The 68355-nt window shown below is 51.0% G+C and overlaps 4 protein-coding genes and 1 non-coding gene across 7 annotated transcripts; 3 read left to right on the top strand and 2 right to left on the bottom strand.

Annotated features, from left to right (window-relative positions):
* Nucleotides 1-9666: 9666 nt before the first annotated feature.
* On the bottom strand, nt 9667-9788 carry LOC123630879. The gene has a single exon (XR_006732819.1). It is a non-coding gene; the product is annotated as a small Cajal body-specific RNA 16 (non-coding RNA).
* An 11234-nt stretch (nt 9789-21022) lies between these two features.
* On the top strand, nt 21023-34338 carry LOC123620157 (dehydrogenase/reductase SDR family member 4). The gene is made up of 8 exons (XM_045525177.1): nt 21023-21283; nt 22434-22611; nt 26082-26183; nt 30843-30913; nt 31007-31058; nt 31352-31486; nt 31972-32027; nt 33828-34338. Exons 1-8 carry the CDS (start codon nt 21153-21155, stop codon nt 33940-33942), a joined length of 840 nt encoding a protein of 279 aa, XP_045381133.1. The 5' UTR covers nt 21023-21152; the 3' UTR covers nt 33943-34338.
* Nucleotides 34339-35191: 853 nt separating this feature from the next.
* On the top strand, nt 35192-51941 carry CARMIL3 (capping protein regulator and myosin 1 linker 3). Its single transcript, XM_045539686.1, has 41 exons — nt 35192-35231; nt 35341-35472; nt 36735-36829; nt 37091-37141; nt 37241-37300; nt 37395-37510; nt 37722-37819; nt 38066-38136; nt 38237-38310; nt 38537-38612; nt 38690-38778; nt 39286-39380; nt 39607-39693; nt 39893-40002; nt 40138-40215; nt 40780-40856; nt 40940-41044; nt 41132-41201; nt 41633-41714; nt 41842-41938; nt 42072-42126; nt 42208-42380; nt 42622-42690; nt 42926-43019; nt 43114-43212; nt 43567-43695; nt 43871-43984; nt 44431-44606; nt 45406-45493; nt 45628-45765; nt 46033-46096; nt 46231-46439; nt 46834-46934; nt 47559-47874; nt 48222-48350; nt 49002-49068; nt 49179-49268; nt 50847-50962; nt 51046-51226; nt 51397-51513; nt 51636-51941. Exons 1-41 carry the CDS (start codon nt 35192-35194, stop codon nt 51659-51661), a joined length of 4254 nt encoding a protein of 1417 aa, XP_045395642.1. The 3' UTR covers nt 51662-51941.
* Nucleotides 51942-53265: 1324 nt separating this feature from the next.
* Nucleotides 53266-60396, top strand: CPNE6 (copine 6). Of its 2 annotated transcripts, none has more exons than XM_045525161.1 (18): nt 53266-53356; nt 53853-53967; nt 55271-55442; nt 55877-56056; nt 56407-56481; nt 56647-56721; nt 56887-56970; nt 57063-57152; nt 57523-57627; nt 57836-57922; nt 58175-58234; nt 58511-58644; nt 58719-58773; nt 58865-58916; nt 59216-59349; nt 59484-59720; nt 59908-60081; nt 60200-60396. In XM_045525161.1, exons 3-17 carry the CDS (start codon nt 55275-55277, stop codon nt 60043-60045), a joined length of 1674 nt encoding a protein of 557 aa, XP_045381117.1. In that variant the 5' UTR covers nt 53266-53356; nt 53853-53967; nt 55271-55274; the 3' UTR covers nt 60046-60081; nt 60200-60396. The 2 variants fall into 2 exon arrangements, with proteins under 2 accessions (XP_045381117.1, XP_045381127.1); XM_045525171.1 differs by having other exon boundaries at nt 53763-53967.
* A 3455-nt stretch (nt 60397-63851) lies between these two features.
* NRL (neural retina leucine zipper) lies at nt 63852-65648 on the bottom strand. Of its 2 annotated transcripts, none has more exons than XM_045525139.1 (2): nt 65268-65648; nt 63852-64395 (listed from the first exon to the last, which is right to left on the bottom strand). In XM_045525139.1, exons 1-2 carry the CDS (start codon nt 65646-65648, stop codon nt 64063-64065), a joined length of 714 nt encoding a protein of 237 aa, XP_045381095.1. In that variant the 3' UTR covers nt 63852-64062. The 2 variants fall into 2 exon arrangements, with proteins under 2 accessions (XP_045381095.1, XP_045381104.1); XM_045525148.1 differs by having other exon boundaries at nt 65583-65648.
* Nucleotides 65649-68355: the final 2707 nt, after the last annotated feature.

The following is a 68355-nucleotide window of genomic DNA, read 5'->3' as shown; positions in this document are numbered from 1 at the left end:
CTTCATTTGGGCTCCTGGGCAGGCTCATTCCCACCTATTGTTCTCCTCCTAGCCTTGGTGTTATCTCCACTCTCTGCCCTTCCATTTATGCAGCAGTTACCAAATGTTCTAGATTTTCCAACATTGTACTGATTTTAACCATTCTGTCCCATCATCGGGCCACTTGGGCCAATTTTCAGGTCAAAAATATAGTCAGTGTATAATTATTGCACCTAGACAGCATGTTTTAAATGGTGCCACATCCACAGGATACAAAATTCAAAAGGCATCAAGTAGTATAGCGTGTAGAGCGAAATTAAGTCACTTCTTAGCCCTTTTCCCCAGGCCCGCAAGTCCCCGTTTCCCCTACTCAGAGGCAGCGACTATAAACAGTTTCTTACCCTTCAAGATGTAGTCCATGAACCTCTGGCCTGGATGGGATTGCCTATGTGTCAGCAGCAGCACTGGCAATTTCTCAACCATTTATATATATTTTATTTATTTATTTTTTTTTTAAGGCTGGTCAAGTGGAGCAGTGGGAGTGGAGAAGGAACAAAGGAATCTGTAACTGGTTGTGATCAATTAGTTGTAAACACCACTGCACTCGGACCAACCGAACCAACCATTTATAAATTTAAAAGTATTTCAAGAATTTTAAAATTCCACATCAATCCTACCACCCTAAATGAACTCATGTCATTTCTCTAAATTGCATTCCAATTTTTATCTGCAGGCACACATTTTTCATTGTTTAATCATAGTATTGTTAAAAGTTTAGTTTTACTTCCATTGCTAATTTCATGCACACATTTCATTTTCATTATTTTTAATAGCTACATAAAATTCATTTGGGTTAAAACCTAATTCTTGAGCTTTAATTCCAAGTTTTCATGATTATAAAGAATATCAGGAGGCCGGGCGCGGTGGCTCACGCCTGTAATCCTAGCACTCTGGGAGGCTGAAGCAGGAGGATCGTCTGAGCTCAGGAGTTCAAGACCAGCCTGAACAAGAGCGAGACCCCGTCTCTACTAAAAAAATAGAAAGAAATTATATGGACAGCTAAAAATATATATAGAAAAATTAGCCAGGCATGGTGGCACATGCCTGTAGTCCCAGCTACTCAGGAGGCTGAGGCAGAAGGATTGCTTGAGCCCAGGAATTTGAGGTTGCTGTGAGCTAGGGTGATGCCGTAGCACTCTAGCCCGGGCAACAGAGTGAGACTCTGTCTCAAAAAAAAAAAAAAAAAAGAATATCAGTATAACCATCTATAATTTTTTCTTCTTTGAATTATTGCTTTAGGGTAAGTTCCCAAAGTGCTAGTAGTGAGCCTAAGGAATGGTTCGTGTCACATTTAGCCAAATAACTCTCTTAGAAAGGTCAGAGCAGTTTGCAATGCCCCATACAGGTATCAAAACATATATTACTTTTGTTTCATTGAATGTGATAATTATGCTTACTGAGAAAAAATGCTCCTTCAGAGTGTTCTCACCTATGTATTCCTGTAAGAGATAACTCAGGTCAATGTCTTCTATCTAGGTTTCTGTGTTTAATGCGGACTTCTGTTAGAAGCAGTCCTCAGAGCCAGTTGGAATAAGGTTAATGAGCAACTGGTTAGATTTTCAGGACCTTGAAGAGCTTACAGATCTTTGTTGCATCCTGTAAGGCAGTTTGGCAAGGTCAAAAATGAGGTGGGCACATTCTCTTCCTTTCTCTCTCTCTCTCTCTCTCTCTCCCCCTCTCAGGTCCTTAGTAACATTGTTCCATATCCACTAAGCTCTTTTTATGTTACTAGAAAAGGCAATAATATTTCCAATTTATATTTTTTTAAGAATTATCTTCTCTTCTGCACTGTACCCCATAAAATAAAAACAAAAATAATAATAATTATAAAAAGAATGATCTTCTCTTTTTGAGTGTTATTGTAGGTGTATCTTGTAATAAATAATAAATATTTAAAATACATATAAGACCCCCTACTTTGGAGAGCAAGACCTGGACTTGAACGTGGGCTCTTCACTTACTAGTTATATCCCTTGGGCAAATCACTTAGCCTCTTGGAGGTTAATTTCTATCAGTAAGATGGGAGTATAATAATCTCTGTCTACCTCACAGTGTTGTAAAAATCAAATGATAAGATGTGTGAGTGTCAGAACTGTTTTATAAATGGTAAGTTGCTCCTCAAATGTTCATCATTATTCTATTAGGCCATGTGATTATTCTCTGTTTCAAGTCTAATCACTTATTGGTTCTGAAAAAACGTATTATTGGGACTTTAACTATTGATTTAGTGCCTTTTGTTTAGTTCATTCAGGAAATCTAACTGTTCAGAAATTGCAATGCTGAGCTCTATTCTCCAGATCTGCCTTCCTGAAATGTTTCATTTCTTAATTTAGTTTCTTAAAATTCTGGATATATTGCTCAAGTTTCTTCTACTGATGTAAGGGCCATCCCTGCTTTGTGCAGCTTAAACAGCATTTTCCGTGTGTCTTTTGCAAAGGTAACTTTCATCCTTTGTTATTCTGCCTTTCACTTGAAAGGATGTAGTGTCCACTTCTTTGAAGAGAGGCTCCAACCGTTTTCTGAATTCTGTGTATGGTTCCCTGTGCTTGTTAATTAAAACAAAGTTTTCTGTAGATTCATTGTTCTTTTTTGAAACGTGTTTAGGAAGCTCACATTGATTTTTTACCAGTTCAAAGCATTCTCCCTTAAGTTACCTCAGTGACTAGTCTCTGCTGTACTGCTGAAAATTCTTTAGTAACGTTTTTTAATTAATTTTAATAGAGTTTATAATTAGGAGTTTGGTGAAGTTTCTACTCACTCCACCATTTTCCTGGAAAATTTTCCTACCGTGTCAGTCCTTTCTGTCCTCTGCTTCAATAGCGTCAGGGAAGAATCCAAAGACCAAAGATGGAATTAGAACAACAGAGCCAAACATTTTCAATAGAAAACTGAAAAATGCCTTTTTGTGCTTTGTTGTTGCAGTTAAGGCTCAGGCTACACCTAAAGAAAGGGAAGCAAGGTTAGAATACTGAAATACAATCCTACCAAAAACCCGTTACTAACTCTACTTATTTGCTGCATTCTTGCAGTCTCGGAAGCTTCCAGGCATCTTGCAAGCAGCAAGGGCTGCATTAGTTTCCTTAGCTATAAATGAAGGGGATGCTAAATTATTTCCAAAGTCACTTTTCCAGCTCTAAACTTCTACAACATGAATTAAAATATTTAAGCTTCAGGTTCAGACGTTACTTAATGTGACCAGAATCATCCCAACTTCTTCCTACTCTACTTGCAAAAATGCACACATATGTATTTCTGTGTGTGCACACATGCACAACCATGCACACACAACCCTACTTTGGTTTCCCCATTTTTTAATTTTTCAAATTAACTGCTATTAAACATAAAATAATCAGTGAGAGGCCGGGTGCGGTGGCTCACGCCTGTAATCCTAGCACTCTGCGAGGCTGAGGCGGGAGGATCACTCGAGGTCAGGAGTTCGAGACCAGCCTGAACAAGAGCGAGACCAGGTCTCTACTAAAAATAGAAAGAAATTATCTGGACAACTAAAATTATGCACAAAAAATTATCCGGGCATGGTGGCGCATGCCTGTAGTCCCAGCTACTCGGGAGGCTGAGGCAGGAGGATCGCTTGAGCCCAAGAGTTTGAGGTTGCTGTGAGCTTGACACCACGGCACTCTAGCCTGGGCAACAAAGTGAGACTTTGTCTCAAAAAATAATAATAATAATAATAATCAGTAAAAGAGAAATGAGGGAACTGAAAACAAAATTCCTCCCTTCTGGAATCAGGACAGCCTCTGCTCCCAGATCTGCTCCAACACATGAAGTACCTCAAGAGCAGACCCTGAAAGGCAGCACTTTGCCAAGGTAAAGGTGAGCCACCTAATCTCAGCCGCCTGGACTGTGAGGGGCGGCCCTGTGGCCCTCTAGCGGAAAATCGGTGGCATTGCAGCCTTCTCAGCATTAAAAAAGGCACGACATTCTTACGGGATAGAAGCCTCCAGTGGCTCTTCCCAACCACAGTGAGCTGAAACCCTAACCACGGGCCAACCAGCCAGGGACAGGCTTGGTCTTTGCCTCACAAATGGCGCTTTCATCATTTTGAGGAACGTTACCCCTGCAGATTTTAGAACTGAGGTTCAGAAAGCTAGGTTGGATTTCAAACATGGTAATGTTAAATGGCCTACATTTTTACTAGTATTTTGGGCACTCCTAGAAGAATAAAATGGTTTAAATTCCATAATTCACAATGAATTTAATCAGAATGAAGTTGTTGCCCACCCCTTTCCTGTGTCCTTCCAGTGGTAGCAGCTTCCTGCTGTCACTAAAATATGGTGGTTTCACCAGTCGGTTTGGCTTCTCTGCCTATTACCTGCGTAACCAATTTCCTGGTTTAAAGTCCCTACTGGAAACGCCTAGGATGATTCTGTTGTACTTGGCAATAAGGATATAGCAGTGAGCAAGAGAGACACAGTCCAGATCTCGTGGAGTTCCTGGTGTATCCGAGCAAGACAAATATTAAATAAGCAATCATACCTTTGATAAGTATTTCAAAAGAGAAGTACATGAGGACGTATAGCAGAGGGACTTAACTTAGAATGAGAATAAATTTTGTAGTTCCCTGGGTGACACTAGAAGCTAGTGTAAGACAGCCCTACAAGAAATGGTTGAAGCGCAGCAAGTTTTAATGTTATTGTTATTTTTCCTCCTCCCTGGATCTGGGAGGGAAGAAAGGAAGGGTCCCTAGCCAAAGGGGGAAATTGAAGGCTTCAAGCAGGATTCAGAGCAGAGTGACAGAGCAGCAAGGATGGAGTTATTCTGACAGCCTGGGCCTGCCCAGCGCAGCCAGGGGAGAAACCAGAATCTTGGAGGAATGTGTCATCCCCCTGTGGCGACCTCCAAACCATGGGCATCGGGCAATGTCCAGGCCAAGCCTGACTCAGAGACAATGCTCTCCCAAAGATTTAAGCTCCAATATTACAATATTTCCCAAGTCTCCTCCCAACCCAGCATCATGTTATGGGGAATGAAGGTGGGAGAGCAGCCTGCTGCTGTGCTCCTTTGTCCCAGTGGGTTTCTAGTCTTGTTTTAATGAGCTCAAAACATCCTTATCTTCTCTATCCACCTGTCAGTGCTAACGAATACCAGATTTACTCAGCACCCTGACTCCCCATGCCAAATCATAAAACCTCTAAATTTATACATCAGGTGGGTTAGGCATTCATTCTTTCTTCACCTTTGATGCTTAGATCACTGTTGACAAGGTCTAAAGTGTGTTTTTTGACCAGGAGATTTCCAATTCCATACCACAGAGGAAAACTATTACTCAAATGTACAGCCATTCCAAGCCACCATGCCTTGCAGAGTTCCCTGATAGGGCATAGGGGAGACAGCAAAGTTTGAGGTCTTCTCCCCTCTCCAAGTTCACTGCCTATTCTAGGTTAACATTAGACTTTAGTACATCTAATAGCATTATAACTCAACATACCACCCCCTGCAGCCCTCTGGTCTATCCTTTGAACTCATTACTCTTACTCTGCACGGTTAAACTCATGACTCAAGAAGTCAATATGGGGCCAGGCACAGCCTGTAATCCTAGCACTCTGGGAGGCCGAAGCAGGAGGATTGTTTGAGCTCAGGAGTTCGAGACCAGCCTGAGCAAAAGCGAGACCCCGTCTCTATTAAAAAAAATCGAAAGAAATTCTCTGGACAACTAAAAATATATAGAAAAAATTAGCTGGGCATGTTGACGCATGCCTGTAGTCCCAGCTACTCGGGAGGCTGAGGCAGGAGGATTGCTTGAGCCCAGGAGTTTGAGGTTGCTGTGAGCTATGCTGATGCCACGGCACTCTAGCCTGGACAACAAAGTGAGACTCTGTCTGAAAAAAAAAAAAAAAAAATAAGTTATTATGGATCAGTTGTGGCAACTGAAGCAGGCCAAGAAAACGAGGGAGTTCAGGTGTTGCTCGAGACCCTTGGACTGGGGTCTGGAGCAGCACTTCTCAATCTGGGTTCCAGGAGAAAACTAAGTCCTGATGCCCAAAATCATCAATTTTATGTAACTTATAATTCTTCTGCTTCTAGAATGGTATTAGCTACATAACATCATTGGGAGAGTTGAGAAAATAGTCACTCAAATAATATTCTTTCCTGGACACCCTGTTGAGAAAGGCTGGACCAACAGCACAAGTTGGTTCCTGTCATACTTTTGTCACTCTCTTGAACCTTCTAGGATCATACACAAATGATTACACTCACACAAGCGTTAGCACAAGTAGGGGGGAAACATTTATTATAAGGATAGGGTGTAAAGACATAGTGAGAGCACATAGAAAATCTACTAGACAACCAGAGGAGCCCCAAGAAGTCCACGCCCAAGTCTCTTGTTGGCCTTTTCTCTTCCTTCCATGTGTGAGACTCAGCAGATGCTTGTCAGTTTAACAGGGTACATCTGACCCATTTAACTAATCACACTCACTCAATTTTAAAAAAAAGCCAGCTGAAGAAATATCTAAGCATGATCACATTTGCAATATCCATGCTCTGGACACATTTCTACATGAGACCACCCCTCCCCACCACCCTTGCACTCCCCCCACACCAGCCCACTGAGCCCTGAGGGAAGGGAGTGGATGAAGGGGTACAGAGAAACTGTTTGTCAACCGTGACTGTGTTTCCTGGGACAAGGAATGGGGGCACTAGAGGGAAGATCTGTGCTGTCTGCCTAGTGTGCCCAGAGCTCTACCAAGTGAGGCAGGGTAAAGCCTCCCTGTGGGGGAGATGCAGTGGAAGGGTGGGAAAGATGCAAATACATTACACTTAGTTTAGCACTTTTTTTGGCAGTTGTTTTCTAGGTATTTCATTGACATGTCCTATTTCCTCAGCTAGACCGTAAATTCCTTAAGTGCAAGGATGAAATTTATGCTATAAATCTTTAATCCCCTACAGTGCTGAGCATTGCTTCTCCTCCAGATGCTTAATCAGCATATTGCTGATTAATTAGAATCTGCTTTGGGGGAAAATGGTGTAGCCTTGCAACAATTACAGTACAAGGTTTATGTGAAAGAACTGTGGGGAAAGGTTTGCTCGAAATATTTAATACTTGTGCACTGGCTGGGCACAGTGGCTCAGCACTCTGGGAGGCTGAGGCGGACAGATCGTTTGAACTCAGGAGTTCGAGACCAGCCTGAGCAAGAGCGAGATCCCAGCTCTACTAAAAAAAATAGAAAAAAATTAGCTGGACAACTAAAAATATATATATAAATTAGACGGGCATGGTGGTGTATGCCTGTAGTCCCAGCTACTCAGGAGGCTGAGGCAGGAGGATTGCTTGAGCCCAGGAGTTTGAGGTTGCTGTGAGCTGACGCCACGGCACTCTAGCCCAGGCAACAGAGTGAGACTCTGTCTCAAAAAAAAAAAAAAAATTTGTGCACAGTGAGCCAAAGATCTCCCCCACATCCCAACCCACTATGCTTCATGGGAGTCTCCCACCTTGCAAGTAGCGCAGAGATAGAATCCTGTGCTGGAGAGCCCCTCATCCCTGCTGCAGTTGAGTAGAGCTTCTCCTGGAGACAGAACCCAAAGGCTCTTTCTCACCTAAATCTCCGGGAACAGTAGGCAAGCCAGAAACTGTGGGTAAAACTGACCCCCCGCATCTCCCTTCCACCAATTCTGCTCCACAAAGTCAAAGGCTTCTCTCATCCCACCACCCAAGTGAAAGCATTACCTTCACAGCTGAACGCTGGAGTCCCTCCAACATTCAACATGTGCTACTCCCAGTCAGCAATCAGCTTGTTCTGCCCATCCCTAGGGTTTTCAGCTCAGCCTCAGGGTTATCTCTGGCAGGGTCCTAGGGCTCCTGTGTGGTCTTGGAACATGCGAGATCTGATGGCCAGTTTCAGGATGGGCCTCACAGAAGTCCTGACCTTGGCATGACTCTCAGGCCAATCGACCAGAAGCTTGGACAGTCAACACCTCGGTGGGAGTTTGGTTCTGAAAACCAGTTCCCACAACCCAAACTCACATGAAATTGACTTAGTCTCAAAACCCAATGGGTTAAGTTTCAGTGGAGAACATGCCCTTCCAGTGATAAGAAAAGGTGTTGTCCATGATCCATACCTCCAACCTGGAGTAATAATCAGAAAGTAGCAGAGTAAATGTGGAACCAGGAGAGAGAGAGTTGGCTAAAGCTAACATATCCTTCAACCAGGCAGAAGGATAAGTCCCCAAATAGCCTTGGCCAACCCTCCCTTGTTTGCAGTTCTTAGACAGAATGTACCAAGAATATAACATTGTAAGGTAAGGAGGAAAGGCCCTGAACAGCCCAGGCTTTGTCTCTGTCCTTCCTAGAACAGGATGTCCTGCAATGCTTGGCTCAGCAACCCACGCACCCTCCAAGTATAAAACCAGAGTGGAGTGCTTTTGGGGTCTCTTAGCTGTGGTACAAAGGCAGGCACACACAGATAAGACTCTATCCACCCGGGCAGCTTCCCTGAATCATGGGTGAGCCTAGCTCACCATGGATCCTAGACTTCTGTTGATTCTTGCTGCCTATCTAGGAGTAATAGTTGCTTTGCTTGACTTGTAGTACAGGTGCTCTGTCTCTCAAACTCATACACTGGCAGCTGGATTCGTGCAAAACCTCCTGTCAGATCTAGAAACCTGCCAGATATAGGAACCTTAGCAGAAGTGAGCGAGGTATTTAGAGATTTCTCCTGGGATTGGTAACAGGTCCACAGAGTTCCCCTCCAGGGATTGATACCCATACTTGGTATTCTGCTTAACAGAGCCCTTGGTGGTGCAGGTAAGCACCCACTCTCCATGCAGCAGCACACTTCAAGGTGTCCAGCTGCCCATGCCTACCAGGAAGTATGGCTCTCCTTTAGGACAATGTTAGAAATCTTATAAATTCTTAATTCACAGCCATCTTCATCCTGAATTTGATGAGCTTAAATCTCCTTCCTTTTGTCTTAATCATTCCATCAGATTTTCAGCATATTTTTGTTCTTTTTAAAATATCGAGCCAGTGTTACATCATGTACTCACAAATAGGAATCATCAACCCATGACAACAGAGACCCCAAGGCTGCCCTGGGGAGATGGTGCCCTGCCCTTTCCTTTGCATTGCCTTCCAGATTTTGTCTCCACTGTACTTGTGGAGTGGATGCTCTTGGCCCTCCACTTGTGGCCCCCCATGGATCCTGGCAGCCAGTTCTGCCCGGGGCTCTCCACAGATCTGACTGATAGGGATTCGTCTGACCCCTTTGCTAAGTTTCTTCGGTTGTTAGTGAGCATGTGGTGTGTTATCGTCCGTTCTTTTAACTTCACTGCCTTTGGGGGTAAATGCAGAGCAATTCTGATCTCTCCACCTCTCTCCCAGCCAATAGCCAGAGCTCTGGGATGACCATCTTGACCCATGGTCAGTCACATCCTCTGGTTCTGCTGCAAAACAAACTTGGTGTTTCTATTTCTGCTAGTCTGCAATTAACAGCCAACCATCACAACCTTTATACCACATTTATCAACCTTGGCAAAGGGAAACCTGGACTTTGAAAGCTATTTGGCAGGGTTGACTGCCCAAAGAAGTCAAAGACCAGCCTAGCCAATTGTACCAAAGTTGATGACATTCTTTAGAGCCACAACTAATATATTTTTATGCAATTTTTTGGGTCTTGTTTGCAGTATCATACATAATCATCAAACTGCTGCTAGAATACTTACACCTGTTCTGCAAATTCAAAACCCAAGAAAGACTTCTCCTGGGAATTTATTTTAGGTCAGTGTCAGACTGTCTGGTAAGAGGCTGCATTTATTCAATATATTTTAAATCACTGTACTCAAGTAATAAGATTTGGAATCTGATTTGCAGTTCTTATAGTGGGGCATCCAGGAAACTTTCCAGCTCAGTGAACTATACACAAATAGACAGCTTAATGTGGTATAGGACAGCGGCTCTCAAACTTTTTGGTTCCACAGTAAGAAATACATACTAAATGACAACTCAGTACACACACACACACACACACACACACACACACACACACACACACACCTACATCACTGAAACAAACATTTCTTTAAACAATACTGCCTTAGAGGAAAATGCATGTAAAAGTGATTTATTAGGAATTGTTTCCAAGGAAAAGAGTTAGAGAAGCAGGAAGTCAGAGCAGAAAGGGGCAAAGTAAAGGTGCAACATCAAGCCAAGTCCCATAGAGGGCAATTTTGACTCATTTCCACAGAGGGATTGGGGGGACACTGTAGGTCACACCTGAAAGTCATTCCAAAGAGAGGGCAAAAGAGCTGGAGTGTGCATATCCCACCCCATCAGTCATTGGTTAAGGGACATATATTCCCAGGTACTTCTGGCTCTCCTGGACCTTCCAACAATATGCTGCCTTTGGGGAAAGAACACATACTGGAATTGATCTGGTGTGCAGAGAGATGGCAAAGGACCCCAGGTGATATAACCAGAGCAGGGAAGCTCCTGCACAAACACCCTAACTGCAGTGTGGACTGTGTAGAGGATAAAGCAACTCCAACTTGGGTGCTAACCTGCCATGTTGACTTCTGATCAACCCGTGTTCTGGGAATGCCTCTAGATTTTTACTTTATCTACTGTTACCATAAATCCCTAACAAAATATATGAAAGAGCTCTAATTAACTGGCTTTAATAATTTTATCAAATATTTTATCAGAAACTAACTCAAATACATTTTAGTTCAAGTGACTTTAGTAGTCTTTGGTTAATAGGCTAGGCATGGTGGCTCAGCCTATAATCCTAGCACTTTGGGAGGCCAAGGCAGGAGTATTGCTTGAGGCCAGAAGTTTGAGAACAGCCCAGGCAACATAGTGAGACCTTCTCTACAAAATTTTTTTTAAAAACTAGCCAGATGTGGTGGAGCATACCTGTAGTCCTAGCTACTCAGAGGCTGAGGCAGGAGGATGGCTTGAGCCCAGGAGTTTGAGGTTTGCAGTGAGCTATGATGATGCCACTACACTCTAGCCTGAGCAACAAAGTAAGACCCTGTTTACAAAAAAAAAAAAAAAATCTTTGGTTAACAAAACTAGTTTTAAAGTTGTTAAAGCAAAATAGAAATGTCTTTAGAATTGTCAGTATTAAATATAACCCATTTTTGCCTGTGTCTGCTAGTCAGACAGGTTTAGGCTATCTTTGCTAGATAGTTTAAGATCATTAAACTGTTGCTTCTGTGATGTTTTTGATAATTGTTTGACTTGTCTGTGAGCTTATGTCTTAAAGCCATTAGATTCCAGGCTCTAAACAAATGGCCATGGTAAGGCCTGGGGAGATATGTGGAATTCTCCTCCAACCAGCTTTGCCTCCTGGCTATGCTGGGAAAGGTCAGACATTATCTTCACAGCTTTGTCCTCTGTCCTGAGCTCTACACTTGGTATGTAAATTGAGGACCTAGACATCCTTGGGTGCCACATGTGTATTTCGGACCCAGGACAACTGGGAAAGATATGGGGAGGGGGTAACTGTGTCATAGTTTCAAAATTCTTTTTAGTAATTTAATATCTTAAAGTCATTTTATGCTAAATTAGGTAATCTGAGGTTTTTCACTAAAAATATGAGTTACTAATAGTTAACACTGTAATTAATATATATAATTAAAACTACTAGATATAGCCAGGTGTGGTGGCTCACACCTGTAATCCTAACACTTGGGAGGCCAAGGCGGGCGGATTGTTTGAGCTCAGGAGCTCGAGACCAGGCTGAGCAAGAGCAAGACCCCGTCTCTACTAAAGAAATAGAAAGAAATTAGCTGGACAACTAAAAATATATAGAAAAAAATTAGCCGGGCATGGTGGCGCATGCCTGTAGTCCCAGCTACTCGGGAGGCTGAGGCAGGAGGATGGCTTGAGCCCAGGAGGTTGAGGTTGCTGTGAGTTAGGCTGATACCACAGCACTCTAGCCTGGGCAACAGAGTGAGACTCTATCTCAAAAAAAAAAAAAAAAACTACTAGATATAAGAGAAACAATTCTATGTACAGAGTTTACAAAGAAAGTAAGATATGTTTCTGGTGAAGAAGATTATAAAAAAACATGATGATATGGTTTTTCTTAAAGGAAAAGTGATTTTGCCTAGTTTAAAGCCTATTTGAATATTGTTTCAAAATGAAGGAAAAATTAGGTAGATGAAACCAAATGGATAAAAGGAGAAAGCATAAGAGGGTAAAGGGGAGAGTTAAAGGACTCATCCCAAGAAGGTAGAAATTTTTAAATGGTTGTTAAGAAATGAGATGAATAAAGAAAACATTGATGGGGTGAGACTAAGAGGAATAACAAAAGGGGGAGAGTCATGGGATTCATCCTAGCAGGGTGTAAATATTTAAATGGTTATTAAGAAACAGAAAGAATGCAATGGAAATTGGTGGGGTTAAAATAAAGGTCTTAATACAACACTATTGAAGGTTGAGTGGACCAAGGGGAGCACCTGCTGGTCCCCCAACATTAAAGGGCCCCAAACCAGTTTTTTCTATTTACCCCAGAATGGAGAACTAGTTTCTTCCATGCATGTAAACAAACGTACATGGTGTAAGCAATTCATTGGCATAGCATGTTTACACTGGCAGCCAGTCTCATACACAGAGAAGCATCTGATAGAAACACAGAACATAAAGAATCAGAAAACCCAGAGTTAAGAAAGTTTATGACAGAAGAATTAGCTAAAGCCTTTCCTCTCATTGAAGCAGAATTTGCTAAGTTTGAGGGGCAAGATCCTAACATTGAGCGGTTTACAAAGGTTTACTGTGCAGTCAGTAAGAACATCAGCTGCTACGAGGACATTCATGAAGAAAAAAAGAAAAAGGCTGTGCAAACAACCCTAGATACCTTTTGCAAGAAACCGACTTCAGCGGTAAGCTCCCCTCCTCCAGCACCCACAGAATCAAATCCTGATTCTCCAGCAGCTCTCCATCTTCGCCAGCACTATCTCCATCATCATCCTCCAATTAATGCTAGCCTGCCTTCTTGCCTCAAAAATGCCCCTTCCAGTAAGCAAGACACTGATGCAACATTAGGTGAATATTAACCTTTAATATTCTTTTTTGAAATTTCTCCTATCTCCTATCTAAACTTTCTATATGGGTTTGTCTTTGTGTTATGTTTGTTTGAATTAAAAGAAACAGCACAATTGTTTCTGTAACTTATTATTACAGCACATGGGGTATTATTTTTATTACTGCAGTACTGTGCTATGTTATTATTATCACATATGAGCCATTATAGTATTGTTATTATTATTATTACCGTGATATGTGCTATTCATCAGGGATCTAAGTTACATGCAAATCCAAACTAAAGACGTTCAACTTGTACCTATTACAATTAATAAATGTGTCCTCAAAATGCCTCAAAAGAGTAATACAAAACTTTCTGTACCCTCTTAACTGTGTTCAAGAAGACATGCATGCACAAAAACACAAAGTGGTAGAGAACGGGTTCCTTACATACACACGTACAAGATACAGTGGGCATGTACACAAATATTCACTGCCTCTTGCCTCCATGACTTTGCTTCTTATTCCCTTTGTCTAATGTTGCTCATCTTAAACATCCCTCATTCGTGAAGCTTTTCCAGACCCCAGCTAAACATACTCTCTCCCACCTCTGAATTGCCCTGCTCTTCTATTTGAAATTATTTTATGGCAATTTTAACACTTTCCTTTTTCCCCATTGCCATACCTATTAAAATTCTGACTTAGGAACAGACAGACAAATCAATGGAATGAAATAGAGTCCAGAAATAGGCTCATATACACATGGGAATGACAAAGAAATCAAGGCATGGGGGAATTACTTAAATAGTGCTGAGACATGGGTAACCATTTGGGGGAAAAAACTAACCCAGATCTCTATCCCAACTTCCCACAGGAGCACAAATATCAGATAGACCAAAGATTTAAACACATACACACACACACATGCACACACATTGAATAACTACAAGAAAACATGAGTGAATTTCTTATATTCTTGGCATAGGCCTTTCTAAGCATGACACAAAACTTAGAAGCCATAAACAAAAAGATAAATAAATTCAATTCAACAAAAATTTTAAACTTCTACATTGCATTTAAAAGACATAAATTCAAAAGTCAAACTGAGAAAAATATTTGCAACACATGACAGTCAAATAATTAGCTTCCTTTTATAAAGGATTTATGAGAATAAGAAAGAATATAAACAAATAAAAGTGGACAAAGGACATGAACAAGCAGTTTATGAAAAAATAAATACAAATATCTATAAACATTTGAAAAGATACTCAATCATCTTAATAAAGAAATGTAAATAAAAAAATTTTTTTCACCCAGATGGGCAAAAACATAAATGTTTGGATGAAACTGAGTGTTATAAGGGTATAATGAAATGGACACCATCACAAAAAATTGACCCTTAAGGAAGGTTTCCTGGGACTGGGAAAGGGCAAAACTTTCCTGGAAGGCAATTGACAATTTCTATCCAAATACCAAAGACACACACACTTTGCCCTTGCACTTCAACTATTCATCTGGGCCTAGCACAAGTTCTCCTAGCTATGTACACAAGGATGCTATTGTGACATCATATGTATTAGAGGAAAACTCTAAAAAACTGAAAGTGGACTCCAGCAGTGGACTGATAAATGATAGTTCATCCAGATAATGAACAAAGGAATAAGAATGAAAGAGATTTGTATGGCCTGCTAGTCAAAGATCTCCAAGATATACCAAGTTAAGATTGACACACACAAATGAGTGCATGTAAAAAATGATAAAAACTGAATCAGGTCTGTAGTCTAGTTAACAGTATGGTGCCAATGTCGATTTCCCAGTCTTGACACTGTATTGCAGATGTCACCAGGGTAAGTTGTCACCACCAGGGGAAGGAGGGGAAGAGTACATGGGGACTCTGTGCACTACTTTTGCAACTTCCTGTTCATCTATAGTTACTTCAAAATAAAAAGGTTTTTTTAAAAAAGTCAAGGTGCAGAAAGTATGTATAGTTTCTTATGAAGTATTGAAAGATAATAATAATCCCTGTGTCATTAAATTCAAAATGAGTGGGCAGAGTATATGTAACCAGAAGGACAAATCCACCCATCTCCTTTACTCCCAAGGGATTGCTCCAGGAAGAAGGATAACATATTCTTAAACTACCTCCACTTCCATTGCAGAGATTAAAAAGAGTACAGTTCTGCCCACGAATTTGATCTGGCCCAAAAAAGAGAGAGCCCTCATTTGTAGACTGCTCTGTCCTCCGGCAAGGCTTGTGATAGGTCTTATTTATTGGTACAATGGGTCTCTTACACTATTCTAAAAACCAGAGAAGGGAACTGAAACTACTTTGCATAATATTATCAAATGTTATCTCCAGTGAGGGCAGACTGGCCACCTCTAGGGAAATAGTTCTCTTTCTGAACGTGAATTTAGACTGCACTGTCCCTAGGAATTACTGTTGGTTCCTGGAAGGGCGGTGTGTGTGTGCACACGCATTGTATGTGTGTCCCGTTGATCCAGAAATTCCTTCCAGGAAAACAGAATGCCTCACCAAGAGCTAGGGGACACCTCCTCATCTCCTACTGGTAGAAAGATCTCGATGAAAACATATGTGGAGCTCCAAAACTTACTTGACTGGTACCACTGGGCCAGCTTCAGACTGCCAAAGCCGACCCTGCAATTTTCTACTAATACCCACCCCATCCCATCCACCCCCCACTCCATCAAATAACCACCCGGCAGGACTGTAGTGATAGGGGATTCTTGCTTCAGAGTGCCCCGATACTCTGCTTCAGGGACAGGATGGATCCTCTGGGACAACATCCCCTGTGTGTTAGGAGTGGGGTCTTGCATCGAGAAGGTTCTGAAGAAAGGAGACTGTCTGTGAGTCCTCTGCAAAGCAGACACCTAGTTGGAGTTAGGGGTCCAAAGTGTTTATTTGTAGTAATGACTTGAACGGAAAAGGGAGAAAGCAGGATCAAGAAGGAGAAAGTGTTAGACTGCAAGATGCAAGTCTGACCAACCAACGCCAGCCCAACTGCGGGCTCCAAACCACCAGAGGGCCTTTAGAGAAGCCCCATGTTAGGCAGAAATGCTGAGGTCGTCATACCACCATACTACTCAGTAACTGGCTGGGGCCACCCTGAGAAGAATGTGACCTCCGTTTAAAAGCTAAAGCTGACCTGAAGGAGTTAACAGCTGGACGCTCACAGCTAAGCAGTATCCCAGCAGATGGACCTTGAGTCCTGTCTAGAAAGAAAACCTGGGCTGTACCTGCATCTCCACGTTGGCCACAGAGACGATCTCTGAGGGAGGACAGGGGAAACTTCAACTTTGAAAACAGGGCTAGGAATTTGGTTGTGCCCATCCAATGGGATCCAATGGGAGGTTATATTAGGCATCCTATGGGGCTTGGGGCTGGGGGGATTTGTCCCTCTATGTTCTAATTCATTCTACCCCCAAATCTTCAGTGGATTTCTTGGTGCAATGGTATTGTGAGGAATAAAGGATAAGGCAGCTGGGAAATGTGGCTTTCCCCATCTCATCCCTACCCCATCTCTGCATCCACAAGGAAACCATGCAAGAGCCATAATCCTGGAGTTCCCAGAAGTGGCCGGCAGCAGAGAGAACTGAGGCCCAAGATGGAGCCTTCTGCTACTTGAAAACAGCCTGGGGACTGCATGAGACAACGCTCTCCCCCTGCGCCCACCGCCCTTTCCCAAACATGTCAGAAGAAAGCAGTCCTGGGCATGGGGGAAAGAGAAGCCCATGCCTATTTTATAAGCACCTTCTGCCTGCTGCTGTATGGAGTTACTAAAAAGCACCCATACAGAGGCTGAATAATTTCTAAACAGCATCATTCACAAACTACTGCTTGAGTACAAGGTAATTGGGGGAAAAACTGAAAAACCAGAAGCTGAATAAGCTATACAACAGAGCTGTGAAATTCTAGATAGAGCAAGATCTAACGAAATTAATAATCCATTACATTTAAATAGGCTGAGATTGTGCCAGTCTCTGGCACCTACAAATCCATTCACTGTTTGTTTTTTGGGGGTGTTTTTTAAGTAAATTAGTTGTCAACATTTAAAAGTCAAATATTTCCTATTAACATAGAGATTTCTAGCTTCTGTTTATAAATCCTAAGATCTGGCAAAACCAGGCCAGCATTCTCAATGACAAACATGGGTGAAACTGAGCGTGCCTCAGATCTGCATGCTGCAGCTCAGTGGGATTCACCAATCCCTATGGGTTCCCAGCCACTGAGACCCAGGCTGTGTTGCCATTTACCACTGAGCTTAAGCCATCACCAAAGTTTAAACCATTCTATGTACTATGCATAAGAGGGTAGGGCAACAGGTAAATTCACTTTAGCAAAAAAATGTTCATTAAAACTGGTTAAATTGGCATGGTGCAGTGGCTCATGCCTGTAATCCTAGCACTCTGGGAGGCTGAGGCAAGAGGATCACTTGAGGTCAGGAGTTCAAGACCAGCTTGAGCAAGAGTGAGACCCATCCCCCGCTTGTCTCTACTCATAATAGAAAAATTAGCCGGGCATCGTGGTGTGCACCTGCAGCCCCAGCTACTAGGGAGGGTGAGGCAGGAGGATCCCTTGAGCCCAGGAGTTTGAGGTTGCTGTGAGCTAGGCTGATGCCACAGCACTCTAACCTGGGCAACAAAGCAAGACTATGTCTCCAAAAAAAAACAACAAAAAAAAACTGGTTAAATCTTTTTTAAGGTAATTTGACCATCATAGCTATCAATTTAAAACATTTGACCCAGGGTACAAATATATTTGTACAAAATACAAACAAATATATACACGCACACACACACACACACACATCCAAGGTTGTTCACTGTAGCATTGTTTGAAATAGTAAAATACTGGAAGCTACTTAAATGTTCATCAGTAGGAAACTGGCTAAATAAACTATGGAATATCCACACAATAGAATACTGTACAGCTATTTTATAAAGAGACAGAGAATAAAGTAAATCTATTATGTACCATTCAAAACATTCCCCAAGAGTGTATTTTAAGAAACAAAGGAAACAAGAGCGGGAGAAGAAAGAAAGAAAAGAAGCAAGCAATTTGAAGGACAGTATGTATAGTATCATCTCATTCATGGGAAAAATTTTTAAGAGAAAAATGCATGTTAACATATAGAAAACTTCTGGAAGGATACACAAGACCAAGAGTTGTATGGGAAGCAGGTAAAAGAAGCATAGAGAAGAGTTATTTTTTACTTGTTCCATAACTTTCTGTCCCTTTTGAAAATCATGAGCATGTGTTATTTTTATAATTTAAAGAATAGATATTTTGATTTTAAAACACACTGGTCCTGAAAGTAAAATTCCAACTCAGAGAAAATTAATTTCTATGAAAACTATCAATTCCCCAACAGTGCCAGAAAAATGAAGTGTAGCTATACCACATTGACAGTGGGTCAGGTTATCATGACTTACTCTGATTGCATATATAAAAATAAAAATGTCCATTTCACCACATTAGAAATATTCAATAAAACTTATTTTAAAAAGCACCCAACACTTGCCGGCACTTAGTAAGTAAGTTACTGTTAACACTCTATTACCTTCTGCACTTGGCAGTTGTCCCAAACCCACACCAGCCCTCCCACATTGCCCAGCCCTGACTTGTGTCAGTGATGCATGACTGAATGATCAATCCAGGATAGCAATTGAAAAATGCAAGATTTAAATTCCACCCCAGATGAACTCCCTTCTGGACCATAAGTAGTCAGCCCTTGAAAAAGATGGGGGTGTAGTCCTCAATCATGGAGGCATTTCCTCAAGATAAGCAGATGGTAACACCTTCATACAAGAACAATCCCATTGCCTATTCAAGTTCCCATTTCAAAGAGATACGCCTACACATGCATGTATTTCCCCCAAAGATTTCCCACCCTTATCTCCAACAAATCAGCTTGATGAAAAATAGGAGCTACAGACTCACACTTCTTGCCTGCCTTCTAACCTTTTCTGTTCACAGATACCCTCCCTAATGTCCTGTGTTCTCCCAAAAGAAATGGTGCTGGTGGCCAAATATTAACCAGCCTGGACAAGGAGGGGCCATGTCATATTCAGCAAGCTCCCAAGCCAGAATTCTCTTTTCCCAGCATCCTTTGCTCTTCCAAGTGTGGTCTCCCTCACCTTCCTGCCAACCTCAGCCCCCAAGGAGGAGGTGAAAAGAGGTCAAATATGCCCTGCACACCTGTCCCTTTGAACCAAGCCCTGAGAACCTCCTGCGTACTCTCCCCCCAGCCCCATATGCTGGTGGAGAGCATTGGAAAGGGTTCCCACAGTGCATTAACTCTGACCAGTGAAGGAGGAAGAGGAGTGTGACACTATCCAGCTTCTGTCAATAATTCATGAAGCTCAGACTGAGGGGCACCAGTCAGAGAGTCAGTTTTCCTCGGACATGGGGAAAATTAGACTTAAGCTCTGTTATCTCATCAGGATGTGCTGAATACCACAGCTGTAACTTCTTGGCTGAGGAACACGCTGTAAATCCAGTGCATGCCTGGTATATCACTTGCTATCCATATAGCCCCTTGTGCATGCTGAGATCCTTTTTCAGCGGCTCAGCTGTCCTAGACATATACTAAATGGATCTTCAGCAAGTATGAATTCTATTAAATGATTATCCCTAGAACTGGACTTCCCACGCCAGGGTTCCTTCCTCTCTAATTGTAGGGACTGATACAAGGTTGCCAAACTGGTGATTTCACCAACAAACAACATTTTTCTAAACCTACCCATTTGCTTTCATCATCTTTTCTAAAAAAAAAAAAAAAAAAAAAAGACTAACACCAATAAAAGGGAGGATCAAAAGCACACTCCAGAATAAAGGACTGTCTATTAAGTTAAATAAGCTTAGCTTTATGAAACTCGTTCTATTGTCTTTATTTTTCTCATTTTGCCTTGAACTAGCAAAAATGTTGCCATGAACCAGCACTGCTTCTCAGTCTGGCATTTGGAGGCCACTGGCTTATACCAGTTCAGATGCTTGCACTTGGTTCTGCTGAGGCCTTTCTGTAGTGAACCATAAGCCATCCAGATTTATTTATTCTCCCAGAAACCCGGGAGGGAGATCATTTCAGCCCACTTGGCAGAAGTGGAGGCTGAAGTCTTAGACACAGAATTTATAGCTGGCAAGGACTTTATTCATCATCTACTCCACATCCAGAGTTTACAGATGGAGAGTCTGGCCTGTGGCAGCAATAATAATTACTATATGGTGGCAATAATCACTATGTGTTTGGTGGTTTACAGTTCATAAAGTGCTTTTACATTCAACAGATATTTATTGAACTAGGATGGAGGCTAGAACCTGGGGACACAGTAATTAGGGATAATTTGAGTGCTCCCTAGTTCTCTGTATTTCCACCCCTGCTTGGGGGACCCTCTTCCCTCCTTGCTGGTACTTAGCCACTGTAAAAGGGGGAAGTCCTCTTGGATGGAGGGTATAAGAGATCCTGTTCCGTCATTGACCAGAGCCCACCCTCCAGGGCCTGTGAGGATGGAGGAAACCTGGAGCCAGACAGAGGGGCATTGCCAGGCCCGGTCCACCTCCTCCCCATCACGTCTCCCTCCCAGGCTCCTCCACCCTCACGTGGTAGACTCTGTGGAGACCACAGGCCTCGCCTCCATGGGCAGTCTCAAACATTTGTCCTCCTGTGGGCTGTCACATGCAATGACCGAGACTTTCTTGGAGAAGAAATTCCATCTTGAGGTTTGGGGAAGCAAAAGCAAACAACTCAAGGCCTACTCTCCCCCAAAAGAAGACGTGGGCAAGAAGATGTGGAAGGAAGAGGGGGAAAGTCTGCGGGTTCCTGCGGAGGTGCGGGCCCTAAGAGAAAATTGGACCGAGGGCACCTTCCCTTACCCAGCCAGGCGAGGGCAAGCCAGGCGGAGGGTAGTGGACGACGGGGCGCGGCCGGTGTGTGCCGCCAGGGGGCGCCCGCGGCCGCAGGAGGCTGCCCCACTCCAAGGGCTGGAGCCAAGCGAGCAGCGGGCGGGCCGGGGAGCGCGGCGGGGAGGCGGCCTGCCCCATGGCCCGCCCCTCGCCCTTGTTTCCCTGTCACCTCCCCTGAGCGAGTGGAACCCAGCCTGGCCGGTCTGAGCCATGCAGAAGACGAGGCTACTGTTAGGTCGCTCTGCGCGGGCGTGGAGGTCGGTGCGGATGGCCAGCTCCGGGGTGACCCGCCGGGACCCGCTGGCGAATAAGGTGGCCCTCGTAACGGCCTCCACCGACGGGTGAGTGTCCAGGCCGGAGTCTCTGAAGCCCTCGCTGTCTGTTTCCAGCTGTCTGGAAACAGTGGCCTCTTGTCCTTTGCCCCTCCAGCCTCTGTCCTCAGACCTCACACGCGGCCAAAGTCTGGCCACGGAAAAAAAAGAACCACGCGGTCGGCATGAAACCCCTCCGAGTCCCCTGGCCCCGGCCCTTCCTTTGCCAGCCCTCGTGCCACTCCTGCTTCTGTTTTTGTGCCACCTCTGCGCTCCCCCGTCGATCGGGTCCCCCACTGCTCTAGGCTGCCCCAATCTACTAGCCCCACCTAGCGTCTGGGAAGACCAGAAACCGAAAGTCCAAGGGAATCCGGATTTCAAAAATCCTACTCCTTCGCCTCCACCCACTATGAAAGTGTCCCCTCACCCATATGGGCACTGCGCGAGTCCCCCGGAATTCCGCCCCCCGACCTAGATGAGGCGCCAGAGCCATGTGTGCCCCTTTCTGTGCAGATCCGTACATTCTGGCCTAATCGGCCCAGCCTATTTCTCACCCCCACTCTTCTCTGTCCTGTTTGTCATTCCTACGGGACTTTGCTAGATTCTAGCTCTTCACAAATCTAAAATGCAGATGTATGAGAAATGCTCATGGCTGACAATTGCAAAATGTGTAACCCTAACTCCCAGGCGAATATTTACATTTTTGACCAGCTACCCGTCCTTTCACATGCACCCCAAAACATAACTCAGGATAGGAGTTTAAGAATGATGTAGACTAGTAAAGGAGATATTTGGGGGCGCAGGGGCTCTTTTGAGTGAGACCCTCAAGCCATGGAAGTGGCGGCTGCTGCACACCCAGCTCATTTCTTCCCCCTCAGTCCCGACAGGGTATGGGGCCTGTCGACCTTGAGGGGACTGTGAAAGGTGATGTTGTTCCTGGGAACCGACGCCGAGGGCCAATACCATAATAAAAATAAGTGAATGAGTGTCAGAAACGAGCTCAGCATGTCCATCTGCATGGCAATGGCTGTGCCATTAGCCTGCTGTACTCACGGTAGAGACACGCAGATCACACACAGGAAGAGCTAGCGTGCAGGCCCGGGCAGCCTGACGCCGGATCCCATGCTCTCAACCTCCTCCCCTGTACAGGCCCTGACAGTCTCTATCTCTGCTCGGGCAGGATCGGCTTTGCCATCGCCCGGCGCCTGGCCCAGGACGGGGCCCACGTGGTGGTCAGCAGCCGGAAGCAGCAGAACGTGGACCGGGCTGTGGCTGCGCTGCAGGCGGAGGGGCTGAGCGTGACGGGCACCGTGTGCCACGTGGGGAAGGCGGAGGACCGGGAGCGGCTGGTGGCCACGGTGAGCAGCAGGGAAATGAGCACAGAGACGGGAGGTGCAAAAGGGAGCCAGCCTGGGCCTCCTTCCCTGCTTTCCCGGATAGCAGTGATGAGATCCAACCCAGCACTGGGAACTAAAATGCAACAGTGCCTTCTGCGTACCCACACCAGGCCACCAGCACATTTTTACTCGGTGCCTTTCTGTTATGTGGACACACTGAAGTCTGAGAATTATCCCATCCCAGTTAGAGAATCAAAAACCACTCTAGCACTTCAACCCTGCATCAGCCCATGGGGTACTCCCCCCAAAAAACATCTGGTCCTGGTTCTCAAGTAGTTTCCAGCTAATTGGACAGATGAGAAAGGTAAACACAATCTCAAAATAGATGTTCCCACCTAGGAGCTAATTAAGAATCTACTGTTCTTCAGCTTATAGGCTGAAGAGTAGAGCCTCTGGGAACAGACAGGAGGTAACCCACCATGTTTCAATCACCTACTGTGTGCCTTTACGTGTTCAGAGCCTTACACAAGTACTCTCTACACCTGACAACAACCAAAGCAAGGCTAGGACTATTCTTCCTGTTTACAGAGACTGGTTCAGGTAGCTGGAGCAACTTCCCAAGGTCCCACAGCCTGCAAGGAAAGAGCTGTGATTCAACCCAGACCAACCAAACTCCTTGGCTGCCTACAGACTACCAGGCACTTCCCCATTAGTGTAGGGTCAGGCGTTAGGTGCCCATTTGGACTTTAGTCTCAAAGAAAATGTCTAAGTCAGTGTCAGAGTTGGTACTTGACATCAGCCTTCTTCCAGCTGTACAAGAAAATATGAACCAACCAGCACGGGAGGCTCCTCCTCCCTCAAAGCTCAGGGCTCACAGTTTATTCCCTAGGGTAGAAAGGAGAATCTACCCAAGAATGGAAAGTCCAGGATCGTGCTAACAGATCGGAAGTTTTGCAGAAGAGGAGGACCTTAAACAATAGTAGACAGTGATATGGCAGATGGTATAGGGCAATTTCATTTTTAAGAAACTGTTTGGCAAATGCTCAAATGTGCATTGGAAAGAGCCAGATGTGAATCCAAGAAAGTTACTTTGCCTGGCATTGGCTACTGGACAGAACCTCAGATTGGGGCCTTGATCCTGAGGGTGGAGGAAGCCATTTGGGAGCCGGGGCCAATGAGTGACCAGCCATATGAAATGTACACAGCAATTTAATGTCAAAATCCTGCTGGGAAAATATCCTCTGGCCCTCACCAGGTCCACTTAACAGGTTCTGCACCCCTGACCCAGAAGTGGGGCTTGAGCTAGACCTTGATGAGTGGGTAGGAATGGACAGGTGGAGTAGAGTCGAGGTTCCAATGACCCTACAAAATGAGCAGACAGCCGAGGAGGGACTGAAGGAGAGAGGGGCACTGTCAGTCCACAGCAGAGAACACAGGCTTGGGAGTACTGGTGGGAAATGGGCAGCATGGGAAAGATTGGGGACAGGGGCCTCCATAGCCTCCCAGGGGAGTTCAGACATTCTCATGGGAATAAGAAGCCAAGTGAGGTTTTGAGCATAATAAATATGGTTATTAAGGAAGGATAATCTGGCCCTGGTAGGAAGGAGAGAGAGAGAGAAGACACCCAGCCAAGGACATCAGGGAGGAAGTTATTGCTGTCATCCAGGTCTAGAGCAGGGTGGTGGGACCAGAAAGTTTGTCTCCAAGAGACGTTTAGTGGGAAACAAACACAATAATGTGGTGAGTAGAAACCAAATTAGCCACTTCTCTACTTGACTATGCTTTTTCTAAAAAATATATAACTATCAGAACACAGAGCAAACAACTCCTGATCACTTTAGTGTAGTCATCACACAATTTAGAGCAAGGCTTAGAAGATAGCTAGGTGGTCAAAGGTACCTTTCTCATTCATCTTTTATGGTTCACTGTCTCTGTTCAATCAAAACCCAGCCTCCTCCCCTTTGTGTGCTGACAGGCCTGGAAGGAAAGAGGATCGGGATGCACAGCAGAGTGTAGAAGTCTCAGGTGATTCTGGATCAATCCACCGTCTTCTCCCCACCCCCAACACACACGCACAGAACACAGCATACATCGCTTTCTGACTTATTCTGCACTTTTCTAGTCACAAGTCTATCGGCAAGACTTACACAGAGCCAAGGCAGGTGACTGGGGCTTTGTGCCAGGACACCAAAATTTAGAGGTGCAAGAAAGTATTAATATGGGTTTTAAAAGATTATATGACTTTAAATTTTGGTGGGTTTACATGTTGACAGCCCAGGCATCCCTTCAGCAGTGTAGAAACAACTGAGCTTAGCACCTAGTTAACAAGAATAATTAGTTAAAATGGGAAGCTAGCAGATGGTGTACATTGTTAATAACACCCCTCTGTGTGCCAAATCTGAAGCACAAAGTTGATCGAGGGCCCATTTAGTACTATTTGCCCAAGGCATCAAAATTGCCAGTTCTGAGCAAATGCAAAGTCTGGTTTCAGAGTGGCTTAGTATTGAAAACCCTCGTCGGCAGATTCTGCTTGGCCATTCCTTGCTCAAGCACACACCTTTACTACGTACTTATAACTTATGAAGGAGGTGAGATGTTGCCTTTTTTGTCTTTCCCAGTTTAAATCTGTTTCTGCCTTGAGTTGTCCATACCTCCATGCCTTCAGGTCAGAAAAAAAGAAAGAGAGAAAGAAAATGACATCATAACCAAGTGTGGAACTGCTTTAAATTCAGGCTGGAATCTTCGTCCATCATGGCTTTCCTGGGCAGCCAGTTTCATACCGACCCAGACTCACATTCAGAGGGTTTTTGTGAATTAGGTCTGCACTACAAAGTAGGAGACTGACCTCAGTTCTGCCACCACCAGCTAGCTTTGTGCCCTGAGCAAATCACGTCACCTCTCCCAAACACGGTATGAGCAGGCCTCCTGCTCTTAGCTGTCCCCAATGTGTCATTACTGAGCTCTATGACCTTGAGAAATAAACTTCCCTGACCTTCAGCTTCATCCCCTCCACTGTGAGGACATTAGGGTGGATGATCTTATGGGCCCCTCCCAGTGGTAACTTTCTTTCGGTCTGCTTAAACCGGTTTCTCCATTCGAGCAAATGTGGACAGGTTAACTTTGAGATAATGGTAGCCCATTCCAGAACTGAACAGTGAGCACTTGGAGAAATGGGGCTGCAACTCAGTGCGAAAAGAGGAGGGGTCTAGAAATAGATTTTGAGGTGAGAGTTGAAAACATGAGAATGGAGGAGCTCCCCAAAGGGAAGGTATAAAGAAAAGAGCAAAGAGTTGGAGACAAAAGACTACAAAAGAAATAAGACAACCTTAAATGGTTAGCAGCAGAGCTTAGGGGAGCTTTGGAGAGAAAATGTTTTTAAAAAAAGATGTCATTTTGATGACTGTTCCTAAGAAGGAATTTTTTATCAACGTAGATAAAAGCACCTCCCTTACTTACTGCAGCCCTGGTCTAGACCTCACTCCTCTCTCTAGGCTGTGAAACTTCACGGAGGTATTGATATCCTGGTCTCCAATGCTGCTGTCAACCCTTTCTTCGGAAGCCTAATGGACACCACTGAGGAGGTGTGGGACAAGGTGAGAGGGGGTTAAAACAATAGGGGTGGGCCTCAGAAAACATTCAGCACAAACTCAGCCTGCTTTTAGAATGCGTTTGTCAAGTGCAATGTAAACGTGAGGAATATTCGCAATGTGCCACGCACCTGGAGCACACCTGGTAAAGGGCAGGTGGGGGGTGGCTTCCTCTATCCCTGCCCTTCTCTTTCCTTACTGCTGCTCCCAGTTCTGCTCTTCCATCTGCTCTTTGCTAGCCGCCTTCTGCTTCCCTCCCAAGCCCTCTTCCCCGGCATGCTCTTCTTCCTGGTTGATTTCCAGCAGAGACATGGCAGCTGATATGCCAACATCTAAGACACTTAAACTTACACACCCACCTGGCCCCTTTTCAGCAGCCAAAAAAGAATAATTTTTCATTAGCCGGCACATCTTCATAGCTGCTAGTTAAGTGAAATACCAATTCTGGTGAAATGACCAAAGTTGCTACTTCATAACATATAGCTTTTGAAAAGACCTGTGCTCTTTTCTTCTTAACGGCAGTGTCAAGAAAATCTGAAATCTAGGTGTCTAAATTCAAGTGCTGGAATATTGGTTTCTATGTGAAAGTGTATAATTACATTTTATTCATAATATATTTCATATACCTACATTTTTTAATTATAAAGCCCTAATTAAAATATTTGTCTTTGTTTACTGAGGTTAATATTCTCACATAATTTGGAAATGCTAAATTTTTTATGATCTCCCATGGTTTTGCTTTTTACCCTGATGTCATCAATAATTTCTCAACACTAAAGTTTAAACATACAAAAATATTATAATTTATCGGTGTTTCACACACATAAAGACCAAACTGCCAAAATGTTCTTCCATGAGCCAGTTTCTGATTCTGATATTCTTTAAAGTAGAGAAACATCGGCCGGGGGCGATGGCTCACACCTGTAATCCTAGCACTCTGGGAGGCCGAGGCAGGTGGATCGTTTGAGCGCAGGAGTTCGAGACCAGCCTCAGCAAAAGCGAGACCCTGTCTCTACTAAAAATAGAAGGAAATTAACTGGACAACTAAAAATATATAGAAAAAATTAGCCGGGCATGGTGGCACATGCCTGTAGTCCCAGCTACGTGGGACACTGAGGCAGAAGGATTGCTTAAGCCCAGGAGTTTGCGGTTGCTGTGAGCTAGACTGACCCTACGGCACTCTAGCCTGGACAACAGAGTGAGACTTTGTCTCAAAAAAAAAAAGTAGAGAAACATCTTTCGTGAATAGTCTAAATATAGAGACCACATGAAAATCACCTTTAAACAAAGTACAGGCATACCTTACAAATATCTTCAGTTCAAGTCCAAATAACTGAAATAAAGTGAATATTGCAATAAAGCAAGTCATACAAATTTTTTGGTATCCCGGTGCATATAAAAGTTATATTTACACTATACTTTAGTCTATTAAGTGTGCAATGGTATGTCTAAAAAATAATGTCCATACCTTGATTTAAAAATACTTTATTTTTACGAAATGCTAGCGATCATCTGAAACTTCAGCACATCATAATCTTTTTCCTGATGAAGGAGTCTTTTCTCAATGTTGGCAGCTGCTGACTGACCAGCGTGGTGGTTGCTGAAAATTGAAGTGGCTGTGTCAATTTCCTCAACTAAGACAACAATGAAGTTTGCCCCATAGATTGATTCTTCCTTTCACTAAAGATTTCTCTGTATTATGCAATGCTGCTTGATAGCACTTTACCTACAGTAGAACTTTTTTCAAACTTGGAGTAAATTCTTTCAAACCTTGCCACAGCTTTATCAACTCAGTTTATATAATATTCTAAATCCTTTATTGTCATTTTAACAATGTTCATAGTATATTCACCAGTAGATTTCATCATAAGAAACCACTTTCTTTGCTCATCCAACAAGAAGCAACTCCTCATCCATTCAAGTTTTACCATGAGATTGCAGCAATTCAGTCACATCTTCAGGCTCCACTTCTAATTCTAGTTCTCTTGCTTTTTCCACCACATCTGCAGTTACTTCCCTCCACTGAAGCCATCCATGAGGGTTAGAATCCACTTATTCTACACTCCTGTTCATGTTGATATTTTGACTTCCTCCCATGAATCACGAATGTTCTTAATGGCATCTAGAATAGTGAATCCTTTCCAGAAGGTTTTCAATTGACTTTGCCCTGATCCATCAGAGGAATCACTCTTTATGGCAGCTATAGCCTTATGAAATGTATTTCTTAAACTAAAAACACTTGAAAGTCAAAATTGCTCCTTGATCCATGGGCTGCAGAATGGAAGTTGTGTTAGCAGGCATGAAGACAACATTCGTCTCTTCGCACATCTCCATCAGAGCTCTTGGATGACCAGGTATACTGTCAATGAGCAGTCATCTTTTGAAAGGAATCTTTTTTTCTGAGCAATAGGTCTCAACAGTGAGCTTAAAATATTCAGTAAATCATGCTGTAAACAGATGTGCTGTTATCCAGACTTTGTTATTCCACTGATAGAGCACAGAGTAGATTTAGCATAATTCTTAAGGGCCCTAGGATTTTCAGAATGATAAATGATCGTTGGCTTCAACTTAAAGTCACCAACCGCATTAGCCTCTGTCCTTTGAAGTTTTCTTTGAAGCCAGGCCTTGACTTCTCCTCTCTAGCTATGAAAGTCCTAGATGGCATCTTTTTCCAATAGAAGCTGTTTCATCTACATTGAAAATCTGTTGTTTAGTGTAGCCACCTTCATCAGTTATCTTAGCCAGATCTTCTGGATAACCTGATGCAACTTCTACATCAGCGCTTGCTGCCTCACCTTGCACTTTTATGTTATAGAGACAACTTCTTTCCTTAAACCTTATGAACCAACCCCTCCTAGCTTCCAACTTTTCTTCTGCAGCTTCCTTACCTCTCTCAGCCTTCATAGAATTAAAGAGAGCTAGGGCTTTGCTCTGGATTATGCTTTGGTGCAAGGGAATGTTGTGACTGATTTGATCTTCTGTCCAGACCACTAAAGTTTCCTCCTTATCAGCAATGAGGCTGTTTTGCTTTCTTATCATTTATGTGCTCACTGGAGTAACACTTTTAATTTTCTTCAAGAACTTTTCCTTTGCATTCACAACTCGGCAAGAGTTTGGTGCAAGAGAACTAGCTTTCAGCCTGTCTTAGCTTTCAACATGCCTTCCTAACTAAGCTTAAACATTTCTAGCTTTTAATTTAAAATGAGAGATGTGCAACTCTTCTTTCACTTGAACACTTGGAGGCCATTGTAGGGTTATTAAGTGGCCCAATTTCAATATTGTTGTCTCAGGGAATAGGGAGGCCAGAGCAGAGGGAGAGAGACAGGCGAATGGCCAGTTGGTGGAACAGTCAGAACACACACAACATTTATCAATTAAATTTGTCATCTTATGTAGGCACGGTTTATGGCACCCTAAAACAATTACAATAAAAACATCCAGTATCACTAATCACAGATAACCATAACAGATATAATAACAATGAAAAAGTTTAAAATAGTGTGAGAATTATCAAAATGTGACACAAAGACACAAAGTGAGCACATGCTGTTGGAAAAATGGTTCCAACAGACTTTCTCAATGCAGGGTTGTCACAAACCTTCAATTTGTAAGAAATGCAGTATCTGCAAAGTACAATAAAATGGAGATATGCCTGTAATTTTTCTTTTGAGTTTACATTTTTCAAAATATTACCATACATCAAATCTAAATGCTGTGGTTGATCCTTGATTGAACCCTGGATTTTTTTTTTTAAAGGACATTTCAGGGACAACTGAGGAAATTTTATTATGGACATGTTAGATAAAATTATCATCAATATTAAACTTTTTGGGTGTGATAGTGGATTGTGGTTATATAAAGGAATATCCTTGTTCTTTGGAAATGTGTGCTGAAGTAGTTGGGGACAGAACACTGTGATGTCTGCAACGTATTTGCAATGGTTCATTTAAAAAAATGTGTAGGTATAATACATAGAGAGGGCAAATGGGGCAAAATGTAAAGGATATCTGGATTTTCCTTGTACTTCTATTTCACCTTTTCCGTAAGACTGAAATTTTTTAAATAAGAAGTTGTCTAGAATGGAAGCAGGGGTCACAGGTTTGCTTTAATTATGGACGTGGGTTTGATGGTAGCCCCAGAAGTGCCTCCACATCACCCCACTCTCCAGTAATATCCAGCCAGAAAGTCCAGCCTGGAAGGCCCAGAGCAGCTCCCTCCCTAAGTTCAGAAGCCAGAGAAGTTCTGGAGCAACCCAGGTGCCCAAGGACAGGCCATGTTTTCCCTAAGGAGCATGTTCCCCACCAGGGCAGGTCGGAGGAGGCAGCCAATTCCAGGCTTTCCCTACTCTGAAGAAACACAGAAAACTCAGCTCAAATCCAAGCCATCTCTAAGGGTTTAGGCCTATTCTGGGCCAAATCCTCCTTGGCTGGTTAGGAGACAAGATGAACCAGGCTCCATTTTTTCTCATCTGAACCTAATGTATCTGGCTGAAGAGCCAGTGAGAGCTGCTTCTCCCTGCACTCTGGATTCATCACCTGTAAGGCCCAGGTAGATCACCTCTAAGATCCGCATCAGCTCTAACAAACAGGAGCCCGCTACAGATCCTCATTGCCGGGCCTCCTCAACGCTCCTCCCTCATGCTGTCTCCCCTTCTCTCGGCTCCAGATTCTGGACATTAATGTGAAGGCCACAGTCCTGATGACAAAGGCGGTGGTGCCGGAAATGGAGAAACGAGGGTACAGACAGTGAGAACGAGCTGGGTGAGATGCGGTCAGGGGCTGAGGGAGTGTCCCCAGCTGGGAAGAAGGTCAACTCTCTTCTTTTTCCAGAGGCGGCTCAGTGGTGATCACGGCCTCCGTAGCAGCCTTCAGTCCATTTCCTGTAAGAACCGTTTTGTCTGCCACTTCCATCCCATTCTCCATCTCACGTCTTTCCCCCCGTCCAGCTGCCCAAAGCAGCTTGTGCCCCTTTTAGAATCACACCACCAAGACCCTTCCCACAATAGATGCCTTGCCTCCATGACACCTGAGGGGAGGTTTAGCCACATGGCAATTTCCTAACTGTGACCCTCCCTTACAGGAGATACCCTATTGACCACTGCCCTTTATGTCTAATAATAAGAACCAAGAATGACCTGGAAACTATGCTTCTAACCCATTCACTTCTTTCCCCAGGGCCTGGGCCCTTACAATGTTAGTAAAACAGCATTGCTGGGCCTTACCAAGAACCTGGCCATAGAGCTGGCCCCAAGGAACATTCGGGTGAACTGCCTGGCACCTGGGCTTATCAAGACTAGCTTCAGCAGTATGGTGAGGAAGGGGAGCCCTTCATCCCACTGGGACCCCTTGCAGGGCATCCATCTTCTTGGATGGGGGAGCCCAATACCTGACTCCTAAGCTCCCAACCACACCATCCCCCCCACACACACACCCAGGACTTTCCCATGTTCCCTCTCTGTACCAGCTGCCCTGCCCAGACCAGACTCCTTCACTCCTTTCTGAGGTGGAGGGTGGACACTGAGGAATTCAGACTCGACTCTCACTGTTTCCTATCTCCTTAAGTGGATGAGAATTGGAGAGATGCAGTGAAATGCCTCCCTAGAACCTGAAGTGAATGAAACAGAAAAGGGCAGTGGAGAGAGCTGGGAGCCAGGAAAATACAGAAGTGAAACGGGAGTGGGGAGGGGTGTCTCTCCATTCTTCCTCTCAGTTAATGTGAGGACGGGCAGTTTCTTCCCTCTCTGTCCCCCTGTTTCCTCTTCTTGTATATAAAGAGGTTTCCCTTCTTCCCGCAGTTATGGATGGACAAGGCAAAAGAGGAAAGCATGAAAGAAACCCTTCGGATAAGTAGGTAAGGCTGTCATGGGGAGGGCTAGGAGGGACGGAGATGGAATGGTATGGTCCCGAACACAGCCCACGGCTCACTGTCTCAGTCCCACAGATAACATGGGCATGCTCTCCTCTGCCTCCCAGACTTCACAAATTCATAAACACTGTGTCACTGCAATAGCCTGGGCAGGGAGTCTGCTTCCATTGCAGATGGCAAGCACAGGGGTATCTGGTGCTCAGCAGAGCAAAGCTCTGGGAAAAGCCCTGACTCTTCTCTCCACCTAGGTCTTTGCCTCTACTGCCGGGCATCTGTGGAGACCAAAAGCAAAACCATGCTTTTTTAGTTCCCCTTGAATAAAGAGTCACATTTTCAAGGCTCAGGTGGATGATCCTACAATCCAAATAAAAGGAATGCAGAGCTTTACTAAGCCCCAAACTCCCCCTGCCTACAGAAGTTACTGTCTTGCCCAGTTGGCTGAACTGCCTGGCTCCCTTTCCTCTGTTCTCTGGCTCTCTCCACCTTCTGATTTCTGGGTACTCTCTTGTCTTTAGCTTCTGCATCTTGTCCCCTCAAGGATAAAGGCCAGCAAAGCCTAACTCTTTACTGGTCCAAACATCCCAGAGTCTGAAATCTTCCCAAAGCCATTCTGATGTCAGGCATGAACTACAGGCCTAGTTCACAACTCATTAATATAAGTGTGGGTATTGTCATCCTAGAGCCCCAGTGAATGATCTAGCCCCATGTGTCTCAATCCTAGATGCATGTTAGAATCACCTGGGGAAGTTTTTAAACTGCAGATGCTCAGGCTCCACTCCTAGAGATTCTGCAGTTGGTCCAAGGTGGGCCCTGAGCATTTTTTTTTTTTAAGCCTCTTAAATGCTTGCAAGGTACAGCTAGGATGGAGAACCACTAATTCAGGCCTTCTGAGTTACTCACTCTACCCACCTCTAGAGCATTCTATGGTAGTCAGATTAAAGTGTTCCCTAACTATGCAAGCAATGAGAATTAGCACATTTTCACAAAATGAACCTGGCTTTAAAGGACAAATATATAATAGATTCAAAAAGTTATCTGTAAATCAAAATTTGCAAATGGAATCATTTGCTGTCACACAGACTCCCTGACACTTGAGTCATATGCACACGTGTGAAACAAATTGTTGTGAAGTATAAAATAATTGCTCACCTTTTTATCCATATAACTTTGAATTTTGGTGTCCTGAGCTCTCTAAAAAACAGCGGGTCTCTATATTATTTGAATATTATATGTAATGTTTTTTGCAGAGTACAGCATGTTTATACTAAATTATAACAGCTTATCCTCATGGTAACCCTATTTGATAGGTAGGAAACTTGTACACTGGTCCTGAAAAATCATATGATTAATTCTTTTTTTTTTTTTTTTTGAGACAGAGTCTCGCTCTGTTGCCCAGGCTAGAGTGCTGTGGCATCAGCCTAGCTCACAGCAACCTCAAACTCCTGGGCTCAAGCGATCCTTCCGCCTCAGCTTCCTGAGTAGCTGGGACTATAGACATGCACCATCATGCCGAGCTAATTTTTCTATATATATTTTTTTAGTTGTCCAGATAATTTCTTTCTATTTTTAGTAAAGATGGGGTCTCACTCTTGCTCAGGCTGGTCTCGAACTCCTGACCTCGAGTGACCCTCCCGCCTCGGCCTCCCAGAGTGCTAGGATTACAGGCGTGAGCCACTGCGCCCGGCCTGATAATTCTTGATTAAGCAAATTTCATTCCCTGTGAGCCAGGTGAGGGGCCTGGCCTGTTTGATTTTTACTCCCTTCCTTGTTTCCCCTATTCCCCAGGATAGGCAAGCCAGAGGAGTGTGCAGGTGTTGTGTCTTTCATGTGCTCTGAAGATGCCAGCTACATCACTGGGGAGACAGTGGTGGTGGGTGGAGGAACCCCATCCCGCCTCTGAGGACCTGGAGACAGCCCAGAGGGTGGAGGTGGGCTCCAGTTCTTGGGTGCTGTTCCAGCATTCATCCCCTGGGCTCTCCCACCTCTGCTCATCATACTGCTCTCCTCACAAAATCAGTCTGCCCTGTGACAAGATCCAGCCTTCCCTGCGGTCAAGGTGGGGTCTTAGGACGATTCCCACTGTTGCTGTGGCCTTGAATAAAGGCTTCCCCTGAGAACACAGGGCAGACTTGCTGAGAAGGCTGAGTCTACCTTGGCAAAAACCAACATTTTTTTTTTTTTTTCTGGGCCTCGGGGGAATTGGGAAGATGGGGAAAGAAGGATCCTGGAGTGGAAGGAGCAGGGTTGGAAATTAACAACTTGCAAATGAGGTGCAAATAAAATGCAGATGATTGCATTGCTTTGAATCAGTGTGTTCATTTCTCAGTGTGGGGTGCTTAGCTGAGCAGAGAGCAGAAGTCTGGGCAGGCTGGATCTCTGGATCCCCCTAGCCCTCCTCCCTGTCTCCAGGACCTGAGCGTGATGCTCAGAGGTGCAGGTGAGGTTTCTGCAGAGCTGCCAGCTGGGAGGAGGTGGCATGGGAACTCCCAGGTGCTACTCTCAGCCTCACACCCCCAGGGATGGTGTCAAGGACGCCACAGGGATCCCCGAGAATGGGCAAGCGAGCGCGGGAGCGAGCGAGGGAGAGGGACGAACCCCCACCCCCAGACGCAGCCAGGTCCTCTCCGTCATCGCCCTCGAACCCCAGCCGCTCTCGGGTCAGCAAGGACAAGCCGGACGGGTCCCGCGCCGGCAGGAGAAAAGGGAGGGGCCCTGCGAGAATAACCCGGGAGGGGGACCCAGACCCACGAACAAAAGAAATGGGTTCTGCCGACGGTGACTGAGGACTGAGTGGCACGGAAAGCTGTCCCCCAGCCCCGGAGAGTGCCCCGACAGCCGGTGACGCGCATCGGGCCTCTCACGCGCGAGCGGCGGGGAGGGGTCGGTGCGAGCGCGCGCGGGGTCTCACGCGGTTCGGCGGCGCGGCGCGCATGCTCAGTCCCGCACCTCTCCGGGCGGGGCGGGAGCCCCGGCGCTCCGAGGCTGGGGGAGGAGCGCTCGCGCAGCCGCCCCTGACGGGAGCGGGCTCGGCCGCTGCTGCAGCGCTCGGCGCCGGGCCCTGCCGGAGCCGGGTCTAGCATGTGCCGCGGCTCCCCGGCGGCGGCGGCGGCGGCTCCTCTGCAGCAGCAGCAGCAGTAGCAGCGGCCGCCATGGCCAAGGCCAGCGTGGAGCTCACCCGCGAGCTGCAAGGTACGAGGCTGCCTTAGTCTCTGGGACGCCCCGTCCGGGAGCATCCCAGACCCAGTGCGTTCCTCCCCGCCGTACACCCCAGCCCGGTGCCTCACGCCCCCGCCCCCAGGCATCCCGGCTCCAAGACCCCGGCCCCTGCATCCCAGCCTGGGCATCGCTGTCCGCGGAACATCCTCCGCTGCCCCCCTTGCCTCACCCTGTCAGGACCTTCCCGTCCCTGAGCCGCCCGTCCCGCTCTTTGGTGACAGGTGCAGTTCCCTTGCGCTCCCTGGGGCTGACTCTCAGCGTCCCTGGCCCACCCCTCGGCAAAGCGTCCAGTCTCCCCTCCTGAGAGTCCCCGCTTCCCCGCCGGGCGGGGCCAGGCCCGGCCCGCCCCGCCGGGCGATGGGAGCTGCCCCTGGTCCTGACCGCCGCTTGGCCAACACCCTCCCTCCTCCCGGCCCCGCCCCGGAACTGGCCCTGAAGAGCCCCTAGGAGCGGGCAGCGCCCAGGCCAGTGGGGCAAAGAAGGGAGTCAGGGATGAGGCCCCGGACTGGGGCTAAAACCAAGAGCAGGGGCTCTGCGGCTCGCCTCCCACAGCCCTCGTCCCAGCCTGTCCCCTTCGCACTGCCCACCACCCATAATACCTCAAGGCCTCCTGTTTGCGTGCTTCTCAGACCTAGCCCCAACCAAGGCCCGCCCCCCCAGCACTGCCACAACCCTGACCCCCAGAGGCGGGAGCGCAGGCTAGCCCACGCAGAGAGCAGGATGCTCAAGGATACTCAGGCATGCTGCACTGTGGCCATTTCCCACACCTACACACACACACAAGCACGATCATGGGATGTGTGTAAACACATCTTTACAGAAACCGCACCCCCCCCCACACACACACACACTATATCTGGATGATTCTATCAGCAGATGGGTATGGGGCTCATTTAAACACTAACTCCTTCCCACTCCCTCACCCCCATCCCCCCCAACACACGTGCCTGGCTCTGTGCCCCTTTCAGCAGACTCATTCACACTAACCGTCCCCACCAATGCCACACTCAGGCTCCCTGACATCTTCAAGAGGCACGCATGCACTCATAGTAAAGGCAGACACTCACACCCAGACCACCTAGAATACAGTCAGAGGGACACCCCCACCCCCCACACACACACTGACTCACTGTGTATGTGGTGATGGCTGTTGTAGTGCACGGGTTGGAAAAATTCTTCACACCCTCAGAAGTGTAAGACACACCCTCCCACAGACAGCCAGCAACTGTCCCCTGACTCAGGGACATCAGGAGCCAGAGTTTTCTCCACACCCCACTCCCTCTCTAATAGGAAAAATCAAAAAGAGAGAAAAAAAGTCACCCAAGAAGGAAAGGTTTCTGTCCCTGTCCTTCTTTGTCTCTCTCTGTTTCTCTTTCCTCCCATCTGCCCCTGCCCCCGCCTCTATCTGGAGAGCCCTGGGGAGGCGGGGCTGGCCAGGGTAAGGGGAGCTCTGAGCAGGCCCCCACCCACCTTCAGACAGCATCCGGAGGTGCCTGAGCCAAGGAGCTGTGCTCCAACAACATCGTGTGAAGTTGGAGACAAAGCCCAAGAAGTTTGAGGACCGAGTGCTGGTGAGGGCATCAGGCTTGCGGGGAGGGAGGAGTGGCTGGCAAGGGCAGCTGGCCAGTAGAGGGAGCCTGGGGACAGGGGAGACAAGTGGGTGAGTGCTGAGGAGACAAAGCCTGGGGGAGGGGCAGGGCTCCCCTGATCCCTAGGGGAGGGCAGGAGAGAGGGGGGACTCCCAGAGCAAAGCTGAGGACTAAAGGAGGGCAGGAACACCAGTGCCTAGTCAGCTGTCATGAGCCTGTGATGTTCTTTTCCTTGCTCTGCAGGCCCTGACCTCCTGGCGCCTCCACCTCTTCCCCCTTAAAGTCCCGGCCAAGGTGAGTCGGGCTAAGGAGCAAGAGAGCACCTGCCATGCTCCCTCCCGAGCGTGGTGATCTGGTCCCTTACCAGGAGCTGAGCACCTCCCTCCCTCCCAGGTGGAGAGCTCCTTCAATGTCCTGGAGATCCGTGCCTTCAACACGCTCAGTCAGAACCAGGTGAGCACCAGGGCAGAGGTGGTGCTCACTCACTCCTGAGCCAGCCGGAGGAGGGAGGAGGGAATCTGAGGCTCTGCCACTCGCTCTCCCCCAGATCCTGGTGGAGACAGAGCGTGGCATGGTGAGCATGCGGCTGCCATCAGCAGAGAGCGTGGACCAGGTGACACGACATGTGAGCTCTGCCCTCTCCAAGGTCTGCCCTGGCCCTGGGTGAGTGGCAAATGAGGGGTCTCTCTAGGGATTAGATAACAGGGAAACTTCTTCCTTCCCTCCTTCCCCTGGACTTGGGCTCCTGGGACAGCAAGGAGAAGAGCTCTAATGTCCCCAGTCTGCCTTTTTCCTGGGTATTTAGAAGGTGTAATAGGAGAAGAACTGAGAGCCTCCTTCCAGCTCTTTCTGGGATGATTTGTTTCTCTTGCAGGTGTTTGATCCGGCGTGGAAACGCAGACACCCCAGAGGGGCCCCGAGACACATCCCCCAACTCTGAGACCTCCACATCTACCACTCACAGTGTCTGCGGTGAGCAGGGGCAGACGTAAGAAAAGTGGGCTGCCTCATGACCAGAGCCCTTTATACATGGAGTGTTGCCAGGGGTGAGGGGCTGCCCACCCTGAGGACTCCATAGCTCCAAGGCCTCAGGAGGTTCACGGCATAGCAGGAACCCAGGGCACTGGCACATAAAGTGGCCTTGACTGTTTCTTGAACCCCAAGCCTATTCCTCATCTCCTTACCCCTCATGGAGCCAGCCCATCTCCTGCCCCACAGGTGGCTTCTCTGAGACCTACGCTGCCCTATGTGACTACAATGGCCTGCACTGCCGTGAGGAGGTGCAATGGGTGCGTTGGGCAGGGACCTGGCAGGGGACAGGTGGGACCCAGAGGGAAGGGACTGAGGAAGAGGGGGAAAGCAGGTATGAGCAAGTTCCACCTCTCCAAGGATGTGGACACCATCTACCATGCTGAGGATAACCGGGAGTTCAATCTTCTGGATTTCAGCCACTTGGAGAGCAGGTAAGCAGATGGGACAAAGACTCAACCCCAAAGTCCCAGCCACAGCCCAACCCTGGCCCTTCCCAGGATCTCCCTTCTGGTCCTACCCACAGCCCTAGTTCCACCCATCCCCAATGCCATCCACCCGTCTAGGGTTTCCCAGCCCAACACCCCCCATCCCTGGTCTCTTTCTGCCTGCCCCAGCCACCTGCTCACCACCTTCCTTCCCCCTTCCACATCCCCACAGAGACTTGGCCCTAATGGTGGCAGCCCTGGCCTACAACCAGTGGTTCACCAAACTCTACTGCAAGGACCTGCGGCTGGTAGGAACCAGGAGGGCTTGGGGAGGGGGGGTAGTGCCCTCCTTGGCCCCTAATTGCAGGACCCCCTCTGTCCTCAGGGCTCTGAAGTGCTAGAACAGGTGCTACACACGCTGAGCAAGTCGGGGAGCCTCGAAGAGCTGGTGCTGGACAACACCGGGCTTAAGACGTGAGGCCAGCCTCCTCCTTGGGCAGTAGGGCTCCCTTGCTATAGTCTAGGGTCCCGGAACCTCAGAGCACGATAAGGGCCTTGGACTATCTCTTCCAGCTCCTCACTTTACAAAAGAGGAGGCTGAGGCCCAAAGAGGGCACAAAGCGAGTCAGTGGTCAAGCTGAGACTCAGACCTAAGCCTCCTGCCCCCGGCTCCGTGGCCTTTCCCCAGGGTGCTCCATGCCCCTGTCCCCTTCTTCCATCCACCACCAAGCAGGGTGGGCTGCTCTGGTCTTGAGGACCCGAAGCTGGGCTTTGTCTCAGCACAACTTCCCAAGGTGTGTAACGCTCCCAGGTACCCCAGAGTGGTGACAAGCTCCCTGCCAGGCCCCAAGCTGCTCCCCCGCCGTGGGGGCCTCTGGCCATTGCAGCCCCCGCCAGTCAGGCAGGTAGAGGAGGAGGGGAAGCCCAGGGCTGGGACCTGGGGCTCAGCTCAGGACAAATCCTTCCTCCCCTGCCCTGAAGGGACTTTGTCCAGAAGCTGGCCGGGGTGTTTGGGGAGAACGGGAGCTGTGTGCTGCATGCCCTCACTCTGTCCCACAACCCCATCGAGGACAAGGGTGAGCCCCAGCCCTGAATCCTATCCCCACCACAATGCAGACCCCCGTCCTAGCCCAGAGCCCAACCCAGGTCTGAAGAGGGGCTCTCCAGCCTGGTTCCAGCCCCTGTCCCGACACCTCCAGCCTCGACCCCAGGCCTGTACCCCACTCAAGCCCCCAGTCTGACTGCACCACAGTACCCACCGCCCAGCTTCTCACTGGGCCTCTTTCTCTCTCCACTCCCCAGGTTTCCTCAGTCTGAGCCAGCAGCTCCTCTGCTTCCCCACTGGCCTCACCAAACTGTGCCTGGCCAAGACTGCCATTTCCCCTCGAGGTATTTGCACTGGGACCCCTGACCTCTGACCCACCCCAGTGCTGCCTGAGGTGTTGAGCCAAGGGGTATACCCACACACTCGTACACCATCCCCGGGATCAGGAAGGAAAAGGAGCCACATTTTGGGAGTGGGGAGTTATGTACTGAGGGGAAGCTGTGGGGATGGGGGCCAACCCAGCCCAGTGCCCGCTGTGCTCAGGGCTCCAGGCGCTTGGCCAGACCTTCGGGGCCAACCCGGCCTTTGCCAGCTCCCTGCGATACCTGGACCTGAGTAAGAACCCTGGGCTGCTCGCCACGGACGAGGCCAATGTGAGTCCACAGAACTTCACCTCAACCCCCTGAGAAGCATGCTCAGGCTTCAGGGCCTGGCTTCTGCCCATGCCCCTGGCGGTGGAGGGACTCTATCGCCCCTGCCCCGCAGCCCCTCTGTCCTTCTTTCTCCAGGCCCTCTACAGCTTCCTGGCCCAGCCCAACGCCCTGGTGCACTTGGACCTGTCGGGGACTGACTGCGCCATCGACTCGGTGAGGGGTTGGGAGTGGGGAGCCACTCTGAGGTGATTTGGGGAGGCCAGGGCAGGCCTCTGTCTCACACACACCCCCATCCCTGAGCACAAAGGTCAGCAGAGCTGTCGGGATGACTTCAAGTTAGGCTGAATTATAAAGCAATGTCCATAGCTCACACCCGTGTGGCGCTTTTCCAAGGTCACAAGGCTGTGCTGGCTGGGCCTGAGAGCCAGCCCTTGCCCCATTCCCCAGCTGTGCACCCGGCACAGGGCTGCATGCACAGGGGAAGGGATGCTGTCCCTGCCTCGAACAAAGGCACCTTGGGATCCACTGGTGGCCCTGGCTTTAACATCTACTGTCTGAGAGCCTCTCTCCACCCCTGGGAGCCAGGCAGGGAGCAGACCCACTTTCCAAGGAGGAAAACTGAGGCTTTAGGGAGCTGAGTGGACATCCACAGTGGGGCACACACAGACGGACCATGGGAGTGAAGAGCCAGGACCTCGAAGGGGAGGGACAGGGAGTCCTGGCCCCACCACCCCACCCCTCCCAGCACCTCTGAGACCCACCGTGTCTCTCCCACAGCTTCTGGGTGCCCTGCTCCATGGCTGCTGCTCCCACCTTACCTACCTCAACCTGGCTCGCAACAGCTGCTCCCACAGGTGGGAGCAGGAGGGGTGCAGGGAGGGCTGGGGCAAGCCACAGCACCCCCGCCCTCCCTCGCTGACCCCACGGGTCTCCACAGGAAGTGTCGAGAGGGCCCGCCAGCCTTCAAGCAGTTCTTCAGCAGCACCTACACACTGAGCCACGTCAACCTGTCCACCACGAAGCTGCCCTTGGAGGCCCTCAGGTCGGGTGGGTGCAGGGTTGGGGGTGTCCAGGGGAACCACGGGGAGCGGGGAGGGGTAAAGCTGGGCCTCTTGCCTTCCTCCCACAGGGCGCTGCTTCAGGGCCTCTCCCTCAACAGTCACCTCAGTGACCTGCACCTGGACCTCAGCAGCTGTGAGGTGCGCCCTCAGCCCCTACCGTCGCCCCAGCAGGCGTTTCTCTCACCTAAGGCAAACCCTGGCTCCATCTCACCTCCAAGCTACCCCTCTGCAACCCTTGACCTGGCCACGCCTCCACCTGCCCCCTCAGTCCGCACCCTGTGTCCCTCTTTGCAGAGGTGGCTCCTTTTCAGTCTCCAGTATCTCTGCCCTTCAAGCTTTGGGGTGGGAGATTCCAGGCCTTCCCACCAGAGGGCAGCAGCAAGCTGTCTTAGAAACAGCAGCCTCTGGCTGGAGGGAGGAAAGGATTTGGCATAGAGAAAGGGCCTCTCCGATTTAACATCCCAGTGCTGTTGTGACCTTGAGTCCTGGCTACTCTGGTCTCAAAGCATTAAAGGTGCCCTATCACCCACCCCAACCCCTGCCTTCCCCACCCCACCTTGTCCCTGCAGCTCCGCTCAGCGGGAGCCCAGGCCTTGCAGGAGCAGCTGGGGGCTGTCACCTGTGTAGGCAGCCTGGATCTGTCAGACAATGGTGAGTAGGGGCACCTCCCTTCTGTGGGGGCCAAGTGGGAAGCCGTCCTGAGCATGGGGAAGAAGCCCTGAGGAGACACCAGTGAGCCTCAGGCCCCAAGGCCAGGCCTCTCCCATCTGCTGACCAGGCTTCGACTCGGACCTCCTGACGCTGGTGCCTGCGCTTGGCAAGAACAAGTCCCTCAAACACCTTTTCCTGGGCAAGAACTTCAATGTCAAGGCCAAGTGAGGACCCCTTTCTCGTCCCATCATGCACCCATCCTCTTGGCTCACTGTATTGCCTCTGGCCATCTCTCCCTCCTCCAATAGCATGACCCCAGCCCTGTCCCCTCCTACTCTGAGCCCCTACTCCCCACAGGACCCTGGAGGAGATCCTCCACAAGCTGGTGCAGCTGATCCAGGAGGAGGACTGTGTGAGTGCCTGGGCTTGGGAGGGGACCTGCGGTAGCAGAGGGCTGTGGGGACTAGGCCCAACCCCCCATTTGCCCACACAGTCCCTGCAGTCACTGTCAGTGGCAGACTCCCGGCTGAAGCTTCGCACCAGCATCCTCATCAATGCCCTGGGCAGCAACACCTGCCTGGCCAAGGTGGATCTGAGCGGCAATGGCATGGAGGACATCGGGGCCAAGATGCTGTCTAAGGCCCTGCAGATCAACTCCTCCCTCAGGTGAGGCCCACAGCTGGCCCCTCTGACCTGGACCCCCAGCGCCTCCCCCCACATACATACATTCTCCCTGCTTGCCTCGATGCTCGGTACCCCCGCTTCCAGAAGATCCCCACCTTCAGACCCATCTCTGAGTCAGCCTCATTACCCAGGAAAGGAGGGAGGGCTCAGGGAAGGGCTGTGTCCCTGACCCCTCATTGAGACCAGAGGGAAGGATGACAAACTGGTGCTCACCCTTCCCCAGAACTATCCTGTGGGACCGGAATAATACATCTGCCCTGGGCTTCCTGGACATCGCAAGGGCCCTGGAGAGGTGAGTGAACTAGGGCCTTACCCTGATCCAAGTCCCCAGCCTTCCAATGCCCGGACCAGGCCTGAACTACCCCAGCCCCACTCCAGCCTCCTTGACCTATTTGCACAGAAATGTTCGGAAGGGCACAGAAGAGGGAAATCATGACCAAGGGGTGGATTTGACTCACTGACAGGGGAGGCAGAGGCCTCCCCTCCTCCCCTGTTCCCCCACCCAGCTGTGCTACTGTGTCCCACAGCAACCACACACTGCGCTTCATGTCCTTCCCCGTGAGCGACATCTCTCAAGCCTACCGCAGTGCCCCCGAGCGCACCGAGGATGTCTGGCAGAAGGTGGAGAGTATTGTCCTAGGCAGGGTGGGACAGCAAGGGGCAGGGGACAGCCCATATCCCCAGGCCCTGACCCCACCAATCCCATCATCTCCAGATCCAGTGGTGCCTAGTGAGGAACAACCACTCCCAGACGTGTCCCCAGGAGCAGGCCTTCAGGCTGCAGCAGGGCCTGGTGACCAGCAGCGCCGAGCAAGTAAACGTTTCCCTCCAGGACACATGGGGCACAAGTGGGGCATGCAGGGCGCAGGCATGACGTGATAGAGAGCTTGGGGGCATAAAGAGGCATCATGTGGTGCCCATCACTGGACATGTGGGGAGCAAAAAGAGAGGGCATGTGGAATGTGGGCCCCAAACATAAGTGGGCAAAAAGCAGGCAGCCCTCAGACAAGGGGTGCACAGGACTCTGGGAGCTTGCCTGGGCACTAAAGAAGGCCACACCAAGGAGAGAGACCAGACCATCCAGAGACATCACCACCACCACTGTCAGTGCTGGCACCAGTAGCACTGCCCAAGGGGTCCCCCTGACACTCCTGCCACCGTGCTCCAGATGCTGCAGCGGCTATGTGGACGAGTGCAGGAGGAGGTGCGGGCCCTGAGGCTGTGCCCCCTGGAGCCTGTGCAGGATGAGCTGCTCTATGCTCGGGACCTCATCAAGGATGCCAAGAACTCCCGGGCGGTGAGCCCTCTGTAGCCCTGTCTTGCCCCCATAGTCTGGAGAACCCAAGAAGGCCAAGCATGCTGACCCAGCAGTGCCCACGCCCTGCCCTGTGCATCTGCCCCCTAGCCCAGGGCCCCTGGGGACCCAGTGAGGCCTGATTCTGGTCCGCTAATCATAACCCTTCCTTCCCCAGCTGTTTCCCAGCCTCTATGAGCTGGGCCACGTGCTGGCCAATGACGGGCCTGTGCGGCAGAGGCTGGAGTCAGTAGCCAGTGAGGTGTCCAAGGCTGTGGACAAGGAGCTTCAGGCAAGTCCTAGAGGAGGGAGGAGGCCATGGTGGGAGACCAGTGTTGACCAAGGGCCTAAGCTAAGAGCTGAAGTCAGAGCAGGGAGATTACTGCAGGGCAAGAAGGACATACACAGAGCTGAGACCACCCGCAGTCCCCCTGTGCCAAGGCATTGCTACGTATCGGGCTTGGACTGTTTTCTGCTAGCTTTGACCTTGGCCCCTAGACTCTGGATTCTGATCCTAGGACTGACTCTCGCCACATCTGTATGGTAGGGTAGAAGGAGCACTGACCAATGGGGAAGGCTGAGTGTCCAAAACTCGGTCACTAACAGCTCTGTGACCTCAGGCAGGTCCCCCAGTCTCACCATAGAGGGCTGAATTAGATAGGCTGAAGTCTTTTCCGCTGTGGCGCCAGCCCTGACCCTACCCCCCTTGGGGGTCTGGCCCCTTTCTCCCTACACTAGGTGATCCTGGAGTCCATGGTCAGCCTAACACAGGAGTTATGCCCTGTGGCCATGCGGGTAGCCGAGGGGCACAACAAGATGCTGAGCAATGTGGCGGAGCGTGTCACTGTGCCCCGGAATTTCATCCGAGGGGCGTTGCTGGAACAGGCGGGACAGGACATTCAGAACAAGCTGGAGTGAGCCTCAGAGGGTGGTGCTGTCAGTGGGGCTGGATTTGGCCCAGAGCACTTAGGGACTTGGGGCTGGAGAGCTATCAGCAATGAATAATGAATGGCACCGTCTCCATTACAAGGGATAAATCTTTAACCAAATGCAACCTTGCTATTTAGGGTCTGACTGATCTTTGCCCTAGAAGTGTAAGTGCTGAGCTGGGGATTAGGAGCCAGGTGGTGCACACACAGGTGTACACACACACACCTACAGCAGGAGTCACCTAGAAACAAAGCACGGCCTCCTCAGAGGCAGGAGCAAAGGAAAGTGATGCAAGTCAGGTGCATGGAAATGCTCTCTTCCTCCCAGTTTTCATTGCCCCTAGAATTCTTTCATTGTGGGTCTGGTTGCCACAACTCACCTAAACAAAGGGAAATTAGTACAAGTACCTGTGAAACAGCCAGGCTCAGGCAGTGCTGGTTTCTACTCTCACAGTAGCAACCAGCAGGGTTTACTTCACACCCCAGTTAACCTGGCTCTGTCCCGTGGGGCTCCAGGGCCTGACCTACAGCCCCCTTGCTCCTCCCTTTCCTCCTCCAGTTCCTCACTGCCCACGCACAGCTGGGCTGGGCATCGTGGGTGGGCCTAGATGTGTGTTTGTGGAGACCTGAGTGGAGTGGGCCCAGGGTGCCTCCTCCAGCAGCCATGCTCTCCGTGGGCAGCCAGGCCAGCTGGCTCATTCTCTCAGGCCTCTGGGGAAGGGAGCGGCTGAGGCTCAGGGCGGGGTGGGGAGCGGGGTCTGAGGAGCCCCACCTATGCCCACAGTGAAGTGAAGCTCTCGGTCGTCACCTATCTGACCAACTCCATAGTGGACGAGATCCTGCAGGAGCTATACCACTCCCACAAGAGCCTGGTAGGGCTTCCGAACCCCAGCCGTGGCCATGCCCTGCACCCCACACCATCCCATCTCCCCAACCACCCTCCCCCTCACGGCCCTGGGAGGTGGGCAGCTTCCTTGGGATTCTGTGCACACCTGTCCTTTCCCAGGCCCGGCATCTGACCCAGCTAAGGACACTGTCAGATCCACCAGCGGGGCCAGGTCAAGGACAGGATCCGTCCTCTCGGGGCCGAGGCCGGAACCATGAGCACGAGGAGACCACAGATGATGAACTTGGGACCAACATTGTGAGCCTCCCGCTGCCCCCCTCCCCTCCTTAACCTACACGGCACTGTCCCCTCCCACTTCTCTGGACTCCTCTCAGCACCCTACTACTCCTCCCTGCACCACCCCAGCCCCAGGCCAGCCCAGCCTCTTCCCTCCTCCCAGTGCCTCAGCCCCTGAGGAGAGGGGCTGAGTGGGCTCTGAAGAGAAGGCTCTGTGAGGAATGGGAGGCTCCAGGTGAGGTGCTGGGACTCGCAACCTGGCCCCACCGTTGTTCTCCATTTCTGCAGGACACCATGGCCATCAAAAAGCAGAAACGCTGCCGCAAGATCCGGCCGGTATCTGCCTTCATCAGTGAGTCTCCCAGGCTCAGTTCTCGTGTCCTCCATGCTCCCGCACCTTCCACAGTCCCTCTTTTCTTTTCATTTGTCTCTGTCTCTCCATCCTGCTTTCTCCCTGTCCCCCCTCTAACACTGCTGTCCCCACAGGTGGGAGCCCTCAGGACATGGAAAGCCAACTGGGGAGCCTGGGGATCCCCCCTGGCTGGTTCTCAGGACTCGGGGGCAGCCAGTCAACAGCTAGTGGCTCCTGGGAAGGTCTATCCGAGCTGCCCACTCAGGGCTATAAACTAAGGCATCAAACACAAGGGAGGCCCCGGCCTCCCAGGACCACCCCTCCAGGACCTGGTCGGCCCAGCGTGAGTCCCTAAGGCCTCACAAGAGGACCAATTTCACTTAGCAATGCCAGGGCTAGGGGTTCTAGCTTCAGGACCCAAATGCCCACGACATTAGCCTTGAGGGGTTGGGCAGGAGCCCAGGCATGCCATTGAACAGATGAGGGGTTATCCAGTTTGGGTGAGAGCTAGACCTTGTCACAGATAAGAAATCTCTGTCTGCCAGGCAGTGTTGTGCTTACTTTGGTGAAGGATAAAGCCACCAAGAGCACCGAGAGCCACCAAGCTTAGGAAATGCCCAGGTGAACTAAAGTCTAAATTTCCATGGGGCCAAGTCCAAAGGGGCATGCCCCGAGTGGAAGGGAGGTGAGACTTTCTGACCTCGATGAGCTGTTCCATAGGCCTTTCCTTCCAGCAGGTACCAGTCCCTGGGGCTCGTCAGGAGAATGGGATGGCCACCCGCCTGGATGAGGGGCTGGAGGACTTCTTCAGCCGAAGGGTCATGGATGAAAGTTCCAGGTGTGACTCCTTAACATCGTCACATTCTCAACAGGCCCTGAGGCCTTGGAAGGGCTTCCATGTCCTCTCAGCTCCCAAGAGAGTCTCTCCAACATCCGTTCCCTAAAGCTAGTCTCTTTGGGACATTTCCACACATTCTCATTCCTCCCCACACAGCCCTTAGCTCCTGTGGCCTCTGAATCTTCTCAGAACAGCTGGGAAGAATGGGACCGGAGTGAACCACCACAAGGGGATGGTGGGGCCAGGACGGGGTGAGGGGGGTGGCTGGCAGCAGCCCTGGAACGGGATGCCCGTTAGTGGTGAGAGGTCCAGAAGGTGGTGTTCCCTGTCACTGTCCTACACAGACCGCCCAGCATCTGCCCGGGAGGAGCTGGGTCCTTTGGAGAAGCCAAGAGAAGGACGTAGGGGGAGTTGCCTGAAAGGAGAGCTGATTGGGGGAAAGAGCTGCTGGAGGATTACGGCAGGGCAGGGAAGGCAAGGACACTGTCTCCCCTGAGAACCAAGTGGAAAGGGTTGCAGTGCAGCAGGAGAGGCTAGATGAGAGAGGAAAGCAGGAGGTTTATCAGACCTAGGATTAGGCTCTGCGTCTGGCATTTGTCACTAACTCACCCCAACTCTGCACAGCTACCCCCGGACTCTGAGGACAGTGCGGCCAGGCCTCTCAGAGCCGCCGCTGCCTCCACTCCAAAAGAAGAGGCGTAGAGGCCTGTTTCACTTTCGCCGGCCCCGGAGCTTCAAGGGGGACAGGGGTCCTGGGTCCCCTACAGCTGGACTCCTCCTCCCTCCACCCCCACCCCCACCCCCGACTCAGGAGAGCCCCCCCAGCCCAGACCCCCCAAGCCTCGGCAATAACTCCTCTCCCTGCTGGAGCCCAGAGGAGGAGAACAGCCTCCTCCCTGGATTTGGGGGAAGCCGGGGGCCTTCCTTCCGCAGGAAGATGGTAAGTGAGGCAGGGGGTGCTTCATCCTCCCCTTCTACTGACCACACAGAGCCTATCCCCCCGACTCCACGCCAAGCTTTACGGGAGAATGGTAGGACCCAGGGTTCTGGGGAACACTGGTCATTCCAATTCCCCTTTCCTTGAGAGTGGACTAAGACCTGGTGGCCCAGAGCATGTGGGAGTGCCATATGCAAATGGAGGCACTGGAAAAACTCCTCAGAGGGTCTGGGCAGGGCTTCCCCAGGGCTGGGGGCTCAGTGGGACAGGGGCCCTCCCACAACTTGTCTGCTGCCTGTGGAGCCCCTTCTCCATCAGGAACGGCTTATAAAGAGGAGACCTTGTTCCAGGGCACTGAGGGACCAGAGCCAGGGGAAGGGGGCCCAGCCCCTGGAACAGCACAGCAACCAAGGGCACATGGCGTTGCCCTTCCTGGGTTGGAAAGAGCCAAAGGTTGGAGCTTTGACGGGAAACGAGAGGTGAGGGGAGCCTGGGATGGCACACAGAGGGTTCTGATGGTCCCTGTCTGCCACCCTCCCCTTCCTGCTCCCACATCCATGGCAGTTCCATGGAGAAAGCAGGTGCTTTGGCTGTAGAAGGTGTTAACTGCAGTTCTATCCCTGCCACACACTTGCCATGGAATCCTGGACTAGTCACTTAACCTTTTGGAGCCTCTACTTCCTTGTTGTAAATGGGGGTCATAAAAGTACTTACCTCTAGAGCTCTGTTTCCCAAATTTGGTGACTTGATTATAACTTTTATGCCTCATTTTTACCTTTTCCATGTGCCACTCGAATTATTATGTGTATATTTTTATTTAAATCAACTCCTTTTTTTTTAACTTAGTCTGAACCTAAGCATTATCATCTTTAAAGTCATGGGCTCTTTGTACGAAGTCCTGTTTTTTTCTACTACACGTAAAATAAACATGTAACTATTAAGATAACAATATGTTCATTTGTGTAAACCATTTCTTGTGCCCCTAGGGTGGTATGGGTGCCACTCTTTGGGAAACACGGTCCAAGTCCCTAGGTGCTACTGACGTGGAGGCGCCAGAGCAGAAGGCCTTTGTCAGCTGCAGTCCTCCATGGAGAGGACTTTCTTACGACCTGACTCAGCTGTCCTTTCAGGGCACAGGCCCAGACCTGGAGGGCAGCACCCAGGCTTGGCAGAAACGACGCTCTTCGGATGATGCAGGTGAGAATGGTCAGCCTCACTCCCTTCCTTTGCCCCCTCTCTCAGGGACTCCTGCTAATTTGCCTTTTCCCTTCCCCCTCCCCCCGCCCCACCCTCTCCCTTCACTCCAGGGCCTGGAGCCTGGAAGCCCCCCCCACCACCCCAAAGCACCAAGCCAAGCTTCAGCGCCATGCGCCGAGCAGAGGCCACGTGGCACATAGGTATGGAAAAAGCCTCTTCTCGGGCAGCAGCGCTGAAGGGCCGGGGGGTGTCCAAAGAAACAGAAGCCAGGACCCCTGCGTTGGGGGATTTATGGCCAAGGTGGCGCAGTGAGAAGTCAACACAGTGAAAATGTTTAAGGATAGTTACAAAGGGACATCCAGATGAGACAAACAACCCAATCCAAAGAAAGTTTCTACAGAACAGAAGTGCCTCGCCAGGGCTGGCAGAGAGGAACAACGCTTTGTGGAAGGCCCCTGCGAATTCTCCAGGGCAGGCGCAGGGCACCGTCAGCGCCGTGGTGCCCTCTGTAGAGAAGGCCTCTCTCCGAACCTTAGCTGGGAAGAGGGTGAGCAAATCAAACTGCCAGCCAGTGCCAGCTATGCCAGGCCCAACTCAAAACATTTCGGCCTCCTCCAGAAATAGCTCGTCAGCCCACTCTCGGCTCACTCAGAAAGGTGCCCCAAAGAAGGGGCAAGAGCTCTGCCTTGGAGGGCAGAAACCCTGGATATTAGTCTTGTTCAGCCACCCATGAACTTAAACAAGTCATTTATTTTCTGGCTCCGTGACTAGAGGAACAGAAGGGAGGGTGATTATTCCAGGCATGACACTCACCTTCTACTGGGTTCAGAGCACCTTCCACTTAAGGAGCCACTAAAGAAAAGCTCACCCGGAAGGTTGATGCTGGTCAGCTCAGCATCAGCTTGAGTCCCCAAAGGCCTGGACTATGACCCTCCAACAATATTGACACGGACAAAATCTCCCTGTAGATGTAGATATCCCCCTACCTCCTCCACTCCCACTCCCAGCCTAGGGGGCAAGGGCTGGAAAGAGCTAGGAGCTGAACGAGTGGGTGTGGCTTGGGGCCCATGATCCCTGTTGTCCCCTCCCGCCCATCCTGCTCCTGCCCCTCCCTCCCCTGTGGTACAGAGCCAGCGTCTGTGCCCCCTGCCTCATCTTTCCCTCACCCCTGCCAGGCCAACCCAGCACTGGGGGCAGCGTTGCTGATTTTTCCCATCCCACACAGACTTGTTAAAGCTTCCAAAACAGGGCTCCATCCTTCATTTAGGAAACCACAATAGTCAGATGCTCCACTGCACACACACCTCCAGGTTTCTCTCACACACACCTCACAGACAATGCCTTCCAGTGTCATACCCACGGGCTCGTGTTGCTTAAAGCCACAGGGGCAGGGGACGAGTGTGCCAGTGCACCTCTCCATCTAAATGAGACTGTCAGAGTTCTGGGAATGCCAGGCTGCGGCCTTGGCAGGGCCCCGGGGCACTGCAGCCCTGGATGGGCAGCCATGTCTGTGCTCCCAGCGGGCCCTGCGCCCTGGCTCTGCCAAACAGGAAAGAGCTCAGGCACTGCTCTGCAAGAGGGGCAGCCAGGCCCGGCCCCTTCCAGGGTGATCCTGGGGACCAAGGGCTAAGGAAATGGTAGGAGTAGGAGGGGACATCAAAGAGCAAATGGGCTTGGGGGAGGAAGTCCTGGCCCCTAGGGCTTCATGGGCAGAGGAGACAGGAAGGGCCATGCAAGAATGCCTTTTCCTGCAGCTTCTCCTCTCTGCCATCCCTCAGCTGAGGAGAGTACCCCCAACCACAGCTGCCAGAGCCCCAGCCCAGCCTCCCAAGACGAGGAGGAGGAGGAGGGGGCCCTATTCCCAGAGAGGACAGTTCCAGCTAGGAACGCCAAGGTGAGGGCCGGCAAGGCGGGTGGGGAAGGCACTCTGATGAGGCAAAGGAACTAACTGACCCAGCATCTTCCTTCTTTTGCCAGCTACAGGACCCCCCTTTAGCACCACGACCCCCCAAGCCAGTAGCTGTACCCAGGGGCCGCAGGCCCCCCCAGGAGCCAGGGGGCAGGGAGGAGGCAGAAGGGGCTGGCACAGCCCCAGGAGTCAACAAACCCCGGCTGCGGCTGGGCTCACAGCAAGACCAAGAGGAGCCTGAGGTCCAAGGTCTGCCGCCCTAGCTGAGTAGGGGGTGGGGGCACCTCTGGGACTTTGCTGTCCACATCAGGTCTTCTTCCAGAGCATGGAATGAATGACAACCAGGAGTCACAGCCTGGATGAACACCCAGCCTGTGAGCCCCACTCATGTGCCAGGCCTGCCTTGACTGTTATTTCAGGGCCCCCTGATCCAGGTCGCCGGACTGCCCCCCTGAAGCCCAAGAGGACACGGCGGGCACAGTCCTGCGACAAGCTGGAACCTGATAGAAGAAGGCCCGCTGACCCCACAGGTGCTGGTGAGGGCAGGTCCCCTTCCCACCCATCTGTCCCACATGGCACCCCCCCTCCCAAGCCCCAACACCCGGTGGCTGGTTCTCCCTGCCCAGGAAACAGGACTCCCTGGATTTGTCCCCAACAGGAACCAGTGAGCCAGGAACAGACTGACAGCCGCCACAACACCCTTCCCAGCCCTCCTCTCGACATGTGCCTCACAAGGACTCAGACCCCCATCCACCCTGGCTCCCCCAGGCCCCCTGCCAGGCCCTGTCCTACTGGGTAGGATGGCAGGACCAAGCGTTGGGGAGCAGGAGGCAGGGGGTCCGGAGGGAAGGAGCAACCTGGAGAGAGGGAGGCTCTCAATGCCTCACCCTGCGAGAGCTTTGGGGTGGAGGTTTGTCTCCTCCCACGAGAGGGCGGATCTCTGTCCCTCTATCCCCAGGGGCTCTCTCCCCACTTGTATAGAATAAAAAAACAAAATCACTGCCTGCCTCCAGTCTCTGCTGTCTTCCCCATTCTCTACCCCCACCATCTGTTCCCTTCCCACAAGCCCCCAGAGCTTGGCCGCAGTGGGGAAGTGAGGAACACCCCCAGGGATGGGGCCAGGGTCCTGAGAGGAGAAGGGGAAAGAATGGAGAACTGCCAAGGGAAGGAGACTGACAGGGCCCCAAGCTAGGGTGGGTGTTCTGTGCAGGGTCAGGGCTGAAGTGGCTGGAGAAGGAACCAAAATAACAAAAAGTAACACCAGTGTCTGTTTGGCTTTGGGGGACATAATGGGATTGGAAGACTCCAGTGTGGCAGGGGAAGACTGGGGAGCAGTGTGTGTGTGTGTGTGTGTGTGTGTGTGTGTGTGTGTGTTTGTGCGCGCGCACATGTATGCACGCTTACGGTGGAATTGCACGATGTCGTGTCATCCTCAGGCACCCTCAATAGTCAAAAATCTCACAGTAGAGCAGCCTGTAGGTGAACAGAATTCTCTATGGCATGAGAAGGTCAACAATTAAATTAATTGTTTCCCATGGTGTCCTAACAAATACCACCTTGGCATTTAAGACCCCACTCAAAAGCCTCTTCCTCTGTGAAGCTCTTCCTGATTGCTTCCCCACTCATCCAAATTGGACCCTGCTTTAATGTGCCCCCACAGCATCCTGAGCAGGGCCATGACTTCGCATCTGTCACACTTAATCGCATTTGTGTAATGGCTTATCATCTGTCTGTCTCTCTGTTCCGTACACATCTGCCTCCCCAGGAGCAGGGGCTGCGTCTTAGTTACTTGTGTGGCCCCAGCACTTGGCACAGTGCCTGACACCAGGAGATGCTCAATAAATGGCAGCTACCCTAATACCTGAGCAGCTTAAGGGGATGGAGGGTGAAGGTGTCCTGGTGAATGCTCTTGCATACTCGTCCCAAATCACCACGTGCCCAGATGTCTTCACATATAGCTGGCAGCTCCCCAGGCAATTGCTTACTTCACCCTGGTCACACTAGGAATGACTAATGTCTTGTTTCCGTAAGATCTGTGTGCCCCGGCCCCGCCCCTCCCACAAGGATATGGCCATATGGGTTGAATCTAGGGGGGTGTTGGGTACATTATGGCACCAGGAAGATGTCTTGGGAGTCAGTTCTTCAGCACATGCCCCGCCCCCCGCCCTGCCACTGTGCAGCCCTGTCTTCAGGGGCTGCGTGACCAGGATGTGAAGCTGTGTGTCCTTAAGCAATCATGCCCATTTCCTGTGTCTCATTACAAAAAGGTGGTTCAGGAACTGGACATCATTCTCAAAGCTATGGGATTCAGCAAGGTATGTGATGGTTTTTAAGGAGCACGTGAAGATCTACATTCTGTTGTATTCCGGGTTGGTGTGAGTGTGTGTGTGTGTGTGTGTGTGTGTGTGTGTGTGTATGACAAGGACAGCCCAGTGTTCTTTTATATCCTTAACAAGTAATGATATTGAAAGTGTTGTGTGCCTGGGTGTGTTTCCCAGTGTGTAACAGTGGGGCTGTAACTGTCATGGTGTCATGGTGAGTTTATGTACTGGCGCCTGTGCGTGTCAAGATATGTGCGAGCCTGTGAGTCGTGGGTGCATGTGTCGCCATCATTCTCCGTGTGAATGTGTGTGTGTGCACGCACCACTGCAATGTGTGCATCCCTGTGATTCTGGGTGTGGGTGTGGCGTGAAGGGGAAGATGTGTGTCACTGTGTCTGCAGGGGTCCTGCCTCTGAGCCACCCCCAGCCCACCCTCCTCCCCTGGTTCTGTGGCTCCCTCCCAGGCAGTGGCCCTGCCCCTTCCCTCTTCTCCCTCCCAATCGTTCTGTGCGGGGGGAGCTGGTGCTGCGGCCCCCCCACCCCTCCCCATCCAGGCCCCATAAATAGCAGCAGAGCCGGAGCCAGAGCCAGCGCCAGCGGCTGGAGCAGCAAGGGAGACAGGGCCAGGGCCCGAGAGCCGGAGAGAGGAGCCCCCAACTGAAAGCCCAGGTGAGCCCACCATTCCTCCCTAGCCCAGCCCCAGCTAGCCAGGCCTGGCCTGGCCCAGTCTCCATGACAACATCTCCGGCAGCCCCCAGAGAGGTCCAAGCCCTGCTCGATCCCTTCACCACCACATGCCCCTGCCTGTCTCAGGGACCCATGATAACTGGGAGACTTGTGGCTGAAAGACAGAGACCCCCCCCAACTCCCACGCAGACCCTCCCTCACATATCCAGAAAGGCATACATTGTGGGGTGGTGGGTACCCAGCCACGGTCCCCGTTCTGAGGAAGGTACGAGAACTGTCACACCCTCCTGGAGATGGACACGAGACGGGCAGGGGGTAGAGGGACAGACACAGAGGGTGGGGCACTCAGACACACCAAGGCACATTCGCTCGGGGAAGCACGACATGGGATCAGACAACCTCACCCTGAGATCTGGACAGACACAGATAGATGGACTGACCAGCCATGAACTCGGGCCGGCGTACCCCTGCCTGCTGCTGCCCGAGGCTTGGTACCACTGCTGGGGGAGGGTGGTGTGCGTGCATCCCACGAGCAGCATGGAGGGGGCTGTGGCTCCCCAAAAATCCTGTCGCTAAGAGACAGTGTGAGTGCTGCCAAGAAGTGTGAGAACAAGGGAGGTGGGGAGGGATGTGAGGCTTGTCATAGTGGGAGCCCCTGCCAGGAGGCTGAAGGAGCTTTCAGCAGAGCCCTGGTCCTTCCTCCAATTCCCCAAGCCCACCCCTCCATTCCATCAGCCAGCCAGAAGGTGAGTGGGGGCAGGGAGTGGACAGGGACAGCGCAGCAGGGCACGTCTCCTGTCTCCTGCCCACTGCAGACTCCACACCTGAGACCCATCTTCTTTAGATCTCCAGGGGCCTCTCCACCCCCTGCCCCACCCCCTTGCCCCAGTTCAGCTCCCTCGTGCCAAGACTGAGTGCAGCGCTGGCTCAGACACCAGTCGGGAAACAGCAGAAGGTGCTGAGGCAGCAGAAAGTGTGGATCAATCGATGGCCTAGGAGCCGAGACTGCCAGGAACAACCCAACCCTCCAGCCCGCTCCAGCCCCAGCCCCGCATACCTAGGCTGGCAGCTGTGACAAGCTCGTGAGAAGCGCAGGTCATCTGCCCTCCCCTGCTCAGAGCTCCAGGGAACCAAGTGGAGGGCTGGGAAGCAGGAGGCTCACCTGTGAGAGCCCAGGGACTCAGGAAGGAGGGCAAGGGGCTGGTGCCAGGCTCCTGGAGGACAGACCCCTCCCCTGGCTGGTGTTCCCTTTCCAAGGTCCAGGCCACCTGCTCTGTCCCCACAGTGACATGGCGGACCCTCAGATGGAATGGGTACCTGAGCCCCCAACCATGACGCTGGGGGCCTCAAGGGTGGAGCTTCGGGTGTCCTGCCATGGCCTCTTGGACCGGGACACACTCACCAAGCCCCACCCCTGCGTGCTGCTCAAGCTCTACTCTGATGAGCAGTGGGTGGAGGTGAGAGCGGCTTGGGTTTCTCCTTAACTAACCTGGGTTAAGCCTGGGAATGAGGGAGGCTGGGGAGGGGGCAGTGAAAGCCTCAGGGAATGTGAGGACTCCTAGCGTGGGGGTGGGGCTTTTTCTAGGCCATGTGGGTAACCTTGGAGATGAGTGTGCCATCATTATAAACACAAACCATTTTACAGCTTCGAAAGCTCACAGAGTCCCAGAGGCAGTAAGATCACTCCCAAAGGCCTTATTGTATCCCCAAAGGACTGAGGGTCTAGTGGGCAGGCAGCACCTGAGCTTGGGGGTCAGCCTAGGAAGAGAAGAGCTAGTCTCTGGGGATGTGGGGCCCAAGAAGAGCTGGCACGACCGAGGTGGTCCCATGGTCCAGGGCAGGGAAAAGTAGCCTCAGTCCCCAGAGAGCCTTCACTCCCCCCATGCCACAGGTGGAGCGCACGGAGGTGCTTCGCTCCTGTTCCAGCCCCGTCTTCTCCCGGGTGCTAGCCCTTGAGTACTTTTTTGAGGAGAAGCAGCCCCTGCAGTTTCACGTGTTTGATGCCGAGGATGGAGCCACCAGCCCCCGAAATGACACTTTCCTCGGCTCTACGGAGTGCACCTTGGGCCAGGTCTGCATTCCCACCCACCCTGCCCCACTTTACCCCCATCAGCTTCTGCCTCTGGCACCCAAAATGAGAGAGAGCATGAGCTAGCTCCAGTGGGATTGGATCTCATCTCTGCTGTTCATTGGCTGTGCAGCCTGGGGCAAGATACTTAACCTCTCTGAGTCTTGGTTTCCCCATCTAAAAATGGTGGAGGAGGTCATAGTACCTCTCTCTTCCGGCTGCTTTAGAAATCCTCCCCCAAGCCAAAGAGCCAACCCTTGTGGATACTTAAAGGGCACTCATTATTCCACCCCTCATTGTGGCCAACCAAGTGGGAGCATCACAGCTGGGTCTCCCTTCACCTCCATCCCTAGATTGTGTCACAAACCAAGGTCACTAAGCCATTGCTGCTGAAGAATGGGAAGACTGCGGGCAAGTCCACCATCACGGTAGGCAAGGTCACCTGTACTCACCCTTGGGCCAGATAGTCAATGCCTCTGCATGGACATCCATGGAGACATCATGCCCAGGACCACTCCAGCCTAAGGGAAAGGGCCTAGGGTAGCCTTTGTGGTTGGGGGAGGGGAGTTCTGCCACTTGTATCCCCTTTGCAGATCGTGGCTGAGGAGGTATCTGGCACCAATGACTATGTGCAACTCACCTTCAGAGCCCACAAGCTGGACAACAAGGTTGGAACCCCAGAGTCCAGGCCCCCATCTCCCCTGCTAGTCCTGGGCCTCCCACTCAAGACAGATCCCAGCGGCCCAGACCTGCTCCCTTCTCAGTGGCAGCCCCCTCCCCCACCCTCCTACAGCCCTCATCAGACTCAGGGGACCTTTCCCTTGTATCCCCAGGATCTGTTCAGCAAGTCTGACCCTTTCATGGAGATCTATAAGACCAATGAGGACCAGAGTGACCAGCTGGTTTGGAGGACAGAGGTTGGTTACCTAGGGCTGTGGGAATGGAAGGAGGGAGAGCAGAGTAAGAAAACCCAGACAGGAGGTGACCAGCTCCCTGGTGCCTCTCCAAGGTGGTGAAGAACAACCTGAACCCCAGCTGGGAGCCATTCCGCCTGTCCCTGCACTCCCTATGCAGCTGTGATGTCCACCGGCCTCTTAAGGTGAGGCCCCAGCCAAGCAAGCACAGCCTACCTGGAGCAGCCAGCCTGCTTCTGAGACCTTCCCCTCTCCAAATGTGGCAAGCCTCCTCCCCGTCTCCCATGTGATAAACACTTCCCACTGTGGGATAAATAACAGGTCACAGCTCTATGTTAAGCTTCCCATATGTGTGCTTTTATCAGTGGCCAAAGTCCCTGCCAGATTGAGCCAAAAAACGAAGTTCAGCAGGTAGCCTCTCCAGGCAGGTTGAAGTCATCTGCTTGGGCCTAGAGACTGCAAGGCCCCTACCACCCTGAGTTCCACCCCACCCAACCCAATGAACCACTGCAGTGCATCCCTGACCCTGACCCCATCCCTCCCCTGCCTTCTCAGTTTCTGGTATATGACTATGACTCGAGTGGGAAGCATGACTTTATCGGAGAGTTTACCAGCACTTTCCAGGAGATGCAAGAAGGAACGGCGAACCCCGGGCAGGAGGTGCCAAAAAGACCCCTCCCCCCAAATCCCGCCCAGATCCCTGGGAGAATCCTGAAGAGACCACTGTAGGTGATGGGTGCGGGGAGGGTGGAAAGCACCCAGGCTCAGCCAAAGGACTGAGCTGTGGGGGTCTTGCTCTGCTGGAAGGGGTGAGAGGGGTCCCCTGATGGACTTGTGACCCTCAGCTTGTGGGGTGGGTGGGGTCTAGATGCAGTGGGACTGTATCAACCCCAAGTACCGGGACAAGAAGAAGAATTACAAGAGCTCAGGGACAGTAGTGCTGGCCCAGTGCACGGTAAATTCCAGTTCCTGCCTCAAGCCTTGCCACAGCCCCTGCCCCTGGCCCTACCATAATCTCAGATTCAACCTTTCCCTTGTTTCAAAGACGTGTTTCTCTGCTTCTGGGAACTTCAAACCCTTGCCCTAGCTCACCCCCAACTGCACCCTCAAAAACTCTGGTCCCCCCACTTTCCCCACAGAGGCACTACCCGAGCTCCCTCCTCAGAGGACCACCCCATCCCCTCACTTTACCCTCCCCCTACGCCAGGTGGAGAAGGTGCACACCTTCCTGGATTACATCATGGGTGGCTGCCAGATCAGCTTCACGGTAAAAGCCCAGAGGATGCGGGCACAGGCAAGAGGGAGGGGCGCAGGGAACAGGAGGAGCCCAGAATCCCCACTGCCCCCCTCGGGCTTCTCAGGAGCCTCAGCATCGCCAGCTCATACCCCTCGCCCTGCCCCACCCCACCCCACCATGAGGCTAACTCTGGGTTCTCCAGAACCATCTTGGTTCTCCCTACAGACCTGGCCTCAGCTTAGCTTCCCTGTGGGCTCTCATGGCTGCAGCATGACCCTTTCCTACCCCCACTCCCACCCCCACCAGGTGGCCATCGACTTCACTGCTTCCAACGGGGACCCGAGGAGCAGCCAGTCCCTACACTGCCTCAGCCCCCGACAGCCCAACCACTACCTGCAGGCCCTGCGTGCAGTGGGAGGCATCTGCCAGGACTATGACAGGTAGGGGGAGGTTGGAGGGGGGACAGGCAAGGAGGCCTTGCCCGAGGGGCCCCACAGCCTTTTCTTCTCCCCAGTGATAAGCGATTCCCAGCTTTTGGCTTTGGGGCTCGAATACCCCCCAACTTCGAGGTAGGCTGGTTGCAAGGGAAGGGAGGAGATGGTGGGCAAGTTGGACAGGAAGAAAAGACATCCCCTTACTGCGCTCACCTTACCCACACAGGTGTCCCACGACTTTGCTATCAACTTTGACCCGGAAAATCCTGAATGTGAAGGTAAGAGAGGAGATCCCCGCCAGTCTGTGGGGGCCCCCACGCACATGCCTGCTGCATATGCCCTACATCCCATACAGGCCCAGCTCCCTGTCCCTCCCTCCCTCCCATCCAAGGTGCCTCTCATTTGGTAAGACTTCCAGCCCCATGGCCCAGCATCTGCCCACCCAACTCTCCCTCTGCTTAGTGAGGAAGTTGTGGGGTGGGGGGCAGTCCTAAGACCTGGAAGCACCTCCTTGCTTTAGTGTCTGGAGGGACCCCTGCTAATCTCTGCCAGCTTCACCTCTCCTCTTTGCCCACAGAGATCTCGGGGGTCATCGCCTCCTACCGCCGTTGCCTGCCCCAGATCCAGCTCTACGGCCCCACCAACGTGGCCCCCATCATCAACCGCGTGGCTGAGCCGGCGCAGCGGGAGCAGAGCACCGGCCAAGCCACGGTGAGGAGACACAGCAGGCAACTGGGAGCTGCTCGCGTGTCCTCGGGTGGGGCCAGGCCGGGGCCTGGGCTTGAGGCGGGTGTCAGGCTCTTGCACACAGAGCCAACCCTTCCTCCCCCTCTGCTCGCCCTCAGAAGTACTCAGTGCTGCTGGTGCTCACGGACGGCGTGGTGAGCGACATGGCCGAGACCCGTGCCGCCATCGTGCGCGCCTCGCGCCTGCCCATGTCCATCATCATTGTGGGCGTGGGCAATGCCGACTTCTCCGACATGCGGCTGCTGGACGGCGACGACGGTCCCTTGCGCTGCCCCCGAGGGGTGCCTGCGGCCCGCGACATTGTCCAGTTTGTGCCCTTCCGAGACTTCAAGGATGTGAGTGCCCAGTGCCCCTCCTCAGCTCCTCTTGCCCCCACATCGGCTCTGTCTCTTCCACCCGCTGATGTCCTGAGAAGGACGCTGGAGCCCAGCTGGCCATCCCGAAGCTCCACCCCTCCCTCACCTGACCCACCTCCTCCAGTCCTCCTCCCCTAACCATGATGTCGCCCGTCCCCACGCCCAGGCCGCCCCTTCTGCGCTAGCTAAGTGCGTCCTGGCGGAGGTGCCGAGGCAGGTGGTGGAGTACTACGCCAGCCAGGGCATCAGCCCAGGGGCTCCCAGGCCCTGCACACCGGCCACGACCCCCAGCTCTAGCCCGTGACTGCCCCCTCCCGACCGACACTCCCTCAGCCTCTCAGTGAGTCCTGGGGGCCCAAAGAGGTGGAAACAAAAGGGTGCAAAGGGGGGCTTGGTGGAGTCCACTTTGGCTGGGTGTAGTGTAGCAGGGTACTTACCACTCTCCCACCCCCTCCCAGGTGCCTCTCCTGAACCTTGTGACTCGCGTGACCAATGCCTCCACCTCTTGGACCAGCTGTACCCCTTGGGTCCTGGAAGTGAGTGGTGGGGCCTGCCCCCATCTCTCCAATCCCCATACCTCTCAGCCCTGTGGCCCCTCAGTGACTTCCTTTGGTGATCCTGACTTTCTGGCCATTAATAAAGGGAACTGCTCCTAGCACCTCAGTCTCTCTCCGTCATGCCTCAGATGCCCACTGGGCAGTCCACAGTGCCCGACTCGCACAAGAAATGAGGAGGGGCTGGGGGCAGTGGCTCATGCCTGTAATCCTAGCACTCTGGGAGGCGGAGGTGGGAGGATCGTTTGAGCTCAAGAGATGGAGACCAGCGTGAGCAAGAGCAAGACCCCGTCTCTACTAAAAATAGAAAGCTGTACAACTAAAAATATATAGAAAAAATTAGCCAGGCATGGTGGCGCATGCCTGTAGTCCCAGCTACTCGAGAGGCTGAGGCAGTAGGATAGCTTAAGCCAAGGAGTTTGAGGTTGCTGTGAGCTAGGCTAATGCCACGGCACTCTAGCCCGGGCAACAAAGTGAGAGACTCTGTCTCAAAAAAAAAAGAAAGAAAGAAAGAAAGAAAGAAAGAAAGAAAGAGAGAGAGAGAGAGAGAGAGAGAGAGAGAGAAGAGAGAAAGAAAGAAAGAAAGAAAGAAAGAAAGAAAGAAAGAAAGAAAGAAAGAAAGAAAGAAAGAAAGAAAGAAAGAAAGAAAGAAAGAAATGAAGAGGACCAGCACCTTTGCACCTTTCAAAATCTGAGCCCAGTGTGGCATTGGTGCTATAGTGGTGAGCATAGCTGCCTTCCAAAATCTGAGCCCAACTCCCCAGGCAAGCCGCCATCTCTTCTGTCTTATCCCAACTATGTGCCAGTGGGGTCTGAGTTGCTCCCACCCTCATCTCCCAACCTGGGGGTCCAGGCACCATGGTAGTTAATTACAGGAGAAGGGAGGGTAATAAGGGGTTATCGAGGGGGCAGGCTGATGCCCTCTTACAGCTGTTTCCAGAGAGGCCCCACTGAGTTCCCCAGAGGCTGAACCCCAGCCCCCACACAGCTGTGGGGCGGGCCAGGAGAGGGTGTTGGGGGACTGAAGAGGCAGCAGGTCTGCCAGTGAATTGGGAAAATAGAAGGGGCATCTAAGTCCTGTACAGCCTGGTTTCCTGGGTGTGTGAATGTGTGTGTTCATGTACTACACATCCTTGACTCTCCAGGCATGTGGCCTTAATGGTTCAGGAACTCCAGCTACATACTCTTAATGATAACTTCAACAACAGCAAAGATTATTATTTAGTGTCATACTTTGTGCTAAATGCTTCTTTGAATGCATTCATTCTCTCTAGGTAGTTACCATTATTTTCCCCATTTTTCTGACAAAGCAAGTGAGACTTGATTTAACTCACTCATGGTCAAAAAGCTGATGACTGAAACTTGAGCCCAGACCCATCTGACTAAAGCACCCACACTCTTAATCACTACAGTTTGCAAGGTTTTTTTGGAGGTATTTCCATGTGACCCAGTTGTATCATCTTGAGACCCAGGTGTGTGTACTGTATATGTGGCCTAGTTGTGTATACAGGGCCTGTGGATGGGTATCTCTGCCCCTGTGTGCTGTTCAGGTAAGAGAGGTGAGCAGGAAAAATAGTGGGTCTGGATTGCAGCTCTAAAGAGCAGGTGAGGACAGATACAGGTGAAATTCAGTGAGGGGGGAAGAGCTGGGCTCCTGGAGGGACCCTCTCTTCAACAATGAGTGTAGAAGAGGACAAAGGAGGAGAGGCTCACAGTGCGGAGAGGATCCAGAGCCAGAGAGGACAACCAGCGGCCAATGGTGGGGCGGGGAAGGGAGAGGAGAAGAGAGAAATTCCGAGGGGGTTGGCGGAGAGGACTCCCATTGCAGGGTCCTGAGTGGAGGAGGGACAAGCTGGGCTAGAGAAGGGGGAGGAGGGAGTAAGATCTGTGATGGGAAGAGAAGAGACAGCTGGGGAGGAGGTGGATCGAGGGGGCAGAAAGGAAGAGAGACATATGGGAGCCTGACTGGCCGCTTCTCCCATTTATTATGTCCCTTAGAGATCAGACTACAGTGACCGGTGAGGTGGCTGCTCTCAGCTCAATTCCTGTGCTCTGCCGAGAGGTCCCACTGGCCCTCCTATTAGGCTGCTGAACTGGAGGGCTGGGTTACCATGGCAACTGTGCGACCAGGACGGCCAAGGGCAGGCCTAGCTGGGCCTCTGCAGCTCCTGGGCTTGGTGGTGGTGGTGGGAGGGAGAAGATCCATCTGGCCCAATGCCCGCCCCTCCCCCCCATTTCTATTGGCTCTCCAAAACTGAGATGTGCCACTCAGCTCCAGGTGGGGACTTCCCAGTTTCTCTCTCTCTCCCTCTCCCACATACACACAAAACAGTAGCCTAAAGCAGGGATAAAGAATGAACACTTCTTAAATTGCAAGAACATTTAGCCAATAGCATTAGAGTTCTGCCTGGACTTGAAGTTTAATTCACAAAAGCTGCACTCTCTCAGCTCCTTGCCATCCCAGGAAAAGTCTCGCCTCAGCTTGCAGAGGGACAGGAGGTAGCAGGGCATCCTATGCAGGTCTGGAGGCTGAAGCAGCCTGGAGAGAGCAGCAGGGACCTGTGTGTGCCCATAGAGAAGCCAAGCTTCCTTCCCTGGGCTGCTCAGCCACTGCCCAGGCTGTCCCCTTGGTGAGGTCATCTTGGGGACTTCTTGGGGAGACCATTAGGACTCCCACAGTGGGGAGATGCCGGAACTGGAAAGATGTCAGAAGTCATCCGATCCAAATGAGGATTAGATAAAGTAATTGAGGCCCAGGAAGCAATCGATTTGCTCAAGGTGACAGAGAGATCCCATGGAAGAGCTGGGACTAGCACCAGGTCTCCAAACTCCTGCCCAGGGCTCTCTCCCAACCCACACCACCCACCCTCAGGCCTTTGCTGATCTGGGCCCTGAATGCCACTGGGTTGGGCAGGGAAAAAGCATTTTGGACAGAGTTCCTAGTCTGGCTAGCTACTGGGTATTGAAATCTAGAAAATACGGTAGTCCTAAAATGGGGAAGTTACAAGCCTCAGAATGAAAATGCAACCTCATTGCTAATTACAGCCTTAATGCATTACAGGTTGAAAATCCTGAATTAAAAACTAAACTGAGGCGGGGCACGGTGGCTCACGCCCGTAATCCTAGCACTCTGGGAGGCCGAGGCGGGAGGATAGCTCGAGGTCAGGAGTTCGAGACCAGCCTGAGCAAGAGAAAGACCGCCCCCCCCCCCCCGCCCCAGTCTCCACTAAAAAAATAGAAAGAAATTAGATGGACAACTAAAAATATATAGAAAAAATTAGCTGGACGTGGTGGCGCATGCCTGTAGTCCCAGCTTCTCGGGAGGCTGAGACAGTAGGATCGCTTGAGCCCAGGAGTTTGAGGTTGCTGTGAGCTAGGCTGACGCCACGGTACTGTGGCCTGGGCAACAGAGTGAGGCTCTGTCTCAAAAAAAAAAAAAACTAAACTGAGGGGGTGCCGCACCACTCTACCACCTCCCATTCACTGGGTCACCACACTTCCACCTGCAGAGCTCAGTGTGCTAGTCCTGTGGGCTGGGTTTCTGTGGACGGTTTGAGCGAGAGGAGGGGACCGCTCTCCCAGGAAATGACCAGCATCTAAATTCGGGCATGCCTTGAGGGTCCAGGAGGTTTGGGGTATTTGTGTGTTCATACAGGGTGTAGTTGGGACCAGAAGGCTCTCGGTTAATGATCCAATGAACAGGGCAGGCGCCTCCTGGGTGTTGCGCCCACTCCCCCGCCCGCCTCCTACCCAGCGCCCGGAGAGGCTCAGAGGAAGAGGTGGGCGTGGTCCCCGGACCCTGGGCAGCTGGAGGTCAGCCGGTCACAGCGAGCCTTGTAGAGGTCGCGCTCCCGTGCCAGGCGGGCCACCTCGGCCCGCAGCGCGTCCAGCTGGGCGGCCAGGCGGGCGCGCTCGGCCTCCAGCCCGCGCCGCTGCTGCAGCCGCTTGGAGCGACAGGCCTGAGCGTAACCGCGGTTCTTCAGCGTGCGGCGCCTCTGCTTCAGCCGCAGCGCCTCGTCGCGCCCGCAGCCCCGCAGCTGCCGGTTGAGCTCCCTCACAGACATCGAGACCAGCGCCGCGTCCGAAAACCGCTCTGCCAGCTGCGGAAGGAGAGTGCAGGGGCCGGGTCAGCGCCGGGGCTCACTCGGCTCCACGCTGAGGTCCCTGCGCCACCCCGGCCCGGCTCCCACCTTCACCGGAACGCTCGTCCTCCTCCAGAAGCGCAGTCCAGACCCCAGCCCAGGTCCCGACTTGCCTTGCACTCCCACGCCCCCACTGGCCCTCGCCACCAGACTCGCGCCCCTTAAGGCCCGCCCCGCGGTGCAGGCCCTGCCTCCCACGGTCAGGTGAGCCAGTCGCGCACCTGAACCCCGCGCCGCGCCCCGCGGGCTGCCGCATCCGGCTCCAGGCCCGGTGTGCCCGCGGTCCAGCGCCCAGACAGACCCCGCCCCTCCAACGTGCCACGTCTCCCAGTCCTGAAGGCCACAACCCTGTGACCCTCAAAGGATTTGGATTACACCCTAATGCCCTCAACACCCCCGTCTGTGTCTATAATTAATAGGATGTGTCCCGATCCTTCCTGAGAAGGTTGGGTGCTGGGGAAGCACAAAGTCTTGAAAAGGCCAAGCTGAACCACCATTCTGCACACCACCTTTTCCTTGGTTTCCGCCCCGGGTATCTATTTACATACGTTCCCCCCACCCCTCTACTCTCACCCCCCCCACACCTGGTAATCGCCTGTTCCCCAACTCAACCCTTCCTCTTTGGGTCCTCTTCTATCTTCTCCCTGTTCCTCCTGATTCAGCCAATTCATTTCTCTCCATTTTGAAAAAAGAGAGAGGAGCAGAATTTAGTTTTCTCTGATTTTTTTCAAGGGCCCTTCTTCCCTTCTCTTTCTCCAGTCCATAAGCCTCTCCACCGACTCTTTTTCCTCTCTTAGGCTGTCCCTCAGCCCAGCTTGCTGATCACTCACCTGGGCATGTTGGGCTCCTGCCTCCTCTGGGCTCCCTGGGTAGTAGCTGTGGGGACCCTCAACAGGGACCGGGCCCTGAGCCTGCAGCAGCTCCACCGCCTCTTCAGGACTCAGTCCCAGGGCCTCCCCAGCCCCCAGCTGCTGCTGCAGGGTTGCCAGCCAGTACAGCTCCTCCAGGCCTGGCCGGGGGCCCTCTGTGGCCCCCATCATGCCTGGTTCACTGAAGGTGGGTGAAGGAGGCACTGAGCTGTAAGGTGTGGAGCCCAGTGAGGCTGTGGGGGGGCCAGACCGCCCCTCAGAGGGCTCCCGCTTTACCTCAAACTTCATCAAGTCAAAGTCATTGACATATTCCATGGCCAGGGGGCTAGGGGGCAGTGCCATTCTGGGGCTGGGCTGGGAGGAGTGCACCTGCAAAAAAAGAGGAGCAGTCTGGAGCACATAGAGCCTGCCTGCCACCCCCTTCTCCAAATCCCTCTTCCCCCAAAGCGCAAGTGCCCTGGAGCCAAAGTTCTGGAAAGCCAGAGTGATGGTGCATCCCTGTTTCCTGCATAGTCACCTCCAGGCGGAGGGCACCCTTTCAGGTGGCAGGGGCTCCTGACAGGGGACAAGCATCTGAAGTCCTGAAGGAGCAAGAGGACAGATAGCACAGCCTGTTGCCCCATTAGTGCCTCTGGAATCTATGAAAAACAAGAGCAATATGGCAGTGCTCCCAGCCTAGTGCTGAGACATGCTGAGAGGCTCTGTCATCTCAGGAGGCATCATTTCATTTCCAAGCAATTAAAAAAACTTGCTTAATTAACTGTGACAGAGTATGTGTATATTTTAGGACAGTGGGAAGGCATGTGGATTTTGAGATACAACAACAATGTGCTGTTATACCTCTCTACGCCTCAAAGCACTGAGGACAGCACCTTGCATATAGAAGGTGCTGTCCTCAGTGTGCATTTATTCTATGGATTAATCAATCAATGAATCCATTTTATATGAGCAAGAGACTTTATAAGTAAAAAAGAAAGGTCCTAGAATTAGTTTTAAAAAGATCAAGACTGAGTGGTCACCATCTGTCCTCAAGGCCAATCTCTCCAAGATTGATTTCCCTCCTCTTCAGAACTTGCTATGTCATGTGAACTTGAGCAGATCACCTTTACCTTTTTGACCTCTTTTCCCTTCTGTTCAGTCAGGCTTTATAACTTTTCCCACAGAGTATTCTGTGGAACACTAATTCTGAGAAATGCCCATGAAGATAATTTTGAGAAATGTTGCCCACCTCTTGCAGATTCACAAAGCACAAGAGCATATTTAATCCAAGAAGTCCTTCAGTAAACCATCTATTCAACTTCAACACACAGTGTCCCAAACTTGTGTCACCAAGGAACTCTCCTTTCTGTTAGCAACCGTGTGGCACATGTTCACCTGAGGAACCTCTGAGATGACCTCAGAGACCCTTCTGAAAGTCCCAAGCTCTCGCCTAGCTCCCTATTCCAACAGCCCTACCCCCACATCCAGAAGGGGCAGGGCAGGGAGAGCCCATCCCCAGGGCTTAGACTTTGGCTCCATCCCAATGCCCAAGCCTAGGTAGCCCTCCTCCAACCACATCTCAGACCCCCAGGCCTCTCTCTTCCTCTCCCAAGGAAGGGTTGCTGTCCTCTCGATGGAGCCCCTCGCCTTTGAGAGGATGGAAGGGATGGAAACAAAGGCACAGATTGAAGGAACTGGTCCTTGGCAGGAGGAGACAGTGAGACACCCAGAGAGATGTCCAGGGAGAACTGGATGTACAAGGAAAGATAAGTGGGGAGAGTTGCTCATCTTTCTGATGTGATAGCAGTGAGGGGACATAGGCCAGTCAGGGTGGGAGTCGGGCAGGGCACAGAGTGTGAGGATTGCTGAAAACAGAGAGCAGACAGCAGGTGCCGGAGAAGGGGACTCTAGGTGAGAGGCCTGGCACCCAGGTGGGCCCTGGACATACTCACTTTAGGGAAGGCAGAGATGAAGTGGTCAGTGCCAGAGCCAGGCAGGCACAGCTTCCCCAGAGACTGGAGGCTCCATGGAGCAGGGCCTGGTGCCTCTGTGCTCAGAACAAGGGGGCTGTGGGCACAGAGCCCAAAGGGCACTCTTAAAGGGCCAGCTCTCTGAGGTCATCTGTGGTCCTCAGGCCTCCAACCAATGAGGTAAGGGGATCATTTGCATATCTCACTGGCCCCGGGGTTGGGGACATGGAGAGGACAACTATACCTGTTCTCAAAGAAGGAAAGAGGTGTCTTCCCCAGCAAAGCTTCTCACTGATCTGACTCCTGGTTCCCCAGTACAGAGGGCCAAATGGACCCCAACCAGCACCCCTCTAAGTGAACACAACACTCAGCCCTCTGCCACTTGAAGCTCCCAGCGCCCTCACCTTCCAAAGCCCCTCATCAGTGTCTTTGGGGAGTACAAGCTCTCCTGAACCCACTCTCACCTGGACTGTTGGGTCTCTTTCTGTTTTCAAGAATGCTCACATTTCTGCCCTTGCCCCACCTTCACCCTGACTGGCCTTATGCCCTCTTAGCCATCGCATCAGAAAGAAAAGCAACTTTCCTCGGGGAGAACCTCCAGGACCGGGCCATCCCATCCTCAGCCTCTCCCACTCTTGCCCCAGGACAGGCAGACCAGCTTCGGAGAAGGAGAAGAGAACAGGGAACTCTGCTCCTTCCTTCTGGGCCACTAAGAAACACTGAAATCTAGTCACCACCAGTCCATCAGAGACACTTTTGTAACTGCCCTCACACGCCCTCACCTTTTCCCTGTGTGTGTCTCTGCCCCTCTCTCCTCCTCACTCACTCATTCTAGTTCCCAGATGGCTGGGGGGTGACCTACATTTTCAGCCTAATCCCCTAACACCTCTTAGAGCTATCATCCCTGAGTAGGAGTTGGAACAGGGATACTAGGAATTAGCCAAGGAGATGTTTAAACCTGTCCGAAGCTGTTTAAATAGGGTCTGTGCTAGGGTAGAACTCCAGGAGTTAAAGGCTATTCCCTAACTTCTGAGGACACCTAAATATTCCCACGGGGTTAAGAGTCCTCTTTCCCACCCCAGAGAGAGACATGGGTGTCT

This window comes from Lemur catta, chromosome 1, assembly GCF_020740605.2.
Source record: "Lemur catta isolate mLemCat1 chromosome 1, mLemCat1.pri, whole genome shotgun sequence".
Lineage (NCBI taxonomy): Eukaryota > Metazoa > Chordata > Mammalia > Primates > Lemuridae > Lemur > Lemur catta.
This window is presented reverse-complemented; position numbering and strand designations above follow the sequence as displayed.

What these genes read in the sequence shown, in the direction of transcription:
- LOC123620157 (XM_045525177.1), top strand. Translation starts at nt 21,153, where the DNA reads ATGCAGAAGACGAGGCTACTGTTAGGTCGCTCTGCGCGGGCGTGGAGG. An exon ending in GGGAGCGGCTGGTGGCCACG is followed by an intron (nt 22,612 to 26,081) that starts GTGAGCAGCAGG and finishes TCCTCTCTCTAG; the next exon opens with GCTGTGAAACTTCACGGAGG. An exon ending in GAAACCCTTCGGATAAGTAG is followed by an intron (nt 32,028 to 33,827) that starts GTAAGGCTGTCA and finishes CCTATTCCCCAG; the next exon opens with GATAGGCAAGCCAGAGGAGT.
- CPNE6 (XM_045525161.1), top strand. Translation starts at nt 55,275, where the DNA reads ATGGCGGACCCTCAGATGGAATGGGTACCTGAGCCCCCAACCATGACG. An exon ending in CGGGCAAGTCCACCATCACG is followed by an intron (nt 56,482 to 56,646) that starts GTAGGCAAGGTC and finishes TCCCCTTTGCAG; the next exon opens with ATCGTGGCTGAGGAGGTATC. An exon ending in GGAAAATCCTGAATGTGAAG is followed by an intron (nt 58,917 to 59,215) that starts GTAAGAGAGGAG and finishes CTTTGCCCACAG; the next exon opens with AGATCTCGGGGGTCATCGCC.
- NRL (XM_045525139.1), bottom strand. Translation starts at nt 65,648, where the DNA reads ATGGCACTGCCCCCTAGCCCCCTGGCCATGGAATATGTCAATGACTTT. An exon ending in CAGGAGCCCAACATGCCCAG is followed by an intron (nt 64,396 to 65,267) that starts GTGAGTGATCAG and finishes CTCCTTCCGCAG; the next exon opens with CTGGCAGAGCGGTTTTCGGA.
- CARMIL3 (XM_045539686.1), top strand. Translation starts at nt 35,192, where the DNA reads ATGGCCAAGGCCAGCGTGGAGCTCACCCGCGAGCTGCAAG. An exon ending in GCCGTGAGGAGGTGCAATGG is followed by an intron (nt 38,137 to 38,236) that starts GTGCGTTGGGCA and finishes CACCTCTCCAAG; the next exon opens with GATGTGGACACCATCTACCA. An exon ending in CGCAACAGCTGCTCCCACAG is followed by an intron (nt 40,857 to 40,939) that starts GTGGGAGCAGGA and finishes GGGTCTCCACAG; the next exon opens with GAAGTGTCGAGAGGGCCCGC.